The 72,089-nt window shown below is 31.3% G+C and overlaps 1 protein-coding gene across 1 annotated transcript; it reads right to left on the bottom strand.

The window, feature by feature from the left end:
* Positions 1 to 28,088: 28,088 nt before the first annotated feature.
* On the bottom strand, positions 28,089 to 45,014 carry LOC139494725 (uncharacterized). Its single transcript, XM_071282935.1, has 8 exons — positions 44,894 to 45,014; positions 43,598 to 43,637; positions 42,553 to 42,849; positions 40,378 to 40,632; positions 33,627 to 33,893; positions 32,558 to 32,830; positions 29,974 to 30,309; positions 28,089 to 29,521 (listed from the first exon to the last, which is right to left on the bottom strand). The coding sequence occupies exons 1-8, from the start codon at positions 44,894 to 44,896 to the stop codon at positions 28,383 to 28,385; spliced, it is 2,610 nt and encodes an 869-aa protein (XP_071139036.1). The 5' UTR covers positions 44,897 to 45,014; the 3' UTR covers positions 28,089 to 28,382.
* Between the last annotated feature and the right edge of the window lie 27,075 nt (positions 45,015 to 72,089).

The raw sequence follows: 72,089 nt of genomic DNA, 5'->3' as shown, positions 1-72,089 counted from the left end.
GTGAATGTCGGGTTCTGTATTTGAAATAGTATAGGCAATTGATATGATATTTATAAGACTGAGTTGGCGTAAATACGAGTCCAAAGTATTCGGAATTGGAACGTTAATTACGCTGACTCTATCGGGGTTATTTTCCCGACAAGTGAACTACAATTGAAAATACTCTCTTTCTAGGTAATCTGTTATAATTTCTAGCATTTTTCAACAAAATGTCATGTGTCAGTTGCATTCAATATTTGCGAGCATTTTTTAATATGGTACAATTGGTTGTAATACAAAACAACCCACCATAATTTGAAATACCAAACAATAAAAGAGAAATATTTGGTTTGATTTTTAACCACACAAAAAAATGTTGAATCAACGCCAAAATTCATATTCAGACAATATACTTTTGTTCAAGCACAATGATATATTCACAATTGTTTAAACATAATGACCTATTCACAATTGTTAAAATACAATGACTCATTCTCAAATGTAGCAATGACCTAAAATTCTATCGTTATTGCGGACATTATAATATTTTAAATAACGAACAATAAACATATCGATTGCAAACTTCCTCTGTTGAATAGTTCAGGGTGAATACATAAAGGAAACAGAAACTGTGGTTTAGATTTTAAATATCATTTATTTAGATCAAAACAAAAATTAAATTAATGTTATACAGTCTATTTTAATGATTATTTGTTGTGTCTTTTGAAAAAAAAACCACAACAAGTAAAGCCGTTGTCGTTCTTATTAACACGAGAATCCACTCTGATTATCATTATATAGTGTTTAATACTATGTCTAATTAAAACAAAAGTCTAAATTATTACCATCGTTTACACTCAGTTCTCATCATACATAGCATACTCAAAACTGGGTTTAGGATGAACTTTCAATAAAACAAAACTTGTCAGACTCAAACACGAGAAACATCCTCACAAAGATGACTGATATTTACATGTTTTAGACCCTGTTCACTCTAGCATTTTTTTAATCGATCTAGTTTGAACCGATCTAATTAAAACCAGTCAGCGTTCACATTATCTTTAATCATAACGATCTATATCGGTCTAATTTGAACCTCTTCGTTACGTTAAGTTTAAAACGCAATCGATCTGACATCACATAGCTCTTCAACTGTTCCGGTTATTATACATCCTCGAATTTAAAATACAATGTATTTGGCTTTGAGCGTTCCTAATGAAGGTAACTTCAGAAAAGCGCTTCGGACACATGACATTATTAATTTGTGGTTCCAGTTGTAAAACTGTAAACATTGTGTTAAAATAGAACTATTTATCAAATTCATGCCTTGATACACTGATGCACACCCTTTACAAAAAACATGGGTAAAGTTATTGTCACTCTTGAATAAGAAGTTAATATTTTGATACTAGTGTTGTTGCAGTGTTCTTTAATTTTGAAAAAAAAACCTAACAACGCAGTTACAACATGACGAACTACTGCGGTTCATGAAAAGGAAATAATCAACACTGATAAGAACAAAAGACAAAGATTTGGCAAATGTATGCTACGGCAAAGAATACATATTTTCAGTTAGTTTTAAAGGTCTGTAAACAGAGAAACATGGGTTAAATAAAGAGCACGCATACATTATTTTCGATTCAATCGTACTAGTTTAAACCGATTTCTGTGTTCACATTTAAATTAAGATCGGTTTACTTTAGATCGATTCAAAATAAAATACCTCTTTTGAGGTTTTAGTTTAGACAGTTTGAAGATCGATTCTAAGCGTTCACATTGGCTCTTCAATCGATCTTAAGTGAAACGATCTAGTTTAAATCGATATAAATATCCTAGTGTGAACAAGGTCTTAATCAAATAATAAATATTGAAACTAGTTTATGAAAACGACACATTATAAAAAAAAAAAACCACATGCAAACATAGATATGATATTAACATGGCACAATTTGAAATAAGATTTTTTTCTATGTCAGTCTGTTCTTGTAATTCGTTTTGTCCTAAATATTTTGTTTAAAATTTTGCTCCTTCGTAGTCTCAGTACAAATCAGGGATGATTTAAAAAATCACCAAGACTGAAAGGCAATACCACATTCAAGAGGAAATAGAGGTAAGTTTGATAAAAAATAACAAACTACACCTATAAAAAAAAGAGAAATAACATGGGATTCATAACTTGCCGTTTTTTTTTAAATGTTACCGAACAGACGGTTAACCGTCTCAAAAATGGAATGTACAGACAATAACAGAGATTGAAATTCTTTAACTAATGATGCGAAAGTGTGCAAACCAGAGACAAACTGTATATTAAGACAATAATAACTCTAAACAAGTAATCGTGCCATATATAATTAAAGCGATTTCAAAAATAGTGTAAATTTATATTACCAATGAAACAATAAATGCGTGTTTTAAATAGTATTGCGAACATAACACTGACGCTGTGTTTGCATTATATAAAAAAATAATTTTAGAATTAAAGTTGATTTCATAAGCCTGCTCTACCCCAGTCATGTTTAGAAAACCGATTAGCAACATAACTTCAACAAGCAAGACTTCAAGAACAATCATTTGCATGTCTGTTTTACAATATAAATCACATTTGCTCTATGATATTGGTTGGTTCCCGATGTAAGATATGAACACATCTTTTAAGGGTGTGGATTTGGTATTAAGGAAGCACCTATTCAAATACTTTCTAAAAACTGTCTCTATATTTTCTACATTGGAAAATCGAAACAAATATCTAAATTAATTGAAAAAAGCAAATGTTCAGAAATAATAAACATAAAACATATGATTTGAAGACTGAACCTCTTCCCTGTTCCCACGTGAAAAAATGGTCATTAGTTTATATAGGGGTGTTGTTTCATTAAAGTGGACGTAACTTCCTGTTTTCTTTTTATATATGCGTATATCAACCTACTGACTCAAAACTGATTGGTACGATTGAACAAAGGCTTATGATACCAACTTACTAATGCAAACAACATTAACTGATATATTTTCTATATAATTAAACATAAGATGTTTAATTTTTATGGATGTTCCCTTTTATATATTTACCTTGAAGTTAAATATGTTATAGTATATTTTTGTAACCCACAACAATTGTTGACGTTTTTTTTTATCGTTATCAATGACAAATGTTTATTCGGTAATTACATGTAAAATTCGATTAAATAAAAATGACCTAATATTTAAAAGTTTTTAATATAAAACAATATGCATTTGTATTAAACACTTCCTCCAATTAGTTCTATATAAGGAACTATATAAAACACATGGAAACTATAATACATATACTTTTTTTTCTTCTTCTTCGGAAGTCTACCCTATTTGCAGGGTCACCGCATTAAAAATATCCTTGTTTTAAATAATTTAAAAAATGTATATTGTGCCTTTTATTTCTGCGTGTTAAATACTATTCATACAACTATCTTGATGATCACAAGGTAATGTGTTCCATCGTTTATTGTCTTGTCCTGTTCAGCCAAATTTCATTTTCAAGTATTTTTGGTACGCTTTCAGTAACTGCGTGTTCATAGTGTACCATTTGTTAATTTAAAAAAAGAAAACAACACAGAGTTGTTTGGCATTCCAGAAAACTAATATGTGGTTTGATTTTGTTTCATTTTATTGTTGAATCAGGGTCAAATATTTCTTTCAAGTAAACCATAATGACGAATTCTCAAATGTTAGAATGACCTAAAAGCAATCGTTATTGCGAACACGCTTGTATTTGAATAAAATTAAACAATACACATGTTGATTGAAAACTTCCTCTAGTGAAGAGTTTGGAGAACCTACATAAAGGGAACGGAAACAGTCATATTAGATTTTAGGTATCATAATAAAAAAACAAATGAGTAATATAAAGTATATTGTTGCTATCAAAACAAACAAGTAAATCAATAATAATTATATTTTACGCTAAAGTTTACTAATAACATTTTATATACAATATTTACACAAAGGTTGATGAAGGTTTTGATTGTCGACAGCAAACAAGAAAAAAACATGAAATAGCACTCAAGCTTAAGCAATATTGTACAAAATGTCTAAATAATAGTTTGAGCGTAATCAAATGTATTGCAATACTATATCCAAATATATTAAACACGTAAATGTTATATATATAGGAACTGTGGTTTTCCTTTGCATATCATACTGTTTAACTGTGTCAATCAAGAAAACAACTTTAAGACAGATAAATGAAAAATGGTTTCACAAATTTGATTGATATAAACATGAAATAATACAATATATAGTTTATTTGAAAACTCTTTAACTAAAATCAATTATTTAAAAAAAACTTGACCAAATGCCAAAAGAAATGTAATATAAAAATGATAACAGTGTTTTTATCCTTACTTAAACAATTTAACTTTTTATTACTTTTCCATCAACAGTCATAAGTTATGGCAACGACACAAACATTAACATATCAATACTGTTATATTCAATCTTAGCTAATTGTTACCAATTATATATTTCTAATTCATCCTCACTGCACGACCAACATAAAAAATGTGTCATTGCTTAAACTAGATAATAGCTTTATTCATTTAGCATTATGTAAGCAATAATCAATCAAGTCAAAGGAATTAGTTTCTTTGGGCCAAAGAGAAACTGCTGAATATTTTTTTTAATTATAAGTAAAATGACTGTCAGTGTATGTTTTTGTAAATATTCAATTTTAATAATGTACTGCCAAATGAAATGAACGAATTCAATATTTTACTGCAGGACAGTTTTCATTTATTCACATGACGTTATTTAACTTCGAGTCTTTTTGATTTGTTTTCAAAAAAAGAAACACAAACTTTACAAGTTAGCAACTGAATGGTTTAATCAGTTGAGAGACAAAAACTGTAACGATAAAAAGTCGATAAACAAATGACCAAATACATTCTTCTTTTCTTAATCGCATAATGTATGAGAATAAACTAATAAACACAGTACATACTATTAGTTACATAGTGTGCTAGTGACCTAATACGGTATATATGGGGTCAGTAAATTCTATATGGGGTGAGAGCGAAGCTCGAATCCCCATATGGAATTTACTGACCCCATATATACCGTATTACGTCACTAGCACACTATGTAACGAATTTATCTTACCGACTATCTTAACGTGTGAAATTAAGACTAGTGGTTCTCAAAATGAGCAAGTCTGCAATACTGTAAGCACTAAGACTATACTTCCATTGATCCTACAAAAGCAGATGCCAACAATAACTTGTAAGGTTTGAATGTGTTTTATGAATTTGTTTCAATCTTAATCATCAATTTCTTCGTCTGCTGGAACTTTTAAGATTTTTTTCTCAGTACCGTTTTGTTTTTTTATAAAGGGACATAACACCATTACTAACCCTGTATGAAATAAGCCCCGCCCCCTTCTTACCTAATAAGGAATATAAAGGGACGTAACTCCACTACTAACCGTGTATGAGATAAGTCCCGCCTCCCTACTAACCTAATATCAAATATACACGGTTTGCACGCGGACGCTTTTAACCAATCATATTCCTGGAAATGTATAGGAGGTAAGATAATATATTATACCATGTCAGCGATTCGTGCATTTAATTACATATTTAACAATCTGATTTCATGCATATCTTTCCGAACTGGCGAAACTAAAAACCCGAAATTCGTATTCCCATTTCGACGAAAATTAGAATTGCAGATTGATGTAACCCGCCTCCTTTGTGAAACTATGTTCCAGTGATTGCATTTCACAATCTGAGTCAGCAGATACTATATTGGTGTTTCCTTCTATTGTTATCTGAGTGTACTGGTGACCCTCTGGATGATCGTGTAATACAGTCTGATAAGGGTTTTCATATCCATCACCAACATTGCCTACCATAACAGTATGTGATGATTCACTATCAGAGTCATTGCTAGTTTGACTCTTTCGGTCACTTTTCTGTTCATTATTATCTGTGCTGTCTGTGTCATCCGTAGACAAAAACATCGGTTGTTTAAACACACCAGTTACCTCACGTTGTTGTAAATCTTCATTGGGAAAGTCAGTAATCAATTCAGTCGAGTTACCATCGGGTGATTGCACATTGACTTCATTTGATATATGAGCTTCATGTTGGTGCGCCAGGATCTGGCCTTGACTGTCGTGTGCTTCTGACGGACGTACGTTGCTGACAGCGCCGTACGAGATTGTCCCAATTTCATCATATGTATGATAAGTGTGGTCCTCATTCACATTGGAATGTATTGGAACCTTAAGCCTTACACCTCTAACACAGACGCCAACACAAACAATGATCGAACTGAATTGAACCACGGCTAGAATGCAAATTGTGAAGACATACGTCCTCTCTTTTTGATTTATTTCATGGTGCTCTGAAATGAATACAATTTGTATATAAATATGGTAAAAGATATTCATAGAACTAATTATAGAAGAATTCAAAGAGTAAAAATATTTAGCGAGTGACCAAACCGCACATTAGTTTACGAGTGCGCGTTTTAACCTTAACTTGATCAAATATTTCAAACAAATGGAAATAATAGAAGTTCTGTAAAAACCCAACCCGAATGTCAAACAAATGTAGATGTTGACAAAACAACTAGCATATAACAAATATTTTGGCCACGAGCATCACTGAAGAGACATGTATTGTCGAAATGCGCATCTGGTGCAAGAAAATTGATACCGTTAATTTTATTACTATCACTGGGTCGATGCCTCTGCTGGTGGACTATTAGTCCCCGAGGGTATCACCAGCCCAGTAGCCAGTACTTCGGTACTGGCATGCAAATACGGATGTTTTTTGTGTTATTAAAATTTGCTGTTACAAAATGATAGAAACTATTATAAATTAAGGAATGTATCTCCCTCATGCAAAGCTCTGGTTCCTTTCACGGATTTGGTTATACTTTTTGGACCTTTTGGATTATAGCTCTTCATCTTTTATATAAGCTTTGGATTTCAAATATTTTGGCCACGAGCATCACTGAAGAAACATGTATTGTCGAAATGCGCATCTGGTGCAAGAAAATTGATACCGTTAATTTTATTAATAGTTTCCATTTTATTAAAATATTATACAATGGCATTGAAGTTTGATTTGTCTCTCAAGATGAATAGTTTTACAAAAATGGAAAACTCTGTTAGTATCCGGTTACTGATATATACATGTCGATAACAGTTCATAGTGACAATATTTCGTTTTGAGTACTTGTTAATTATACCCCAGGATGGATTGTTGACAGAAAGGTGAAGAAAATTAAGTTTATTATTATTACACAACTTGTTGTTGCATCAATGTAAGGTAGCATCTGATTTAATCTGTTTTTGTTTCAAGTCTTGATACATTACCTAGATAAATCTACCGTAATAACTAGTGTTGTTGACATATATCCTTATGTTTTGCAGTATTTAATTACCCAAAACTTTCTGAAAATATTTCTTAGCGATACTTTATTTTTTTAAATTTATGAATAAGCAAGGAAAAAATTATAACTTTCACAAATAGTAAACATGTGTGGTTTCAATGCACATTCAGGTACATACATAATAAACTGTAACAAGTGTCAATTTACTACTGAATAAACAGACACAATAGAGTATACATCTGTTGACTCGAGTAGACATTTGATATTCCCATTTATAATGCGATATCTCAATTGTAGTAACCGAGCATTCACTGGTAAACTCGAAAATTTGAGTTAGCAAATAAATTAGGTGCACGTGGCGTTTGCATGTCTTTACTTGTTTTGTCTGCACCAAACTGTGGCTCAAATTATTCAATACTTCTGAAATTTAAATCCTATTTACCTTTCTTAGTGATTGCAAAATAATACTCGCTTGCGCCTAGACGATTCGTTACTGTAATACAATAGGGTTGTAAATCGTCTATGTATAATTCATCACTTTCAATCACAATATCATAACCAGGAACTCCAGTTGTTTTGTCAAATTCATTGTATAATAATGCAGGTTTCAAAACGTATTCATCTATTTTCCTTTTTTTACCACTCAGTCGTCCTAATTTTTCAAGGAATATTTCTTCAACATCAGGGCAGCTGTATACATGAAATGAAATCGTAACTGATGACTCTCCCACGTTTCCAATCTTGACATATCTGTTTTCTGCAGCAAATACAGGTGGACCTAAAAAAAAATCAAATATGTTAACATTTGTGATTTAATAAACAATATATGATTGTGCAAATCTTTAAGTTTGAACTTTCTATCTCATATTGTTTATGCATGTCTGTTAACTGGAATGCAATATGTCTGTGTTTGCTATATAGTTAATGTTAGACAATTCTTCAGCAATTAACAAGGTGTGTGGTGTTTTGTTTTTCTATTCATTTATGTGTATACACATTGCCATAATGTAGGAATATACATATAGTAATCTGGTAACATACAAATAACAGATTATTGAGCAATGTTGAGTTACTTTTTAAGTATACAATATGATTTTTCAGTGTTATCCTGATCATTGACATTCAAAATTACGTTAGTCTTACAAACTTCAATAATTGTTTACCAATCAAAGTTACCAAGATTAAAATTGTATATGCGCGTTTCGTTATTGCGGCTATAGTAAATAAAGTTAATAAGGACAAATCATATATAAGGTTGAAAAACACCGAGGACCTATCATTTCGCACAGTTTTGCTAACCACTGTTGTATTTGTTTATCATTAGGAGCAAGATTCTTCTGAAATACAATGTATGTTCTTCCAATTTATTTTTTTTTTTAAATATAATACCATCAAATGCATCATCAATGTTTATGTAGGAATATATATATATATATATATGTAATACAATTTTTTTTTTAAAGTTCAAATACAGTACGAAGTTAAGGAACACTTAGGATCAATGATTCCGCAGGTTTCGCTTACTACATCTTTTGCTGGAGCGAAAAAATCCTTAAAACGTATTGTGAACAGGTAGTTTAAAGATCTGACGGAAACAAATGACTTGTATCGATATGTAATTTCATCTGATTATTTGTACGAGTTTACACTTAAATAGATCTAAAAAAAGTATATGTCTAATTGTTTTGTTGATTACAAATACAAAACAAAAACAGAGGCTATTTAAGGAATAGTAAATTAAAAGAACTCTTACATTTATAAATGTCGTTTTGTTACAAATTTCACTGATGCATTGTTTGAAGTACTGAAAGATATTTTTTTGAAAAACAGACTGGATCCCTAGTATCTTTAGGTCTGTTTCTATCTTGAATCGTGATAAGAAACGAAAGTCTTTTAATAAACAAAATATTGTTATGTACCACTGTGCCCTGAAAACAAAGTGTTGTATATATAACTGTTAGAAGACCCTTTTTAAGAGTGAAATAATTAAAAAAATAAGAGTATTTAGATATTTGAAAAATATCCAAACGAATTACATTAGTGTTGCATATACATTCAACCACAAAACACACTTGTATCAGACTTTTCAATAAATTAGCATGTCATACAATTGACTGTACATAATGTCTATACAAGATGCCTTCAATTTGTTTGAAGTATAGTTCATCACTTTTTTCATAATGAACTACATGTGTTCAATATTACACAACACATAGAATGTACTAAAACAGTTAGTATTTCTAAAATGAACAGAAATGGCGGAGAAGCAATTAATAACATTAATGTTTCCGCTTGACTACCGAGTGCTACGGAAATTTAGACAAGCAATGCACTGGTCATTGAAGGATTATTATCGAACTGTTTCATTTGTTAATAATTACATTAGATGTATGTTTCATTATAATATTTTAGTCTGATTGGCTAACTGCACATCACGTGTTATTCCGTATGCAGTTGCAATGCTCAATACAAATTGTCACTCATGATAGCTAACACGTGCTCCAACAATAAAGTGCACAGGTGAATTAAATAATAAAATATATAAAATTCGTGTTTTCTTGATCATAGCTAAAAAATGTAATTATAAGTATTGAATGCTTCTTTTTGTAACTTTATAGGGTTGTAAAAGCGTTGACCGCGCTTCATACAAAATGTACTTCGGTCAACGCTTTTACACCCAAATAAATTTACAAAAAGAAGCATTCCATTCTTAAATGAAACCTAATTATTGATTTACAAGATCCTAACATTGATAAAATACTGCCAACATAATTTGCTTGAAGCTAAAATAAAGTTTTTGATGGGTCGAAACTTACATATTAACTTTTCTTTATTTTCAAAGAACAAATGCACTCTACAAGTATTACTTAATAATGATGTTAACAATATTTGTTAGATTTCTGTGCAGAAAACGGATATTTAAGATTTTGTTTGGAATGAATTTTAATTAAAATTTGTTATAAAAACATAAAATAAAAAAATATAAGCTCAAACACATCATAAGCATGGATATCAACTATCATATTCCTGACTAGGTACATGAATTTTTCTCGCAAGAAAATGGTGCATTAAATATAGTTTTATAGATAGCTAGACCTTTCGCTGATAAATTTTATATACAACGGTGTGTGAACAAAAAAAAAACAACAACAAAACCAGACATAATAGTTGAAAATGTTAACTTTAGGGGTACAACAGTTAACGTTTTGTTATAATCTTAATCACTGTAAAACAAACTATAATGTAAAAGGGCAATACCAACAGACACATATACAAAGCACATTAGAAACAATGTAGGAAAAGTTCACAAACTTTCACCAGAGTACAATTACAAAATAAAGGGGTGTACAGAGCCAGGTCATATGCAACAAATCGACACAACAAGGCATATATTCAAAGCACATTAGCTAAAACAAAAGACAAGAATACAAAAAAATACCATAAAACTATAACACAGTGACGAAATTTATAAATACGGAAACTACACCAAATGAATATCACTAAAAGCAGAGTAAACAGTATAAGTAATATTCATCAAGACAAAAAAAAAAACAAAAACAAAAACAGATATCTATGATGAGTTTATTTATCAAAGAAGAGGGACGAAAGATACCGAAGGGACAGTCAAACTTATAAATAAAAAAAATAAACTGACAACGCCATGGCTAAAAATGAAAAAGACAAACAGACAAACAATAGTACACATGACACAACATAGAAAACTAAAGAATGAACAACACGAACCCCACCAAAAACTAGGGGTGATCTCAGGTGCTCCGGAAGGGTAAGCAGATCCTGCTCCATATTAAGATGATAAACAACGTCAGTACTCATAATATGAACTTTAAGACCATCATATATTATTTGTGAAGTTTGAAAAAGTCAGCGTAGCAGCTGCAAACTCTTGAAAACCGAATAAGTTAGTAAATGTGGGTAAGTTATTGAAACAACTAAGTGTATACAAACGACAAAAAACAATAATTGGTTTCTCAAATTCATACTTTTTTCCTAACCCTTTTATAAGACCCTCTATACTATATTTTGTCTTAATGACCATTTGCTAGTTTTTTTCACTTTTTATCTTATTTCATATTTTTGCTGATCTACAGATTGATAGTTTAGAAAACAAGATTTTTATTTTTGGATTTTATATTCTTTTCATTAGCTTTTCCGATTTTTATATATAACATATTGAATATGTGTCAGAAAGGAACCAGGCAATTTGTATTATATGCATTCGTAAGTGCATTTTACACTGATGAATTATTAATGAAGCAGCTATTTTCATCACCATATGGGATATTTTATGTGCACGTACATAGACTTCGAATATGTTAATATGGAACGCCGGAACTGTCTTATAGTGTAAATATTTAACGTGTTTTGTCGCATTGCATTTACGTCCTGTCATATCTTCTTTATGTTATGTGGATGTGCCTTTATTTCCTGACACTGCATCCCTGTGTTATGTCAATTCATTTTTTTTATTAGTCAAACAATTGTACGATATGTCATTGCTAAACTTTGTTGTGTGCAATATGCATTACTTTATGCTGTATCTACTATATATGTTGTGAATACATCCAAACTGTATGATCAACCACCTTTACATTCTTTTATATTTTCTCGAGGTCCTACAATGCTTGTTTAAAGTTAAATACTTTTGGTGCAATGATTTTGATTTCTATAGGATACAGTAGGAACAGTCTGATTTTGAAATAAAGCTGAATTTTAGATTTTACCTCTTTCTGATGTAAAACTTTATTGAATATGAATGTATCAAGTCCTTTTTTTGGTAAACTGAATGGACAGAAATGTACTCTTTTCCTTATGTAAAGGTTCCAATAATACTGGTTTTGAATAAAAATCGGACAGGAGCAACATGTCAAATTATACTGACAAGTCTGTTCATTGGAGAAAATGTATTTATGTATCCTAAGTCATGTATCTCGCAAACATTTTAGAAAATTATCAGGCAGTGTAACAAGAATAGTTCTAATGTAATGTAACCCTAGCTGATGATGAATATGTAAAAGAAGGTCATCACAACTATGGATTTAGAAGACTTCTTTACATTAGACCGACGATAATGTTTTCGCCCATAACTACGTTAGTGTCGTAAAGTAGTATTAGTAGTTATCAAAGGTACCAGAATTATAATTTAGTACGCCAGACGCGCGTTTCGTCTACATTAGACTCATCAGTGACGCTCATATCAAAATATTTATAAAGCCAAACATGTACAAAGTTGAAGAGCATTGAGGATCCAAAATTCCAAAAAGTTGTGACAAATACGGCTAAGGTAATCTATGCCTTGGATAAGAAATTCCTTATTTTTTCGAAAAAATCTAAGTTTTGTTAACAGGAAATTTATAAAAATGACCACATTATTGATATTCATGTCAACGCCGAAGTGTCACACCGAAGTGTTGACTACTGGGCTGGTGATACCCTCGGGTATGTCTTATAGCTTTTTCTTGCTGTGTCATGCTTCATTTAGTATGAATCAATAAATATAATTTTTAGCAACAGTTTATAGTATATTGCTTGTACTGAAGTTTTACATAGTCTTTGTAATGTACATTAAGCTGTTAAGGGAAATTTAATTTACTGTTTTGAAAATACATACACAGCTACTTTTGCAATTGTACTATTTCTGTACCAACATTCATTAGTACTGGAAATCTACTTTTTAAATTCAGTTCTATTTTGTTACTCTAAAATCATTGTAACATTTAGGTACCTGTATTTTACAGTACAGTGGACTATTATATATGGTATGGGTTTTCTAAATGTTGAAAGACGTACAGGGACCTGTAATTTATTTTATCCAAGTCATTTGAATTCTGGTTGATAGCTGTCTCATACACCTTATTGCTATTTCAGTATTTGGAAATCTAACCCCCTTGAACTTTTTACGTCAGCATTTTTCAAACAATAATACCCCTTATCGCTATTACCGCTTAACCAAATTCAAGATTCTGTCCCGGTTGAACTTTTGATGTCAAACAACAAACCCTTTTCCATTTTGACGCCTGATATATTTTATTATGACATCAAATTTTTACGGAAACTTGTGACAGTTTTGTGATATCTAGTAGTGGCTGACAAATAGCAATAAGGTGTTTAACTTTCTATTGGTGTGTCAAATATTTTTTTTATTGTGACATCCACATTTTACGGGAACGTTTGTGATGTCCTTAGCCAGTAATGGCGGACCAATAGCGATAAGGTGTATTAGCAGTCAAATTTCTATATCCATGGGAAATCCCACAATCAACGTATAGACTCGTAAATATACGTTGATAGTGGGTCTTCCCATGGATAGAAACAAATGCCTGTGAATATACTTTGATGATGGGTCTGCCCTAGTCCAAATAAATATGACGTCTGGCAAGGCTATTTTAATTAATTTTTTTTGGACGTCAAGAAGTCATAATTATTTGGACTAGGTCTGCCCATGGACATAATTTTATAATTTGTGTACGTAGTTGCTAGAACAGTGGCATATTTAGGGGACCAGACCCCCTTATGGAGCTACATATAAGATAGATGTATAGACTATTTACAAGTATCACTCCAAAAGGACCAAACAAAAACTTGCCTTGGGCAGGCCCCACTTTTTTAAAAAAACATTAAAAAGCACTTCTCGAAACAGATGTGTTGGTTCAGATTATGATTGAACACGCACAGTGAATGTACAAGTTTCATCTTAAAAGATTAATCATTCTTATCAAGTGAGTATATATCGCGTAACAAACAATTTTCTTCGCTCTCTTTGTTGATATCCTGACTTTGTTTTCGTTTCAAATTTCAAATCTCAATATCATTTCCGTTGATAGAACAAAAGTCGGTTCCGGAAAAGATCGGTTTTCAGTAATTCATATAAACGATACGAAAACGGAACTTAGTACATTGATCAGTTTTCATTTCTAATTTCTAAAATAAACACGAACGAAATGAGAAAAAATATTAAAGAAAGGAACAAGTTTATTAATACATTAATCCTTAATTTAATGTCGAATCTTTTGCATTTTAATATAAGAAGGAATAAAATCTGACTTCGAGATATCAAGGATTTCAATGGTTAAGTACATGTATTTTGCTTTTCATGATATTGATATCTTATCCTGAAAAAAAACGAGCTAATTCCACAAAACGATGTTTGTGGGGTTTTGAATAAAGTTTAAATAAAATGTTATTCTTAAATCCCTAAAATGTCGACTAAAGTACCAGTAAGACAATTGAATAATGTGTAAGTAAAATATTTTATAAAAAAAACCATTTAGCTGATGGTATAAAACATTATATGCAAATAGCAAAACTATATTTTTTGTTAAACTTTTTTGCAGAATGTTTTTGGGATATTTGGAAATATTTAATTTTAGCGTTGTTACAATTTGAAATACCAATTGAAGAAAATATCATTTGTTTAATGTTGAAAAATATCTACGGGATACAATGTTTTTAGAACATGAATAAAAGATATAAGAAAATAATATTTTGTTAATGTTGTAAAAATATTTTACTAAAATGTTAGAAACAAAACATTTCAAAAACAATAAAATACATTTTTTTTTAAATTTAAAATGATATCTTATTGAAATATTTTGTGAGAGACGTCCACATCACATTTGAAAAATGTTTTTATCATTTTGTGTGTTTGCTGAGTTGTGTTAATTTGTCTTTTGATTGCATTAAGCCATTTTGATTAATATTTGATAGTGTGTCTTTCTGTTTTCTTTTTGTGATGTTACACAGATGAGGGTGAAAGTTGGTACCTATTAAAACGTATTAACCCATTTCAATTGTGTTCACCTGTCCTCAGTTTGGAATCTGAGGTTCAGTAGTTGTCGTTTGTTGATTTGGTTCATACGTGGGTTTTTTTCTCGTTTTTTATATAGATTAGACCGTTAATGTTCTCTTTTGAACACTAGTCATTTTAGGGCCTTTTGTAGCTTGATGTTCGGTGTGAGCCAGAGTTCCGTGTTATTATAGTGACCTATAAAAAAGGGGCGAAAGATACCAGATAGACCATTAAACTCATAGATCGGAAATAAACTGACAGCGCCATGTAATAATGGTTTACTTTTATAAATTGTGACTTGGATGGAGAGTTGTTTCATTGCAACTCATACCATATCTGCTTACATTACACAAGAATCCACCAACTATAACTATTTACAACATTATTTGAAGAAAAAAAAGATTTTCGCAAATGGCTGCATTAGCTGACAGCAAAAACCTAATTACAATAAAACTAATAAATTATACAAAACCAAATGTCTATCAAATGTACAATTGTATCCATCGCTATTGAACTTTGAAATGTATACCATATTTTTGTCCCTCCCATTATTAATAATACAATTTATGATTTTTCTTTTCGATACTCATTTGTCAACTAAAGTACAATATATCGTGGACAAATAATCTTGTAACGCGTGGCTTTTTAAAATACAACAGTAGTGAAATTACTCCAGCTCTTTTTGCTAAACTATGTATTTTTTATCAAAAATTATACTATTTGAAATTCAGATCTTTTGGGATGTCAATGCGATACATATATCGACACATATAAGCCTTAACAAAAAATATATCGTATTATCAAACATGTCATTGGTCTCAATATGTCATATCTTCTACTAAACATGTTTTTCATTCAAGAGTGTTGTTATAAAATACATTTATTGTGTGAAAAACATTTGAGCTAAAGAAATACAAATTGAGTAAAGGTCAATGACAAAATTAGGCACTCTTAGAGACGTAACAATTAAGTGGGGTTTTTTTCTTGTAATTATTAGCTTTTTTGGCTGCGTTTTAGCTTGTTGGTTTGTAGTTGCATTAGGATTTCATTATATCTTGAATATGTCGTCTGTGTACACATTATATACTTACAAAAAAGAATAATCAGATTTTGTAGATGAAAAAACGCCAATAATTTGTTACGCGTTTAGTTAGAGATGTTTAAGCAAATCTTTTTGTACAAGGTATTGATACTTTGTACATAAGTTAAAGGAATAAACGTTGAATATAATTCAATGAAAACTTTATGAATACTTATAGACGTGACAATTATACTACAATTGTGTTCTAGGTATAATGGTAATTATATAACCTTTAAGGGTTGCTATATAATTTGCTAGTTTATTTATGCAGTATGTATTTTATTTTTTGCATGAATATGTCGTCTCTGGAGAAAAAACACCTTATACACGTATGTCTATTGACATTTTATATATCGTCATAACTGTAAGATAAAAAGACAACAATCCTTCTTTTCGTCTCTCAACCGCTCTTTCCATTTAAAAAAAAAGGCACTCCTCAAAGAATAAGCTATAGCTTGTCGGAAGATTTGCAGTGAGCAGCAACCAATCAATCAATGAAGCAAACAAAAAAAGGAAAACGGTAAGTAAACTAAATCGTATAGTTATTACATTATATTAGTTCTCCAGTACATGTACGGATATAAAAACACATAACGAAGTTGATATATACACAGATTTAATCATTTTGCAAACTTGTTCGATCGAAGAGTGCAATAAGTTATATTTTGGACGAATACATTCTTTTTTTTTTAAAACTCAGATTGTACTAGCGTACATATTTTTTTGCAGCGCAGTATGTTTGTACTTCAATTACAGCATATCAAATCATAAACGTATGTTATGCTAGTGTATACCTTTACAATTCAGATTATGAATATTCTTTACATAATCTTACCTTGTAAAAAAAACCAAAGCAGGCACAATTTCTCAAGCGCCTAAAAGAAATGTATTGTTTGTATTCAACACCAAAAATGGGCGTCTTACATTTTTAGATTAAGTAAATTTAACAAGTTAAATTTACGAGGCTAAACAATTTAGTATAATATAAGGTTGAAATGGCAATACAAAACTCATCAGTTGTGCTTGCATTAAACATTCTATAAAATATAAATGCGCATTAAATTATATATTGACATCATTGTTTCAATTTTTACCCAAACTATGCTATGTTTAGAAATAACATAACATAAGTCGTTAATAATATAATGTTTATTTGACACATTTCCGAAGAGTCCACATATACATGAATGTGTTTTCAGGTGTTGTGCACTCTAAACTATAATATATGTACATGTTACGTCATACAAAATCCAACAGTACAAAGGATTTAAATACCAGGTACATAGACATTTCTTGAAATGTGTAAACAAAGCGATATACAAATGACAAACAGTGTTTACTTACCATTCTTTATGTCTATTTTGTAAATAATATATGATATTTCCGTGTTCTACATTCTAAAATCCACAGGTCATATTGGGTTTATATTTCCGTTATTTTATAATCTAATTTTATATGCGTAATACTTCAAAATAATAGATAAACACAGACATGTATTCGGCATCAAAAACAAGAACGAATTAAATTAAGGACATTTGTTTTATATGTAGACGAATGAACGTTGAAGAATTTAACTTAGATATCGCCTTTAAAAATTCAGTTTGACTTTCAATTTCGAATAGTTTATTTAAGTGTTTAATGATGGTTATGATGGTTATGACAAAACCTTAGATATTTCATGTCGTATTTTCATTTTGCATGATTATAACATTTCACTCGACCACATGATGCTCTACTGACATTTAGGCCGTGTTCACATTGATCTTAACTCAGTGTTGTGTTAGTGCCACTCACACGTAAACTAAACACAATAACGTTCCCATTGATAAAACTCAATGTTTACATGTAGTTTTTTTCATGTTTTGTTTACATGCAGTCGATAGTCAATGTAGGCCATGTGTAGGTTAGGTGTATACAACACAAGGCATTTAAAACATTAGTTTTACAATGTATATTTAGGGCAGAAAAATATTTTTGAATAAAATTGATAATCATAATAACGATCAATAAAGTTCTTTACAGAAATATTTGCCTTAACTTGATATAAAATTGAGAAAGGAAATATTGAATGATTCAAAGAGACAACAACCCGACCATTAAGCAGACAGCAGTCTAAGGCTACCAATTGGTCTTCAATGCCTCGAGAAACTCCCGCATATTTATTTGTTATAAAAAAAAACTGTACGTAGCTTTATTAACACCTTACTAGACTCAAAACAGCATCGTTGCCGAACACATAATTCATTTGAAAAGGTCTTCCCGAATCGACTGGACATTCACAGAAAATATTTCCACTGGTCGTCACTTAAACAACGATTCACTCATAAATGCATTACCAAAAAGATTGTATTGTTTGTTTAGTATCTCAGATCCGTTAAAATACAATTAGAAATTAAAAAAACTGTTCCCCTATATTTGCCAAATACTCCGTGGAGAAGAAATAACATTTCAATCAAAAATAAAAGATAGAAATGTAGTGATCTTTAACATATCAATCCTATTTCTTCGTCTTTAAGCACTCTGCTGCAGTCTTTTTGAATGCTTAACCGATACATCTTAAGTATCTTTAAACTACTGGAAATCATCAAAATGGCTTTCATAAAAGAGCAACCACTTAACTTTCCAAAGGGCAGGGGGGCGGTGTATATGGGTTTTTTTTCTGAGTCACAATGTTTTTCGCACGAACATTTTTATTCAGTTTTGTTCGACGCTAGCAATCAAATTTTTGTTTTCAATAATTAACACTATAAAGTATGGGGACACTCTGGATTCAGAATATTTCTTTAATCATTTGTATTACCAGAACATTTTTTTTTTATCAAATTGGGGATCAGAATATTTTCAAGGAAAATCCACCCTCCCCCTTTTTGAACTTAACGGATCGTTCCCTAACTGCTAGAAAAGTTGTCCGAAAAAAATGCATTCGGTTATATGTAATGAACATTTAAATGTCGTGCTGATATATTTAATGTACTTTGCGATTTCTGTTGTAATTTCAGTACTGTTCAGACACTTTTTGTGAAGTACTTTTCAAGCAATTCAGTCTATTGCTGTTTCATACAGTTAAAACACACCGACTGAAAGCCAATTTTCTGAACTGCAGATAACTACAAATAGTTGGAGAGGAAAAAATGACGTTGCAAATAAAATTACAAAACAGCTTAATGCGTTATAAATTATTTCCAGTTGCTTGTTACTGAAAGTCTACCGTGTCCCAGAAAAACTTATGCATTGCTTTTGAGGTCATTGTACATTATATACGGTAACAATTGATGTTCTGAACGAAATATCCTTGCGTATATTGAAGAAAATATGTTCAAAGAGCCAACAAAAGATGTTTCTGCATTAACGGCCCTAGCTTTTTGTGCAACATGGATGTACGAGACAAATAATAGTACACAAGACACAACATAGAAAGATTAAGACTAAGCAAAACGAACCCCATTAAAAACTGGGTGTGATCACAGTTGCTCCGGAAGGGAACGCAGATCCTCTTATTGTATCGCACATTAGTTATTCTTAACGAAATAATTCAACAAATGTATCATATTAAAGGAACACCAAATATCAGAATCTTCATATTAATAATTGTTCCTTTCAATATAAAATTATCTGAAAATAAAAGCATTATTTTATAAATTTAATATATTATTCTCAAAAGGTTATTCTATTCTTATTTTGATAGATATCTAATAACTAAGTGTCGACAAATCCTACAAACACTAATTCATTGCTTACATCACAGATCTATAAATGGATACCATAGTGTTAAGATGATGAAACTTTGTAATACATATAGATACAATGTAACAAGTCTATCAAGTCTAAGTTCTTTGGCTCTTTGACTGATTGAAACACTTTTTAAACTTGTCAGGCACCAATATCTCTAAATCATTACAACAAATGTATGTGTGTTCTTTTTCATCAATGCATAAGACGTCGGATTTATATTCAAGATACATAGCAAACTCTGCTAAAACAGGTTTCAATTTTGGGTAACACAGTTATTCCGAAATTATTTATTTATTTTCTAAAAGCCATTCAAGTGCGGACATACACAACTATTGAATGATAAGATAACAAATAATTAAGTTGAAACCATACATTACAATGTATTTACAGTTATATTAGTAAGTCAGTGATATTATATGCATTACAAGGTATGGCATGACGAGCATCAAACATGTGTTGTCCTTTTTTTCGAAGAGTACTGGGTTTTTTATTTACTCTTATACATGCTAATATCAATTATGAGGAGTAACATCAGATGCCTTGTACAACAACGGGATACCTCTTATACATGTTATATTTGAATAACACTAAGTGTTACATTTGCATGTTTCACAGCTATTACCTATCATTGCAAAATCGTTTTATATATTTTTATTTTGCTGATGTGGATCACGTTCTCCAAACACGTACGAAGCACCTGAGATCCCCTCTACAGTTGTTTGGTTGGTTCGTAATGTTCACTTGATAAACTACGTATGAGTTTTAATTCACTTAGATGAATATGCATCATACCCGTTTAGCGTACAGATGTCATTGGTATTTTATATACACACTATTAACCATACATTCCCACCATTTTTAATCATAAATAACCAAAATGTAAAAATTGGTTTTTGCAATTAGGAAATATATGGAAAATTGAAAGAGTGAGAAAAAAGAAAAGCATAAATATAAGACTACCATTTTTGAAGCCATTTTGTATATAATAGGTTATATTTCCTTGTTATAAATTCTAACCGCACAATAGACCAAAATCGTGTCATGTTTCCGTATCTTTGTGTATCTGTCCACATGCCGCGGAAACCAATACAAATATTCATTAAAAAAAATGAAAATCAATTACATTTTAAAACATGTTATTAAATATATGTATAATATTTTTACAACTCATCAAATCTTATGCTATGTTCTTTTTTGTATAACATGTAACTTTAAATAAAGCTTAGTTATCATTGTGTATTATTATTAACTAATGACGATAAGCAGAGTTACTAAATGACAGCAGCCTATTCCTGTTACATCTATATCATACTACCGATCGCCTAGGTGTAAAAGTTACCGTTCATTTGAAAAAATAAAATTAGTTTTCCAAAGCCATACTGACATAAAAACAAGTTCAGTGTTTTGAATCACCGTTTGAACTCAACTGCATCGAGATGTATAATTGTACAATGTGGGTAGAATACTAGTATTTCTATAAACAATTTAGCTGTGTATCATGTCTGCCTTTTAAGTAACAGAATTTAGGACGTATAGGCTATTTGATAACTTAAACCAGTGCTTGTATGTTTCTTGGCTTTCTATCCGTTTGATTTGAGTTCCACTTGTAGTGTTATCGTAGGCCAACTGATTAGTATATTATCTTGATAACTGAATGTTTCATAACCAGTGAGAACGGAATGAATGTATTATATCTTTAAGTGTTCAACTTTTGGTATTTCAATAAAAGTACGTCATTATGTTTTAAAAGTTTCCAAATAAGTTGCACACTATATTGTTGATTTGAAACAATTCTCATTTGGTTTTTTCTGAAGAGTTGTATCATTGTCAATCATACCACATCTTCTTTTTTTATATTGAACATTTACAGTTTGTTGTATCTTGCATGTTTTTATATCACTCAACTGTTTCTTGTTATTCTGTAATGGAAACATTGAAAACAAGGTATACGATGTAAATGATGTACCTGATGAAGTTATTAACTTGACAAAAATGTAGTTTCATGGCCAATGTGATAACACTTAATCTTTGTTATACACGTACAAGGACGTACATGAGTCATTTGTGTGGGTACATTTTTGGGCTAAGTCCCAAATGCATATAATATTAAATGATTCACTTTATAGAAAATAAAAGTTTTATAAGAGATTTATCAGTTTTAACTCCCATATTTGTTCATTAAAATGCATTTATCAAGTCGGAAATATGGCAGTTGTTTTCAACTCTAGTTTGGTAAAGTTTGATTTAAATAAACTTCCCCTTTTGATTTTACCCTGGAGTTTGGTTTTGATATTAATATAGAACAATACAAAAGCAGTTTTATTGTTATCTAGAACATTTTTTTTTCATCCTGAAATTTACACTTTATCAACCGCAATTGAGTCTCTATCTACTTTTGAATCGTTATTGGGGATATACTTGTAGTTTTAACAAAAATAAACAAATTGATATATATTGAAAACTTCCTCTATTGAAGAGTTAAGAGGAAGTATATAAAAAATCCAAACAAATCGGAAACTATTATATCCGATATTTAGTATCATTGTTATCATTACAATTGTAAACTTTGAAATGATTGAAAAACAAAAATATCATTCAATATATTTCACAAATGCACCAATGCTTATTTGTTGATTTACAAAAGAGTCTTTTCGTACATTTTTAACACATCTTACAGCTTATTCAGGAAATTCAAACCCGTTTAAATTAAAATATCAAATTTCCCTTCCTGAATGTTATGCCTTTATAGTAACAATTTGCCATATTTAAAACCCTTTCCGGATGCAAGCCCCCGACTGAACGGCTATTTCGTGTGTTTATAGCACAGACGGATTGCAAGAAAAGGCTAACAAAGTTGATCGACTGATTATAGATATTTCTCTGGGCCCTTTTAGTATCGGACGTATGTTTGTTCTGTTATGAATCACAAGTTATGGCCAAACTCAGTAAAGATCCGTCTTATATGCATTTGATTCATACATTCGTAACTGCAATCCCCTTCCCTTTCATGAATGTGACCTACCGAATTAGACTATTTACCGGATTTGTAATCACATAAGCAACACGACGGGTGCCACATGTGGAGCCGGATCTGCCTATCCTTCCGGAGCACCTGAGATCACCCCTAGTTTTTGGTGGGGTTCGTGTTGTTTATTCTTTAGTTTTCTATGTTGTGTCATGTGTACTATTGTTTTTCTGTTTGTCTTTTTCATTTTTAACCATGGCGTTGTCAGTTTGTTTTAGATTTATGAGTTTGACTGTCCCTTTGGTATCTTTTGTCCCTCTTCAACAACCCTTTCTTGGTGATTTTATTTTATTTAATAATCAATAATTTTCAAATATACTGCCAAATGTAAACTCTAATAACTGTCCTTTTCTAGATTAAGATATTCCAGTTTTACACTTGAAACTGATGTGTCGTTTGATCTCTTGAGGAGAGCTGTCTCATTAGCAATCATACCAAATCTTATTTTGTATATCCACACTGACAACGACAAAAGAGACGATTTTGTTCGTTAGCTATAGTTGATTTTTCTATTGTTGATGGTGATGTTGCTTTGAATCAATCTTACGTTGTGTATATTCCACAACTCGCTATGCCCGTATCTGCTTTGTCGTTCTAGGGTTTAACGAACGTGATCCTTGTATTACTGATACATTATTAGATATGGTATTTCGTTAGCAGAAATGTTACCTATAGTTTGCTTAATAGTCAACTAATATCATGTTGTGTACGTTTCTTTGCATCGTTTTGTGTATTCTTCTTCTATTTTGTTGGGCTCTTCGGTGCAAGCCAAGGCTCCGTGTTGAAGACCGCACAGGTTTACTTTTATAAATCGTGACATGAATGGACACTTGTCTAATTGGCACTCATCTACTTATATCAACGTACATAATGTAGTGGTGTTAAACTCTTTGCAAGGCACATACCCTCCATCCTCGCTTATGAAAGTGGTTTAACAGTACAACATAAGAACATACTATAAAAAAAATTAAAAACTAGATAAATAGATGTAAATAGAAATACATCTTATAAAAACACAGAATATATGTGGACGGCCATTTATACATCCACTCAGCAGAAAGACACTACGTACAGATCTGAGATTACTTGCAATTACCGACAGCTAGTTTTAAGGCTTTACGTACGCTATTATCATACGCTTGAAAGGTATGGAATTCATTTGCTTATACGATACACATATGTTATACTTGCGTTATAACTACCCTATTCATTCCTCCTCGTCATGTTAGTACAAACAAAGTAATAAGTCTTTTTTGGTAGGTCACATTTTAGAAAAGTTGACAGGTTGTAGTGAAGACATAATGGACATATCCGCTAACCTTTGTGAAACGGATAATCTATAACGGTCAACCAACTCGTGATAGAGTTCGTCCATTTATGAAGGAATGGCGACAAAGTCACCACTTGAAACTCACCTTCAAAATAACAAGGATTTCAAAGGACTTCTATAAACAGATGGAACCTACATACATGTAGCGAAACGTTAACAACTAGAAAATATATGGGTCAGTTTGCTTGTTTTAAGATAAAGTACAAGTAACAAAGATTTTATTAGATTTAAAACAATTGCGTTCTTAAATATATGGAATGTAAACATGAAGAGAAAAGAGGGGGTCAATGGACAAAAATTTACGAGGCACATTGAAATCTGACAAAATGTTAAAAAAAAACTAAGTTGCAAAGTAGATTCCCTGTGAACATTCACTCACTTAACAAAACAGTTTAATTTCATAAGTTTTATGAACAATACTTAAATCATTATTATACATGTATAAGGAAATAAATAATAAATAATCCAATTGTGTTTATGCCTATTTGTTTGTTAACATTTAATCCAAAAATCTATGTATCCTTTGAAATTATTGGTTGATTAACCCATCATGATGTCCTTTCATTTATTGTATCTCTCTTCCTACATTCTTTTACAATAATTTGATGTCTATCAACCGTACAATATTGGTATTTTATTATTGCATGAATAGTTGATGTCGAACCTAGTTTCCTTGTAATGTTTTTTTTCATGCTCAATACTTTAACGATTGAAACAAGGCTTCTCGGGCTATTCTACAAATACACACAGTATTAAGTAATTTAAATTTCTTGGTGTTTCCGAACGGATGGTTATACAGATAAGAAGAAATATACCTGACAACATAATTATTTTCATGAACCTGTGTATAATTTTTATATTGTAAAATGTTGTAATATTATGTTGAAAGTTGATGTCTTTATGTAATTGTTTAGTATTTCACAGCTGTATACTGCTTCTACTTTAATTAGTCATTCCTTATTTATATTAACTTTGAGTTTACATTGTATCATAGCTCAAATTTGTTCGATGAGTGAATGTTCATTTGTGTTTAAATAGTACGTCTTTTAAATGAGATAAGCAATTGCAATTGATATTTTATAGTGTCTTTCTATATTGTGATGTTACACTATTGTGTAAGATAATGGTGAAGGTTTGGTACCATTTAAACGTTTAAACCCACTGCAATTGTTTCCACCTGTCCTAAGTCAGGAATATAATGTTAATTAGTTGTCCTTTGTTGATGAGGTTCATAAATGTTTTTCTTTTTTTAATATAGAGAAGACCGTTGGTTTTCCCGTTTGAATGGTTTTACACTAGTATTGTTTTGAGGGGGAGCTTTAGACTTTACAATTATTCGACTTTAATGGTACATGTTATGTCTTTCAAACAAAAAATATAGGTAATCTTTAGTTTAGTGTTCATGAGTCCACCGACATCATTTTCTCAAAAAAAGGTTAAAAGTAAGAAATCAAAATGGTTGCATTTGTGCAACGCATCAACCAAACACCAAATATAATACACAACAACAAAAAAAAACAAAAAGGAAAACCAATGAATTACGAGCTCTTTGTCAAGTAAGATAGACAGAAAATAGCATCATGAAAAGAAAATAGGCAAACATAAAAATACCACAAACAAGCAATAAATTAATGTTACTAGCATGTTTTTATAACAGTATGTTAACATGATTGAAACCTTAGCCAGACAGGAATTGTTGATCCTACTATAGCATCCAGGTGTTTTCAATGATATATTGCAGTACTATAGCTAATTCAATTTTAACGATGAGAAAACGCACATTACATAGTGAGCTATAAAAAGCCTCTAAAGAACGAATGAAATACAATTGAAGCAGGAAAACACACTGGCTGATTTTTGCAAAAGTAACTATTACAACGAACGAAGCCAAAAGCACAAATAGAATCGTGGTTTCATACTGTCATGTTAACGGGAACAATCCATCGAGTAAAACATGATAGAAAATGCTCGCTCTTGAATTATATATTATCAAAAAGTAAAATACGCTATTTGAAGACGCTGGAGATGCTACAGGGAAAGGTAAAGTTGTACAAAATATGTGGGCTGACACAACTATTCTGTTGTAAATTTGTTTTGTATATGTTTTACTATACGTAAACTCATCATAGATACCAGGACTTCATTTGGTATATACGCCAGACGCGCGTTTCGTCTACAAAGGACTCATCAGTGACGCTCGAATCCAAAAAAAGTTAAAAAGGCCAAAACAGTACGAAGTTAAAGAGCATCGTATTGCTGTGTGTTTGTTTTATCTACATCGGCTAGAGGTTTAAGGGGGGTTGTATTTGACACATTCCCAATCTCGATTTTCAAATTTGTAATTTTCAGTGATCGTTGTTAATTAAATGTAAGTCTATGTTTGAGGCAGACTAATTTGCTGTATTAATTCAAATTCGATGAAACAAATGCGTTGAGCTGGTCACCAAACGTTTACTTTGTACTCGAAACATGTAAGACATCATTTGAATAGCAGAAAATGAAGTTGAAAATTTATGGCGGAAATAATAGGATAAAATATCAAAAATCAAGTTTATAAATGGATTTCAATTGAAAACATGTATATGTAAATGAAATGAAATTGCATTTGCTTGTAGTAAAATCATTTTTCCTTACTCCAAAAAAGCTTAAAAAGGACGGAACACACTTAATTAAACATTCAAGATAACAGACGAAATTTATTTTGTAATTTTTCTTTTAATGAAAGAAAATAACAATCATTTGTTTCAATATAAACATATATGTACATATACACAAACGCACTACGTTCATTGACATTATCAATTGCTCGTGAAACGACTATCCACAGTTTTCTTTACATAGCAGAAGTAATATTCGCGTTTTGTTCATTAACTAATCATTTATTCTTTGCTTTTTTCTAAACTATTTTTACAAAGCAAACTTATATGCATGCTTGTACATGTCAAACCAATCGAGTTAAACATCAAGAAAACTAAAACACATTTAAAAAAATATGGATCAGTTGGAATCTCTCTCATTTCTAATTTATATCCACTTAATCTGAAAACAATGGTTAAACTATTAAACATGTATTCTTCACGTCCTGTGTTTGTAGGGTCGATAATGCTAATAATCTTAAAAAGATATGTTTTCCATTCATTCATAAGAAATCGTTAATATTAAAACTATGCAATGCCCTGATGACGAAACTGTCGTATTTAAGTACGTATTTGGTTTTTCATCTTTCAACTCATCCTCTTTCTACTTTAAAAAAAAATATGCTTAGAACCCGTTTATTCGTTTCACTATCTTTATTAATTCATAAAATAAAAATAAACTCGCTTTATACTATCGTGTATGTGTAAATTAAAATAAAAAAAACAATGTCGGTTAAAAAATGAATATGTACAGAGATGAATAAAACTTGATTTTCAAAAGTGTTATGACATGATAAGTTTTGATTTATAACAAGATATCATATGTGCATAGCTGTACGAGAAATAACACAAAACGTTCGTCCTTAAATTTCAATGAATATCAAGATATAACTGGAGACGTTCACTGAAATTTAACAATCGCATGTGTTTTGCCAAGATTCTTGATTTAATACAAAATTAAATTATTCTGACTTATAACTATTCTGTCTTTACGTATAGCGTTTTTGGTGTTATGTATCAACACCCGTGTGTATTTTTTTTTTGGCTTCATACCTTGTATCTAGACAGTTGTATCCCGGTATAATTAACAACAGCTGTAAAGATTCAAAGTAAAACAATACTGGAACACACTGTTTCACATGATGCTTGCAAATTTAAACAATTTCATACTATAAACATTCTGACACAGAATACATATCGTCGGACATCTAATTACCGGCAGCATAAGTTTAAGGTAGATTTCAAGCAGCCCTTAAAAAACAGTGCAAGACAGCACGTGCATGTGCAATTTGAATATGAGCATACAATGTTTTGTTTCACGATAATAAGCAAATTAAGCATTATGGAAAAAAGCATTTTAACTATCAACACGCGTAGATCGACAATTCGTCTTACTAGTTGTTTTGGGGTAGGTTAAGTGTTAATTAAAATTGAAGATTGATGTAGTCTTCTTTCTTTGTCGAGTCAGTTTCAAGAATGTGTCCTTCAATTTTAATAGATTCAGTAGATGATATGCTACTATGTATTTCTCTGATAATCTCGATGTATGGATGACTTTCTGGATGATTCAGTAATACCGTCTGATAAGGGTGTTCATATCCATCTCCAATATTGCCTACCATAATATTTGTTGATGAATCACTATCTGATGCATCACTAGTTGAACTTTCATAATTCTGATTTCTATTTACGATGTTTTGCATACTTGGAATGACAGTGGACGATGTCAGCGTCGAATCTGGACAAGAGAAATCCAACTCAGTCAAGGACATAGTCCTATGATGCACTTGCTGTTCTGTCATATGAACTTCTTCGAGAAAGTTTGCATTCAACTCAGTTGTATTAGCATCGGTCAAATGCAGATTGGCACTTGATGAGATGCTATTGTTTCTTTCTCTTGTGATCTGAACATATTGATGAATACTTCGGTGATCGTTTAATACAGTCTGATAAGGGTTTTCATATTCATCGTCACTATTGCCTACCATATTCTGTGATGATTCACTATTAGAGTCATTGCTTGCTTGACTCTGTTGGTAACTTTGTGTTTCTGAATCTGTATTTTCATTGGTTTGGTGGTAAATTCTGACATTTCCCATGCTCAGTATGATAGGGGATGGTAAACGCGATACATCTGTATTAGAAATGTTCATAGTTCCCAAAGAAAGAGACGTGTTTTCTCCTTGGATCTCAGTAACATCATGCTGTTCTAAGTCATCCTCGCGAAAGTCATCATTCAATTCAGCTAAATTATCATCAGTTGATTGCAAATTAGCAGCAATTGAGATACCAACTCGATGCTGTTCCGTTAAGTTCAAGCCGTGATTGGCGACGGTATCTGACGAACGTAAGTTGCTGACAGCGCGATACGAAATCGTGCCAATTTCATCATACGTATGATAATTGTGGTCGTCAACTACATTGTGAGATCTTTGAAACCGAGTCTTAACATGTTTTGCACACAACCAGACGTGAGTAATAACCACATAAACAAAAAGAACCACAGCGATGCTGCAAAGAACTACGAAATACCTCCTGTTGTGCTTGCTCAATGGTTGAATCTCTGAAATATTGATAAACACATCTGTTAAAAATATGTAGTTTATATAATCCCCATATAAAGAGCTGTCAGAAGTTTTGTCGTCTTCTTTTGATCACGTAAGAAATTGAACATTAAAAAAAATATCATGACATAGATGTACAATTAACAGAAAACATGTAAAGTAACGAGAAAATCATTATTGACAATAGTAAGAAAAAGAGCTTGTTTTGTACAAAAGAAAACCAGGGTAGCATGTTTAGAAAATAATATGTTATAAGGATTGCCATTATTAATGTCCTAATCGTGTTGACAGAACACTTACACTTCTGAAACATCTAATATTGTCATCAAGCTTGTGTCTTTGTCTTGCCAAGTCTTTTGTTTTCGATACAGTAGTTTGTTGATTGTTTCTTCTATACAATTGAATTAATGTTTTTTGTTGTCTGTTTGTGTCTTATTTGTAGTGTACTTACCACTATCTATAATTGCAAAGTGATAACTCCTTTCACCTAGGCGATTCTTAACTGTTATACAATAGACCTGGAAATCATCATTGTCCAATACTTCACTTTCGATTAAAATCCTGTAACCTTCAATTCCGACGATGTTGTTGAACTCTGAGTAAAGGAACGTAGAATTAAATAAGTTGTTATGTTTGAATTTCTTATTTTTGGTGGGCTTCTGTCCAGTATTTTCGATAACTATTTCTTCGACATCAGGGTTACTGTATATATAAAACGACATTGTTATTGACAATCCTACTGTTCCAGTTTTTAAATATTTGTTTTCTGATGCAAATACAGGTGGACCTAAGAAAAAGAGAAGACGTCATTCAATCAAAATGCTTTTAAGATGTTTTGAAATCGTTAAAATCAAGTATGAATGCAATGTTATGTCAAGTTAATATTATTAAATACGCATCTAGATAAAAACAAATAGTACTGTAAATGTTATGACAACCCTTTTGTCGATACCTCTACATGTGGGGAACATGTCTCCAATTTTGGTCCCAGCTCAGTAGCAATTACTTCGGTACTGACATAAAATGCATATAGTACAATGTACAATTTGCTGTTAAATCATGTTTAAAACCATTTTAAATCAAGGAATATCTACCTCATTAAATACTCTATTTCTTTCAAGTGGCTTTTGTTATAGTTTTTTTAAGTGTAAGGTCTTCTTTTTTTTCATGATTTTTAAATATTTACATTGCTTGGCTTCGAACATCACTGTCAATACATTTATTATTGAATTGCGCAGATTTTTTCTGATGGTGGAGTATTAGTCCCCATGGTTATTTTCAAAACAACATTCAATACTCCGGTACCCCGGCAGATAAATACATATTTAGTCATGTTATAATTTTTGGCAATTATTTTACATCAAGGAATGTATTGCTGTTATGTGAAACGCTGTTCTTTCGCACATTTTTATATATTTTTTTGTTTATCTGTATATTTTCTTGATATATTTCGGATTTTTTTAAATGTTTGTCTCGGACATAGATACATTTGTAACTTAAGAGACATTGATTGTCGAAATGCACGTTAGCTGCAGACAAACTCGATATATAGAAATGTTTCAATTTTCTGAATATGTTTTGCAAGAAAATGATTCATATGGGTATAAAACCTGTGTGTTGGTCCCTTTAAAATACATTTGACGTAGCCCTATATTTATATATCATGCCATAGTGTGTTTGTGTATGTTTTTGTAATCTTTTCTTTCTTTTCACATTATGTACTTTAGCTATAGAGTTTTCGTTTTCTTTTTTAAATGATTAATTGTTTTTGTAGTGATTAAAATACTGACAGGTTACACTTTATAACAACAACTGTTTCTCAAATCACGCCTCTTTTGGGGAAATCTAGAATATTCATAGAAAATTAATTTTGTTTACAAACTGGTTCCCAGTCATGCTCTCTGTGTTCCATCTCATTGCCACATAACTTGGGAATGTTACCAGTAAATATACATGTGCAAATGGTTTACTTTAAAATCTGTGGTAACCTTTCATTCGAGGTAGGGGTAGTTAAGACAATTAGTGTTAGTTTAATCTCTGAAAAGTTCAGGGCATATACACGTTGAAAATATGCCACACAGGCCTATATTTTGACGTTTGAAACAAATTGTAGTGCATATGAACTTTCAATTTTAGGATAAGATTTTTTTCAAAAATTCATAGTAAAAGTGGTACAGTTTTAGCCGTAAAAGCAGTTCCTATGGAAAATTGCATTGTCAATACTTACAGAAATGCAACCTACACAATGTCATCTGGTGTATCAATATTTTTGAGATTTTTACCAATTATGTCAGTTTTTTCAGCTTACACATTATTGTCAATATAATGGAATTATATGATACTACCATACACGTAAGACATATACAATCAGGTCACAAAAACCATTGTGTACATAAGAAAATGTCTGTTCCAAATCGGAAATATGATGGTTGTTTTTTTTTTATGTGAAAGGATTTTATTTTAAATTATATACAACTTTCTTCTGATTGGATGATAACTACCTGAATCCACCGTTACAAGAGATTGTGCAAATTACAAGAACCTAATCCTATGATAAACCCACACGCAAGGGTTAATGACTTACACATACGGCATTGGCAATCATTTTGTCTATTGTTAAGATTTTCTTGTAATTTTGTTACATTTTTAATTCGTTTTTGAAAAGAAATTATTCCATCTTAAGTTTGAAACTCTATAACGATAATATTTTACTTGTAAGCGATCTTTTATATCTGCCTGGTAGTCACTTCTTGTGAAGCTTTAAATTCTATTTTTACCGGCACATTGAATAGAAATAACACTAATCCACAATGTACAGAAGATTTATAATTAGCATAACATCACTTTGGCTACCATTGTATTCAAATACCAGTACTAGGCGATTCATGTTATGCCTATTTGATCATAATAAGTTCGAAATTTGTCAAATATTGTATATGCATGGCTTTCAAATGTTTAGGTCAGAGCTTTTTCGGTGACGGCAAATCAAGAAAAAAGTTGTAAGCTCAAAAAGATTTTGTTCAATCAATTCGTACCTTCATAATTAACATGTGTCGAACTATTCTGTAGTTCTTTTCCGTTAGTATCTGGCATACCATTACTCACAACGCACACATATCTACCATTTCTTTGGTAAGGAAACTGGTCTGTGTTGAAAATGAATGTTCCATTGTCCAAATTTATTGAATAGACAAGTTTCCCATATTTTGATAATCGATCTAATCGATACACACTGTAAACTGGTGGAACTCCATCGCAATCACATTCAATTCTTCCATTCGTGTACCGAAGTGTAACTGCTGGAGCATCTGAAAATCTCAAAATAATAACACTGAACATTTAGTTACTTTCCTTATGAAATATTAAGCATCCAGTTCTGTTCAATGAGGCAGCCTGATGTTTCCAAACTACTGCTTTATTGTACGAGTGAATAGTTTCAGTAAAAAGAGAACATTCCGGCACTCTACATTGATGCAGACCAAAGTTTTGTAGTCATTCTGTTCCAATATCACTGTCATTTGTATTATACAACTCCTTTTGACAAATAAGACATTACAATTACTGATTTATTATGTGGTTATATATATTTACTAAATACAGGGCAATCATATTTTTTTTCTATTTGATGCAGTCAGCGGACGCTGTAATACGAGCAAGCCTGAGACATCAAACAGCTTTTTTTGTGACGGCTCAATACTACTTTGATCCGATTGAATAAAAAGAGGAAATGCTGGCACTCACAAATTATCGTCATAAATATGCCCGAACAATTTACTGTTTCACGTTGAAATTTCATTATTAAGTCATTTTGTTCCTGGCAAATATATAATTGCTAAACCCCAAAACAGGAACACACGAAAAAGGTGAAAATGATAGTACTTATGATTATAGGTATTGCTTCGTATTAAATCTTCAAACAATAATACTTGCTCACGTTTTCGAGCGTATGTGTTATACTTTTCATATTTAAAAGACATTAGTAAACACAACAAGATTTTTTAATTTATTTTACTCTTCAAAATTTGTATTTTCGAGAAAAAAACATTCCTACATAATAAGTCACCCATGTTTCCAAATTGCGAAGACATGATTGTACATACTTACACCTTATGATTAATGTAACTTCAATCATTATAGACGAATGTGTATTATCCACACATGTGTATGATGTCAGATGATCGGTTCGTTTTGGTATAAACGAATAGCTGACAGATTGGTTATCACCAATAGCTAATATTGATCCATTTGATTCTATCTTTAAAGCAGTAATGTACTGTGCTTTGTCAGTTGAACAATTTATCTCCATTTCTTTTCCTGCTTGTCCAATTAAAGTGTGTATTTCTGTTTGATTAATGAACCATATGTCTACAACTAGACAAAACATGATGAATTCATCAGATGCATTTCTGAAATTTAATTTAAGAAATAGTTCTTATTATATTGTACACATCATACTAAAATATATTGATTCAGACACCAGAACTGATACCACAGCAATGTATTCAGATAGTGGAACTTTAATGTATGGACATGTAAACAAATGAACCCATACCGTTATCCACGATGTCGAATTTCTATGTCATAACGCTACAATTAGGTATTTAACAAAAACAAAATAGCCCTAGGAATGAGTAGTAGGAAGTTGGAATCTAAGCTTTAGTAACAGAAGTCAGGGATAGGAACATGAGGAAAAGGAATACTTGGGGGGAAAGTGAAATATAGAAATAAGGAAATGGTTGAAGGGAAATAGAATAATCTGGACATGTTTCTAGTAGTACAATTATAAACAGAAACAGAGGCATCAGTAGCATAGTGTTTTAAGTAGTCAATCAAACTGCATCACGGGCCAGTCATGATATAGGTTTTAAACTGATAACGATTGTCAGTTTTCTTTCCGAATGTCAGAGTTTTTTTAGGGCACCCCGGCTTCCTTCACTAAAAAAACGGACCGCCACGAACAATTTCTATTGCGTTAAAAGTGGCATTTAACACCAATCAATGAATCAATCAAACGGAAAAATTTCTTTTAGTACTAACTTTCTGATTTTTCTTGCCGTCGAACTGTTTCGAAAAGATTTGGTGGCGGATTTCTTTATTTTAAGGGGAAAGGGGGAATGGGGGTAGTGGGAAAAAACCTTAAAATGACTTTTAAGAAACAATGACAATATACGGATTTTGAGAAGGGTTCAAACACTTTTTTATGTATCCAAAAGCTATCTCTTTTCTGTTTGCAACATTTGTCTATTTTGATTAATTGATGAAACATGACTTGTATCGATATGTAATTTCATCTGATTATTTGTATGAGTATTCATTTAAGTAGATCTAAAAAAAGGTATATGTCTAATTGTTTTGTTGATTACAAAAAAAAGAGGCTATTTAAGGAATAGTATATTAAAAGAACTCTCACATTGATAAATGTCGTTTTGTTATAAATTTCCCTAATGCATTGTTTAAAGTACTGAAACATATTTTTTGAAAAAAGCCTGGTTCCCTAGTATATTTATGTCTGTTTCTATCTTGTATCGTGATAAGAAACGAAAGTCATTCAATAAACAAAATATTGATATGTACCACTGTGCCCTGAAAACAAAGTGTTGTATATATAACTGTGAGAAGACCCTTTTTAAAAGTGAAATAATTCAAAAATTAAGATTATTTAGATATTTGAAAAATGTCCAAACGAATTACACCAGTGTTGCATATACATTCAACCACAAAACTTACTTGTATCAGACTTTTTAATAAATTAGCATGTCATACAATTGACTGTACATAATGTCTATACAAGATGCCTTCAATTTGTTTGAAGTCTAGTTCATCACTTTTGTCATAATGAACTACATATGTTCAATATTACACAACACATAAAATGTATTAAAACAGTTAGTATTATTAAAACATTGTAAAATGAACAGAAATGGCGGAGAAGCAATTAATAACATCAATGTTTCCGCTTGACTACCAAAATGCCACGTAAATTTAGACAAGCAATGCACTGGTCATTGAAAGTTTATTATCGAAATGTTTCAATTGTTAGTGAAACCTAATTATTTATTTACAAGATCCTAACATTGATGAAATACTGCCAACATAATTTGCTTGAAGCTAACATAATTTTCGATTCTCTAAGTTCTTTGATGGGTCGCAGCTTACGTATTAACTTTTGTTATTTTCAAAGAATAAATGCACTCTAGAAGTATTACTGAATGATGTAAACAATATTTTATTTAGATTTCTGCGCTGAAAACGGATATTTTAGATTTTGTTTGAAATGCATTTTAATTAAAATTTGTTATTAAAATATAGAATAAAAAAATATAAACTCAAACACATCATAAGCATGGATATCAACTATCATATTCCTGACTAGGTACATTAATTTTCTTGCAAGAAAACGGTGGATCAAACTGGTTTTATAGATAGCTAAACCTTTCGCTTATACATTTTATATACAATAATGTGTGACCAAACAGAAAAAACCAGACCTAATAGTTGAAAATGTCAAATTTAGGGGTACAACAGTCAATTTTTTGTTATAATCTTAATCACTGTAAAACAAACTATTATGTAAAAAGGCAATACCAATAGACACATATACAAAGCACATTAGAAACAATGAAGGACAAGGTCACAAACATTCACCAGAGTATTATTACAAAATAAAGGGATGTACAGAGCCACGTCATATGCAACAAATCGACACAAAAAGTCACACATTTAGAGCACATTAGCTAAAACAAAAGACAAGAATACAAAAAAATACCATAAAACTATAAAACCATGACGAAATTTATCAATACGGAAATACGTCAAATGAATATAACTAAAAGCAGAGTAAACAGTATACGTAATATTCATCAAGACAAAAAAAAGAAAAACAGATATCTATGATGAGTTTATTTATTAAAATGATAAACAACGTCAGTACTCATAATATATACTTTAAGACCATCATGTATTATTTGTGAAGTTTGACAAAGTCAGAGTAGCAGCTGCAAACTCTTGAAAACCGAATAAGTTGTAAATGTGGGTAAGTTATGGAAACAACAAAGTGTATGCAAACGACAAAAAAACAATAATTTGTTTCTAAAATTCATAATTTTTTTCTAACCCTTTTGTGAGGCCCTCATTACTATCTTTTAGGTTAATGACTATTGGCTAGTTTTTCACTTTTTATCTTATTTCGCATTTTTGCTGATCTACAGATAGAAAGTTTAGTAAACAAGATTTTCATTTTTGGATGTTATATTCTTTTTATAAGCTTTTCGGATTTTTATATATAAAATATTAAATATGTGTCAGAAAGGAACCAGGTAATTTTTATTATATGCATTCGTAAGTGCATTTTACACTGATGAATTATTAATGAAGCAGCCATCTTGATCACCATATGGGATATGTTATGTGCACGTACAAAGACTTCGTATATGTTAATATGGAACGCCGGAACTGTCTTATAGTGTAAATATTTAACGTGTTTTATCGCTTTGCATTTACGTCCTGTCAGATCTTCTTAATATTATGTGGATGTGCCTTTATATCCTAACACTGCATCTCTGTGTTATGTCAAATCAATTTTTTGATTAGTCAATCAATTTTATGATATGTCATTGCTAAACTTCGTTGTGTGCAATAGGCATTACTTTATGCTGTAACTAATATATATTCTGTGAATACATCCAAACTGTATGATCAAATACCTTTACATTCTTTTATATTTCCTCGAGGTCCTACAATGCTTGTTTAAAGTTAAATACTTTTTGTGAAATGATTTTAATTTCTAAGGGATACAATAGGAACAGTCTGATTTTGAAAAAAAAGATGATTTTTAGATTTTACCTCTTTGTGATGTAGAACTTTATTGATAATGAATGTATCAAGTCCTTTATTAGTAAACTGAGTGGAAAGAAATGTACTTTTTTCCTCATGTAAAGGTCCCGATAATACTGGTTTTGAAAAAAAATCGGACAAAAGCAACATGTCAGATTATACTGACAAGTCTGTTCATTGGAGAAAATGTATTTATGTATCCTTTGTCATGCATCTCACAAACATTTTAGAAAATTATCAGGCAGTGTAACAAGAATAGTTCTAATGTAATGTAACCCTAGCTGATGATGAATATGTATAAGAAGGTCATCACAACTATGGATTTAGAAGACTTCTTTACACTAGAAGGACGGTAATGACTACGTTGGTGTCGTAAAGTAGTATTAATCAAGTTTTAGCTTTCTAATAAAGCAGGGGACGACTTCGCTTCATTCTAATTTAAGATAAAAGGTGTGCAGATAGTTGATTTAGTGTTGGAAAATTGTATGTTTTAGATATTGAATCATTGATTGATATAAAATATTTGTGTTAGACTTGGAATATCAATTTCTGTATAAGTATTGTTTTCCATGTGAACACAATTATCACGTGATAGTCGTATCACCGACGATTTCATACAAGCTTGCAATACGAAGCAATAGCATATAATTGTAAACAGCAGTAAATATTTAGTTTTATCAAAAATGAAGTTGTTCTATTTTAGAGTTTAAAATTGTGTTCACTTTACTTGTTGAAAAATTAAAACATTTACAAATATACACGACTGCATGTGTGCCAAGATTGGCAGACGTTATAAAATACAGATAATGTAGTTTTGTAAACATTGGATAGGAACATTGCAGATTAACAATGCAAATGAACGTGTATTATTATTTTGATATTTCAATATTAAATTTCAGTGTGCAATATATGCATAATAAAACGAATATGAATTAATGACAGTTGATCGGAACTGAAATATACATTGTTAATTTTCCGGCATTTGATATTTTATCCTGAGACGAGAACATTCTGTAATTCTTTATCTCATTTAAGCCAATAGCTGTTGCTGTATCTAAGCCGCATCATAAAGTAACCAATCAAAATCTTTTAGGTGATAGGTGAGTATTTCAAGATGGCGTGTATGTCGACTGAAACTAATAGCTCCATACCGTGATGCGAAGCAATAAGCTCATTCCATTAACATCACTACAGGATGGACTTGACAAATTCCCTATTTCTTTTGATGTTATCATTGCATAATAAGTACAATATGGCATTGCAGTACCTAGTTTGTTCTATATCTTTTCGGAAAGGAGTACTAGGTGTAGTGATATTTGTGGGGGATAGATTATTTCGATGAGCGTCCTTTCATAGATAAAGGAGGATCATGGTCCTGTTGATTAAATGGTTATAAAGAACCCTGAGTTGCGGATCCCTATTATCAGACCGGTGTTGACCCGTTCTTTTATGGATAGTTTGTCGAATTTCACTAACATAAACTAGTCAACACAAAGTAAATAAATTTCAGTAAACGAAATTGTCCATGGGACAGTCCCAGAGTCAGAAGATTTAGTATTATAAGTTCTTCTTGTTAAGTTATTAGTAAAATCAGGAGTCGTTAATAACATAGTACAGATGCAGTGTTTTTGCCATGTGATTGTCGACTTTCCGAATTGATTTTCCTTTGAGTTCGGTATTTTTGTGATTTTTCATTTTAACGGAAATGCAGATGGGCATGCAATTTTTAAATTTAATTTTTGTATAGTCTTCTTTTTAGAGCATTATCGCATTATCAAGACAACGGCGTCATAAAAACATATTAAAATGGGCATGGCGTTATTTACCAATTGCATGGCGTTTATCCATGCCGAGCATGCTTGTGGTAAACACTAATGTATATTGAACAAAAGGAGGACATGCTGGCACAAATGTATGCGGACAACATTTTGTAGTTTGTGTGTTGCAATATTGCTTTCATTTGTATTATGCAATCAATCCGAACAAAAATATTGCGTATCAATTAATTAGTTGGCACTCTAAATTTATGCGGACAACATTTTGTAGTCATTGTGTTCAATTTTTACCGGCATTTGTGTTAAACATTTTTTTTTTACATAGAAATATTGCTGATATACTATATATGCGGCTATACAGATCTACATATAATATAGTTTATTTAAAGTGCCTGATTTTTACGATTTAAAGAATCTGATATGTATTGAAATGTATATGCAATGCCAGTAAGCATTGTAACCCATGTCGTTTTTTTTTAATTTATAAAAAAAAGGCAGATCACGGATAAACTTGTATAACAGGCAAGGTTTTATGCGAGATTTATTTACAAATACACGTATTTAATCGTGTTTATATCAATGAAGTATTAATTTCACTTTTTTTTCTATGCTGATATCAAGAAACAAAGACATATTTTTTTTTTCAAATTGATGTAGAGCGGTCATGTTTACAAGTTAACTTAATGTTGAGAGGACCAGCCGAAAGTTAACAGATCTGGTTCGATCTAAGTTGTCAAAATAAAACCTCAATTATATAACTTATGACAGGACAAGTTCGAAGTTTACGTATATCAGTAGCGAGGCTGTTTCCCAGTTAACTGTTTTGCAGACATAGAAGTAGTCATTGGAACAAGTCCGCTTTATAAGTTAACTAGTTTGTTGTCATATGACTGGTCAGAGCAGTCCTAAATCTTGTATCACGTTTAACTTTGAATTGTTCTCAAGTTAACTTGCTGTACAGCTTAGGTCTGCACCATCTGTACATGTCGCAAACGTGCTCGCGTTTCTTTTTTCGTATTAAGTTGATGTTTTTTATGTTGTAAGTGAACTAACAAAAGCAATCAATCTTACAAGTTTCAGCAGTTATGGCATACATCTGTATTGTATCACAAAACTAGTTCAGAAAATGTTAATGGCCAGTTTCGTATTTTTAAGTCTAAATGACTTTGTTATGTCTAAAATAAGTTGAAAGTATGCTGCTCACTAATATATCTGTGTTTTTCTCCAATAGATACCCTACTACTTACTAACTAATTGTTGCAAGGTATCTCTTTCATGTTCAGATATCAAGGCTAAAGCATAAAAGCCTTCGTCTTCACGGGTAACGTTGTAAATTTGAAGGGCTGTATGAATTTGATAGTTGATGAACCTGCTTGAGTTGCGTCTCCTGTATGGTTTGTCATGTGGTCTATGAATAGGAAAATCGAATGAATGTGTAATCATTGGTGAAGACCCCGCTATTGCACATACACGTTCGATTGGAGAAGATGGACAGGTCATATCTACAATAAGAAATAGATAATTAGCTTCACAGACTTATTATCCTGATCATATTTATCTAAGAAAAGCTGCGAGATAAACAATGACCTGGATAATTGATATTGTGCGTTTGAGTGTTTTCACTTAGTATCAGATATGAGATAAAAAAAACTATCTAGTTTGCAAACTTTATAGTTGGTAACATGTGCTTTTCAGGGTTTCAATTTTTCATGCAACCACTGTTATCTAATTAAATATATGACACATATACCTTTGATAAAGATATTTGTTGTGATTTAACATTTCATTACAATGATGTTTGTGGTTATGATTGAATACACAATGATTCATCAATACGCGAACTGTAACATATTATTTTTATAATACACATACAAAGCATCTCTTCTTATATACATGAAATATAAGACATTCATGACGTAATACTTCACCTCTTGTACGTGTCTTCCGAAACATTTGCACGCCTTGAAATTGAAATAGTTTATCATCGTGTTTCCATTATTTTTCATTTCCCGTTGGTAAACAATTTGAACGTCTTTTTCAAATCAATATCTTGCAATTCGTTTAACTCCTGTCGGGTACAATATAAATTTTCTGATACATCCATTTAATCGTCCTACGTTATACATAACGACATAGGAACACATTTTTTTACACAATATTTAAAAGACGGTCAAAACAGTTCAATGAACAGTAAGCAGCCAGACTGATATTCGTGATCCTATATTCCATTTATAAGCAAGTAGTTCGATATTTGAATTTTTGCCTGATCAAACATATATCGGTCGCGGAAAAACCGATAACTTTTTAAAAAGAAATTAAAAATTAAAAAAAAACAATTATTTTCTCCTTTATGTCTGGCAATACAACTGGCCTCTTTAAAAACTAAGAACTTTGATATGTTAATAATTAAACATTAAAACCACCTATTTAATTTCTGTTCTGTTAAAAGACTGTTCTGATATAAAAGAAAAAAATAGCTTGTAATTTAACAGAGTGAAGGGTATTCTCGTCTTTAAAAAAGGAGGAATAGATTGTTTCTGCGAAGATAGAAAGTATACTGTTAAACCCCATTTGACAACAAAACACGAATTGAATATCGGAGTACTCTTCAGTGTTCATTACTTAGAAGAGTAACTAATGACCTGACATAGGTCATTATTTTATGCCGTGACCTGGTGACGAACATTTCATTGAAACTTGAACTGATCTGACGTTGGGTGACAAAAAATACAATTGAAAGTAAGTATTCTTGTTAGGCCGCATTGTGTTATTTTTTTTCCAATGAGTCTTATAACATGTAGTCACTATAGTGTATCAGTGTCGCATGTGATGTTACTTTTATATACAAAACAAAAACCACCGAACTCGATTTATTGCAGTTGAAATGACCCTTTCCACATCGGTTGATTTTTTTGACAAGACTAAATATAACCACAAACCTTAACCCAAAACGTAATGTTGAACACATTTACATTTGTAAAAAAAATCAAGAAGTATCATACCTTTTGCGACAGAATATGCGCTCATATATATCGATATCAATAAAAAGTTTTTAGTGGTTGTTAACTAAATAAAACATTCTGACGCCCTAATGACAATATCTATGGAAACATTCGAAAACATCAATGTCTAACAAACTGGCTCACATGAACGAACATCTAACGAATAATAATTAAAAATACAGAAAAGGCGACAGACAACTTACTTGCTCCTGTCTTGTCCTTTTAAAACGTATCTAAGAAACCCTTAGTAACATGTGAAAATCATTCACGTCAAAGTTGTCTATCACTCTGCTTACATTTTAACAATTCATTTTGAATTTTTATTTATTGTTAAGTATAAATAATATGCCATTGACAATTATTAACTTGACATAAAAAGAACATTATAGATAACAGAAATACGCGAATCGATAATCATACTTGTTATTATTAGCTCAAATACATGTCGATATGCTCCAGTATAAGAGTAACCAAACCAGTAAAATCCTTCGTCGCTTGCTGTTACATTTATTATCTGAAGTTCTAAAATATTGGGACGTAACACTATGTCGTATCTGTTTGATTTAACTCTCCGATAGTCTTCATCATAACCGCGATCATATCTTTTTCCAAGATAACCAAAATTTCTTTGTGTAGTATTTGTTTTAACGCGGAAATTCATCGTTGACCCTTCCGTAGTGTAAATTTTTAAGATTGCGTCTGTTAGTAAGGCTTGTTCTGAAATTAAAAAAAATTAAAAAGAATAAAAAAATACTTTAAAATAACAATCATGATTTAGTTTCAATGTTGTTCTTACAAAATGTTATATCAATATATATTTCCTAATCTTAACATTGGTCTCCTTGGTGACCCTGAGAAAGGCTGTTCTGTATGGTGTTTTTTCAGAGCCAGAATAACCGTACCTTTTTGATAATCATTTCACAATAATGAGTAGGGTCGGACAGGGACTAAATCAAAACTGTTGTGAAATACACGAGATTCTGAAGACTACATTTGTGTATGCGAGAGCGTTAAAATGGAAACAATGTTCGGTTTAAATCGAAGAAGTTGCCATCTCATATGTGTTTTTCTTTCTGAATATGCGTATTTGACACTTGATGTAAAGCAATCAATTTTTGTATGTGCATTGTAAATAGTCAATGATTTTTATTGAATTAGAACACATGTAAAAGTTATTTCTACTGCCTCAAACAAAATGGTTTTGAAATTAGTTTAAATGCTTCATTACATATATTTTGGAGAGGCATCCGCTAACCTTTTCGGAGTACCTATGATGATTAAAATTTTATAGGTAATAACGTGTTGCTCAATCTTTTAATGGTTACATTATCTTATTTTAATTTCTTGTCATTGTCTCCCGTTTTTTCAATGGTTATTGGCAGTTTTTCTCTTTGGGTTTCAAATGTTCCGTTATTATCAACAGTTTTGATATTTGTTAGCATATGTAAATGTACCATGATCCTACCTTGTAAAAATAACCAAATAAGACAAATCTTTACGAATATCTGAAAAGAAATAAGTTATTGATATTCTAAATATATCAAAAATTGATACCAGATTTAAGGTTTCAAAAAATTAACAAAAATATTTTTTTCGACAGACAGTTAATGCACTATAGACCACGGAATTATTGAGTGTTTTCACATGTACATTTACTATGTATTATGTTAGACTCACATCAACGTTAGGTCTCTACTTGTCGATATTCAATGTGACAGCACGTTTCTTATATCAGTGGTCTGTATTGTCACCATCCTATTGACGTGCAATACCAAATCATCGTCCAATTATTCAAAATGTCATATCAACTTTATTGTGTATGTCCAATATTTTCTCGATCAGTGTGTTTTTAGTTTGATCTAAACGTTTATATCGATTGTCGTTTCGGGTTTGAGTAAGCCTGCTTTAATAAACAATTTATCTCGTGTGTAGTAATCGCAATAGAAAGGTAATTATCAGAAAATGGCAATATGACAAGAAAACAACAAACGACATAGTACATGCATAGTTATATGTTTGTGTACGACGTTGACCATCGTACTACGTTAACGTGTACCTTTAGTTTTAACCAAATATTGAAAAAATGTGTGATATTTATTTCATAAAACGGAAGTCCATGTTTGTCGAGACTTCGACTTTTGTCGAAAAAGCGAGACATAGCGATTCTACATTCCGTCGGGGTCGTCGTCGTCGGCGTCAACAAATATCACTCTGTTAAAGTTTTTGAAATTTTAAGAGCTTTCTTAAACTACTACTTTCTTGGATTTGCACCAAACTTTGCTTATGATCATAAGATAGTTTCCAGTCCATTCTTTTCCCATATTTTACTTATAAACGGACACAGTTTTTCTTCCAGTTAACATTACATAAAGTCTGCAGTTAGAGTTTTAAATACTTTATTAGTTTCATAAACTATTCTGGGTTTTTATTTCACTTGGACCGAAGCTTCTAATAATCAACATATGGTATTGAGATGATTTTTTTATTATCTATTTTTATCATTTTTGTTGAGCCTGCGATTAACATCAAAGGTAGGCGAGACACTGGGTTCCGCGGAACCCTTATGTTTTTTAAAGACGTAGACACTTTGGACCAGGTATTACAAATTAACAAAATACAGAGAAGTGATATATTACAAAATGACATGGATGTTTGAGTCAATTTAACGCTAAGAAGGCTATTAAAGGCTCTGCTATGATAAAATATAAAACAAAGCGTGTAAAAATTGTGATGATAAAAATCTACAAAACATTAGACTTACCATACTGAATATTTATTTTATATGTACTGGTTCACGTTTCCTTGCTTCTAATTCTAACAACACACTATACACTGCTATATAAAAAAATCATATCTCGTTATATTTTGTCCGGATTTCAACTGTATATTTTTACAAGTAGGAAATATTATATGATACTCGACAACAACATAGATTAATTCAAATATACTTATTTTGTTAACACACATTGCATGAACTCATAAAAAAATAAATATGAATTCCTTTTTGCATATCTTTTCTCTCTAAAAATGTATGTTGTGTATAAGTTATCATTCTTTACAGATTCAAATTTTTTAATTTTTTTTTTACCCGTATAAACGTTTTATTCTTAAATATTTCCTGCGCACAGTTATCTAAGTCGTCCAGGTAACTGGTAAAGGTCCTTGTTTGGAGCATTTGTGGGTCTTGTATTGTAACATTTATAGGCATTTCAACCGGATATTTATTAAGAAAATCAAATCGAAGCTGCTGAAGACACATCTTTATTTACAAGCTATAAAAAAGCTTTCAAAAAATGAAGGTCAGAGTGATCTATCATTATTATGCAAAGGTGATGCACCACTTCTTAATGTAAATAGTTTAATGTGAAAAACCCAAAATATGTTGTTCACGTTCTGATGCCCTTAATCACTTACATGCGCCCGCAAATGATACATAATTATTCATGTATTTTGTAAATCAGGATTTGATGTTGTACATGGTCATTGAATAAAAAAAACATGTGTATCAATGCTTTTTATTATAAAATCCATACTATGAATTATTGTACAAGTTATACTTGTATAATTTATTCTAAGTCAAAATGTGTACAAATTGTTTTGGGTTCAAGCACTTTTTGTACCAATTTCAATTTGTAAAAAGTCGAAATACAATTTATCATTTGTAAATATTTTTGGTTCAAATTAATAATTGTATATGAGCGTGTTCTGCCTACCCATGATTGCCACCTGATATCATACATGGTAATTGAGAATGTTCGTGTATTCCCTAGTTCTCTTTGTTGTGTTTGTGTACTGTATTTTTTTTTTGTTTTAAGATTTTTGACATCGCATTATCAGGTTGTTTTGATGTTATAGTTTATGTATCTAATTGGTATGTTTTGCAATATTTTATTATGTCATTGGAGCATGCATTTAAAATAAATAAATGAAGATTATACCTACTATAAATGAAAAGAGGAAGTAAAAAGAAGGTGTATTTTTTAAAAAATCCTATTATGTGATATGATGGCTACGATTTTGTTAATGGTGTTGATGATGATGCGTGCAATTATTTCAGACAGACTTAAATAAAGTAGGATAACGAGCAGGATCTAACAAATTTTAAAAAAGGTCATTACTCGAGAATAAAGTAGAATGTCTTAATATTTAGTATCTATGATATTCTATTTCTTCGGACGATACAGATAATACGTTGTAACTTTAAATCTTCAATTTGCAGACTATCTTTTTCTGGTATTTCATCAATTCAGATGTAGAGACGATTTTGCAAATTTTTGAATAAAGTTTATTCCATTCACGTATTATGGAAGAATTAACAAAACCGTGTTTAGGGGTAGTCTTTAAAAATGTAACAATAATTTGTTGAACATCTCCAACGGACAGTTTGATATACTGAGTACTATAAGTTTGACTGTTCCTCTGATATCTTTCGCACCTCTTTCAGTGAACATTGAGTGACAAGATTACAGAGGTGCTGGTGTGCTTGGTTTCAATCTAACTTCTGTTATTTTTATCGGTTTTTTTTCAAATAAAGGTTCCCATCTGTACGGAAGCCCTGGAGTGTCACGCAAAAATATAATTACAACTTGCGCGCACGAGTTACTATCTTGTACGCACAAGTTACATAACTTGCGCGCACGAGTTACATAACTTGCGCTCACGAGTTACTAACTTGTGCGCACAAGTTATGTACAGTTGGGTGTAGACCAAGCATTACATGTAAACGGACCTAAAAAGTTAACACGGCGTTTACTCGCGTGCACTTCATGTAAACGCCGCGTTAACTCTGCGTTAACTCCGAAATTTTAGTAGACATAAATAGTAAACGGGCGTTTTCTTTCGCGTTTACCTCCGTGTTAACGCGAAAACCGCGCGTCTTCTAATTTTGTAAAGAATAAACGGCCGTTTACTTTCGCGTTTATTTCGCGTTAACGCGAAAAAGGCGTGTCTTCTATTTTTGTAAAAAAGAGTAAACGCCCGTTTACTGTTTGTAGTAAACGCGGGTTAATGCAGATTTTCGTCGTATCCTGGATACACTGACCTAAAATATCACATGATAAGGTACATCCAACTATCCATCTGTCCATTTTCGATCAACATATTGACGATTGCATTTAATGAAATGACACCTCTTTTATTAATTTACACAATTAGTTAACGCGAAAAGTAAACACGCGTTTACTTTCAAGTGCACGTAAAAATGCTATTGAAAAATCTTTAGTAAACGCCCGTTTACTTTTACATGCACGTAAAATTAATTTTGTGAAATCTGAAGTAAACGGCCGTTTACTACTGACTAAACGGACACAGAGTAAACGCGCGTTTACTCAAGTAGACATTAGAAATTTCCATTTTGACCGCGTTAACGTAAATGAAGAAATTTAAAGTTAACTAACGAAATATGTGCACGCCGCGTTAACTTACGTTTACTTTATGTAATGCTTAGTCTGCACCCAACTGTAAATTGTGCGCACAAGATAGTAACTCGTGCGCACAAGTTAGTAACTCGTGCGCGCAAGTTATGTAACTTGTGCGCATAAGATAGTTACTCGTGCGCGCAAGTTTGTAACTCGTGCGCGCAAGTTATGTAACGTGTGCGTACAAGATAGTAACTCGTGCGCGCAAGTTTGTAACTTGTGAGCACAAGTTAGTAACTTGTGCGCGCAAGTTGTAATTATTTTTTTGCGTGGCACTCCAGGGCTTCCGTACATCTTAACCAAGAATTTTGATTGTTTATAATGGATTGAAAACAACATGCTATCAGTTTCATGCGTCCTGAAGTATTTTTTTCTACACCTTATTTCACAAGAAACGCTACAAACAGAGCACTTGGAAGCTAATTATGAGAACTGAGCACTTAAAAGTCAAGAAATATAAACGAAATAGTTGAAAAACTGTAAAACCGAAACGGGACCTAAACCAATAGCCAAAACATTCGATGTCAGAGGGCGTTGAAACGTAGTTATTTGTTTTTTCAGTCGTTGGTAGACATGTACTTTTTATTGGTTTTATAAAAAAGGTTGACTAGGATAGATACAAATAGTCTGCGTAAGGACAATTAGTTCTTACTTTGAAAAGAAACATCCTACTTTTTTTGAAAAAGTTATAAAAAAACAATGAAGTATAAAAAATGGTAATACATATAACAAGTTATAAATCAGATGGTTGTTGAAGTATCAATGTGTCAACCTTAGTTCTAAGCTTTTATAGTCACGGAAATAAATTGTCCATCATCATTCACAAAATATAGAAGCAGTGTTTCCCCTCGTTGGGAGCTTTTTTCACAAGAAAATATACAAGTACATGTATATTTGTATTGTTTAAATTGTTTTTATGTACATGCAATACACAAAAAATAGCTCAGATGTATGATTGCCTACAATACAACTCTGCACTATACATTTAATGGCATAGAAATAACAACAATAGGTTACCATACTGCATCTAATTCAGTTCGTGTATTAAGTCAAAGCTGAGTTTGAGTAAAAACGAAGCCACAGTATTCTGATTTCGAACGTTTAATATGATGACTCCTTTTGGGGCTATTGTCTCGACAAATTAACGTCCATTAAAGCAACTCTATTGGAGGTTGCAAGGTTTTCTATTCCATGTTCAAATGTATAGTCCTTTTCAACAAAATTTACTTTTTCAGTATGTTGGGTATGCATTCAGTTATTGTGAGCATTCTTTAATGGGGTGTATTTGATTGTGAGGCAAATTACCAAATAATTATTCGACATATCAGATATTAAAAGAGAATGGTTAATGTTTTTAGCCCCCAAAAATGTTGAATCATCGCTAAATTCTATTTCAGAAAATATCAAATTGATCCAACACTCATGTACAATTATTCAAACACAATGTCTCATTCACAATTGTTACAATAACCTAATATTCTATTGTTATTGCGGACATACTTGTATTTTTAATAACAAACAATAAAAATATCGATTGTAAACTTCCTCTGTTGAAGAGCTTGAGGTTAATACATTAAGGAAACGGAAACTGTGATTTAGATTTAAATTATCAATTAGTTATATCTAAACAAAAATTAAATGAATGTTATAAAGTCAATTTTAATTATCATTGTTTCTTTATATAAAAACAAAAAAATCAAAAAATCAAAAATCAAAAATCAAAAAATAAGGTGATAGTTCTGTTTCACATGCGAGTCCACTTTCATTATATTATGGTGTACTAGTATGTCTATTTTTTTACTGCCTTTAAACATATTTTCCCCCATGCATAGCATAATGAGCGACTGTGTTTCTGATAAAGAGTCATGTGTCAAAACAAAATATATAATCTGAAACATGAATGAGAACAAATATCTATAAAAATATTTTATAGTTACATGGTTTAATCAGATAGCCAATAATCAACGACTTATTTTCATCAAATCGCATGTAAACAGAAATATGATATAAACATTTCACCATTTGAAATAAGCATTGATTTCAATAATGGTGTTTCCTGTTTATTTATTCGTTTCATCTCTAAAATTTAAAAATTTTAAATTAAAAATACATAAGACACAACATAGAAAACTAAAAAGTAAGCAACACGGACCTTACCAAAAACTGATACGACGCTCATTCTAAATTCTAAAATTGATTCGGAAAAAAAATAAAAGATACAAAATGACTTTGCCTACTACCGTTAGATATATTGAAATGCCTAAGTAGGGGAAGATGCAGATTCACAATTGTACGCCCCATATATAGAATGGAGTCCGATGCTTAATTATGAGGGGTTAGAAATAACACAATGAAGAGACAAAGAGAGAGGTAAACAATTGCATAAACTAAATAATAAGATAGCATGATTTAACACATGGTTTTCCCAAAAAATATTGTCTGTCCGAGAACCACAGCTACAATGGTAAAATTGTTTCTTGGGATGTGGATTTGGTAACAAAAAAACACTTATTCGAATACTTTTCTAACTTGTTTTGTGCTTTGTTCAAATCTGATGAATCCAACCCCTTACAAAGATCATTAAATAACAAGTCTAACCATCGTCTATGTTCGCCAATCAGGCGTTTCTTCTACATAAGAGTCACCTGAGAGTATCTACTCAAAAAGGTTAAACGGCTATATACAATACGAAGTTGATAAGCATTTAGACATCAATTGTATTCCGAAAAAGAAAGAAAGAATTGCTAAGAAATAATTTATATAGTATTTATATTTGTCAACTTAGTAAAACATGGTCGCTTCATTGTTTTATGTTACATGCATTTGATAAGCTTTGGTCATTACTTTGAACGTATACAGTTATAATGTCGAGACAATTACATGTATACATGTCTATTGAAACAATATTGACAAAGTGCCATTGCCTCATTGGGTGATATTTGGCTAATGAACCCATTTTTAAAGGATGTCCGGTCATTTATTTTTATCAGACTGCCTCCCTGTTCCCACGTGGTGAAAACAAATAGCAATTGGACATTGGTCTTTATTTTATAATAATGTTATTGTTTTATTACAGTGAACGTAACTTCCTGGTTTTTTTATATCCGTATAATATGAACTGACTGACTCAAAACTGATTTGTACGAATTTATATAGGTTTCACATGCTACTAACGAATGCAAACAACATTCAATGATTCACAAAGATGACAGACAGTGCAAGAAAGCTTACATTCCTACCACAATGGTATAATGTTTAGTTTTTCACTCTCAACTTGTACCAAATATCTTATATACACATCATGAATATGTCAACCTGAACATGCATGACATATTTGCCATTGGACATTAGGCAAACATTATATTTTTTTTTAAGTTGAAGTTACATTGAGTAAAACTTGTGTCCCAAATTCAGATTATTAAACATCACTTCTCTTCCTAAACATTAACGTTACACTTCTAACAGGGTTACATTTTAAGTCAATAATCATTGATAATTGGCTTAAGAGATAAGAACAAAACAACATTTTACATCAACTATTAGATTTATTTAAGAATACATTGAAACAGTCAATCAATTGTCTCATGTAAAATCATTTGGAATGTCTTGTAGTGTCTTATAGCTTTTTCTTGCTGTGTCATGCTTCATTTAGTATGAATCAATAAATATAATGTTTAGCAACAGTTTATAGTATCTTGCTTGTACTGAAGTCTTACATAGTCTTTGTAATGTACATTAAGCTGTTAAGGGAAATTTAATTTACTGTTTTGAAAATACATACACAGCTACTTTTGCAATTGTACTATTTCTGTACCAACACTCATTAGTACTGGAAATCTACTTTTTATATTCAGTTCTATTTTGTTACTCTAAAATCATTGTAACATTTAGGTACCTGTATTTTACAGTACAGTGGACTATTATATATGGTATGGGTTTTAAATGTTCAAAGACGTAAAGGGACCTATAATTTATTTTATCCAAGTCGTTTGAATTCTAGTGGATAGCTGTTTCATACACCTTATTGCTATTTCAGTATTTGGAAATCTAACCCCCTTGAACTTTTTACGTCAGCATTTTTCAAACAATAATACCCCTTATCGCTATTCCCGCTTAACCCAATTCAAGATTCTGTCCCGGTTGAACTTTTGATGTCAAACAACAATCCCCTTTCCATTTTGACGCCTGATATATTTTATTATGACATCAAATTTTTACGGGAACTTGTGACAGTTGTGTGATATCTAGTAGTGGCTGACAAATATCAGTAAGGTGTTTAACTTTCCATTGGTGTGTCAAATATTTTCTATTGTGACATCCACATTTTACGGGAACGTTTGTGATGTCCTTGGACAGTAATGGCGGACCAATAGCGATAAGGTGTATTGGCAGTCAAATTTCTATTTCCATGGGAAATCCCACTATCATCGTATAGACTCGTAACTATACGTTGATAGTGGGTCTTCCCATGGATAGAAACAAGTGCCTGTGAATATACTTTGATGATGGGTCTGCCCTAGTCCAAATAAATATGACGTCTGGCAAGGCTATTTTAATTGTTTTTTTTTGGACGTCAAGAAGTCTTAATTATTTGGTCTGCCAATGGACATATTTTTATAATTGTTGTTGCTAGAACAGTGGCATATTAAGGGGACCAGACCCCCTTATGGAGCTACATATAAGATAGATGCATAGACTATTTACAAGTATCACTCCAAAAGACCAAACAATAACTTGCCTTTGGCAGGCCCCCCTTTTTTAATAACATTTGAAAGCACTTCTCGAAACAGATGTTTTGGTTCAGATTATGATTGAACACGCACAATGAATGTACAAGTTTCATCTTAAAAGATTAATCATTCTTATCAAGTGAGTATATATCGTAACAAATAAAGTAACAGTAGTATACCGCTGTTCAAACTCATAAATCCATGGACAAAAACAAAATCGGGTAACTGCATTTTAAGAAAATATGTGAAAAATGAAATAAAAAAAGCAAACAAAGTTAAACCTACCATTTTTAATTCCTGTTTTCGTATAATAGATCATATTTCCTTGTTTTTTTTTAACCTCTTGAAATGCCCAAGGTTGAAATTGTTTTAAATTTCAATTTTGTTTGTTCCGTATTGATTAATGTTTTTTTGGTTTTTTTTTTATACAAAAAACCTTTAAAATCATAAAATCATAGCATTTAAATGTTTATTATCGGTTTAATGACCCAGGCGTAAGTATTTGTCTCTGTTTTTTTCCCTAAGGCCTAACATTTCCTAAGTTAATCTGCTATTTCTAGCATAATATACTTGTTAGTATATATCTAGGATATACCATACTATTGTAAGATTTATTGAGTTATTTTTATATTTCTGGCTCGTATTTGTTATGTCGCTGTCAACAAAAAAGCATGTTTAAGTGTATCGGTTTACTTTGGGGTTTTCGACAGGACAGAGCATCCTACCAATAATATTGAGAAAGGATCTATGAGTTTCAATGACTGCAAAGAGTAAACATAAGCACTTAATAAACAATTTGATTTAAAATATGCATATATTATGAATTTATTTTTAACTGAGGGCTTTAAGTAAACTGTGCATACTGTAAACTGTGAATTTGTGCTAAGTCACCATAGTTAGGTCCCCGGATTTTCTCAATCTTCATAAAATATTCATAAAACTTCATATTTGAGTTAATTACATTAAACCAGATATGGTGACATTTTGTATGTTTTCTTTTTATTACCCAGTATACTTACACTTACTTCAATAGAAAAATTAGGAGCCTGTAATTCAGTGGTTGTCGTTTGTTGATGTGTTAAATATTTGTCTTACGTACAATTTGTGTACATTAATATTGCTGTTAGTTTTATAAAAAAGGACAGACATAAACTACAAGTACTGAACTACAGGCTCCTAGATACGGACATTTACAATGTGGTAGGGTTTAAAATGTTTAAAGGCGCAAATCCTCCCTAAACATGGTAGAGGGGTGTAACAGTACAACATAAGATCAAACTATAATTCTCAGCTTTCTCTAGATATACTACACATGACAGGCCATGCATTTCCTAAATAGACATACATTTGGAAAACATTTTATTTTAATATAGGTGAACATGTAACAAAATGTACACGTTTATATTAACAAAAGTCCGATTTGCTTAAACAATCTAAAAGAGGTCCGAAAGATACCAGAGGGACATTTAAACTCATAGACCGAAAATAAACTCAGACAAAGCTAATGTTTAAAAAGAAAAAGCCAAACAAACAAATATTGTAACACAATACACAACATATAAAACTAAAAACTAAGCAACACGAACCCCACTAATAACTGGGGTTATCTACAGTGCTCCGGAAAGGTAGGCAGATCCTGCTCCACATGTGGCACTCTTTGTTTTTCTCATGATATCACAAACCCGTTTAATAGCCTAATTCGGTAGTTTCACAATCGTGAAAACGTAACGGGATTGTAGTTACGACATAAGGAACATATCAAATTATCTGTGAATCGAATATTTTATAACGGTCAAACAACTCGTGATTGTGTCCGTTAAATTTACAAAAGGATGAGTTTAGATTATATGTTGTACTCTTGGTTTAAAAGATATCTTGTGAGCAGCAACCCTCTATAAAAAAAATCATGATAGGAAATACAAGCATGGGAATATCGTATCAATTGGGAGATATATACTCCGTAGGCAGGCACTGCTGAAATGTTGCTACATAGAAATGGACATTACAAATTGAGAAGCTGAAATCATCTATTGTGTCGTAAAGTTTTGTTCTCAACCGTCCCTCATTATTCTAGATGTAATTCAAGATATGAGGCAGACTAAACTGTATATGTTGTATCCTTTATCTATAGTTCGATGGAATAGATGCGTTCAACAGAGTCACCAAATTTAGAATTATTTAGTGAAAGGACATCAGCAACAAAGTGGAAAGTAAAGTTAAAAGATATTGCTGACTTCTTTTTTTTCCCTAAGAAGTTCCTGTATGAAGTCAACCTCATAAGAAAAAAAGGGAAAAAGTCGGCAAGTAGAGGGACACAATTGGTTTGCATGGGAATGCCGATAGTTTGTGGAAAAACACGTCCTCCAAAAGTATAAAATATGTTGTCATTAAAAAAATCAAGCATCTTTTTTTTTTTTAAAGATATCAAATATTTTTATTCATACCTAAGTAGCCCAGGTCACATACTTAGGAACCCCTGGTTTTAACAGCCTCACTTGACCAGGGAAAATATCAAATGAGTTTAAACTTCCCATAGTTTAACATAACTATTTTTCTAAAAATAACCAATACAATTGATTTTATCCGATACTCATCAGTTACACTGTAATACATAATAATAATCGTATATCCGGTTCACTGACTTACGTTATACATGTGTTGATAAAACACGTGAAAACAATATATTAGATTGAGAAAAAATAGCTATAATAATATAACATATGGTGTAGCATTTTAATTAGAATTGGAAATTATTGACTTAATGTGATTGAACAATGTGAAAATCAAGCATCTTGATAATCTCAGTTTCAGATAATTGTATGTTTAATCAGAGTGATTCTTTACCAAAAATATTTTTCCCTCCCTAGATCAAGATACTTATTTCTACGTTAAGTCCATTCTTTTTGATAAACAATCAATAATACCACTTCAATATGTGATAATTAATCATATAAAATAGTAGTGATTTATCATAATATTGTGCTTGACATAATATAGTGGAAAAAAAATAGGAGTACATGAAGTAGAAACAAAGGAAGGAATGCTTTTATAAATTAAACCATGTGAATGAAGTCCTTCTTCTTTTTTAGTGCATGCTATGTAGAGAATACACCAACATGTAAAAACAGACAACCAAACAGTACGATATAGATTTGTGTTAAAAGGTAGCTTTTTTTAATAATTGTAATATATAAAGAACAAATGCTAGGAAACAATGCAGCTTACAATTAATTATGCCATTATGAACAATGATGAATGTATAATGGTTCGTATATTTCATTGTTTATATTATTATGGCAACATCATATGTCACAATCGTTTCATTTGTCCATTAATTTGTATGTGCAATTGTTTGTGTGATGGGAAATAAAAGTTATGCACTTGACAAAACTTAAAATAATATTTTAAAATAGTTTCAATGATATAAAAATATAATGTGACAACTATAAACCAAAGTTCAAATGATTCAGAAGTGGATGTAAGCAATTAAGGGTAAACGTGCGAACGACAACAACTATAAAATCCCATACCATACAGTCAGACATAGAATGAGAAATACAAATGTATTAAACAATAAATAAATTGAGAAATCAAACGGCCTAAGAATTATAATTATCGAAAAGCAAACATTACCAAATTGAAACAACAACAAAAACTGAACTAAATGTACGGGCTCTTGACTTTGGACAGCCACATAGAGAATAGGGCGATGTAACACACTTTTGAATATGCCATTCCTGCCTGAACATGTTTTGGTATGACTAGATGCACATTGCCTATCGAAAAGCAAGTCACTCGAGAAATTGAGAATTCGTCGATTTGTGGTCGAATAAATCGGGAAAAGTTCGTGTAGTGGTCGGAATACAAATATTTTACGGATCAGTACCCGATCATCTTGACTTTTGCTCGACTAATTTCCGATCATTTCCCGATCAACGCCAACCTGTTTGATATGTATGGCCATCCCATGGACTGATTTCTTTTGAACTAGCAAGTTATAAATCTGGATTAGCATGTCGGTGTAAAAAAAAAGGCAATTGCTACTTCTAAAGCAAGTAGACGGACGTTGTAGATTCAAGGGTTACTGAATATTATCATGATCTCTCAATGAAAATAATGTTGCCAATTACAATTTCTAATAACAGTATTGACCATTTTAATGTTGCATACCCTTAATTTGATTATTCAATAAATAAAATGAATTCAAATCTTAACTGCAGGATATGTTATATTCATTCACTTGACACTTCGTGTTTATTTCTTTCAAGTAGAGACACAATTTACTAACAAGTTGATGGCTGAATCAGTTAATTAAAAGTTGTTTTATGAAATGTCACTTAAAAGCAGAACAGAATAATTCTTTTTTTCTTGAGTGAAGGGTGTTTGTAAGATACACAAATATTAAACAGTTTCAAAGTATCCACTACTGAGTTATACCACATGAAGGATCGTTGCAATTATTAAAAGCAAACGTAATGTTTGTAATATTTTACTTTTAATGAAAGAAATTACAATCATGTTTTTTAAATAACACGCATATGTACATATATACAAACGCACTAGGTTCATTGACATCATCAATTGTTCGTGAAACGACCATCCACAGTTCTCTGTATATAGCAGAAGTAATATTGTTTTTTTTTTACATTTACTGATCAATTGTTCTTTCATTTCTTCTAAACTATTTTACAAAGAAACCTTACAGGCATGCATAAACATCAAGCAAATTATAACACATTTGAAAAAAAATAGATTTATATCTAGAATAACAAATATTCATATATATGTACATGTATTTACATGATTTTTTGTGTGTTTGAATCTCTCTCATGTCCAATTTATATCCACTAAATGGGGAGACGAATGGTCATATTATTGAACATGCACAGTGTGTGTAGGATCGATAATGCCAATAATCCTAAAGAAGTACTTTCCTATTCATGCATGTCATAATAAATACAGTTAACTACTGTATGTAATAACGTTTGAACTATGCAATACATTAAGTCTGATGACGAAACATACTTTAGCTGTTGTAATTTAGTACGTTTTTACTTGTTTTCATTTCTCTACTCACCTACTATCTACTTCAAATTCATTTTTTACTTAAAAGCACGTTTTTAAGTTTTAATTCATTTTATTGGTTCCTAAAAACAGACTCGTTTTATATTATCAGGTATGTGTAAAGTGAAATAAAAGCAATCTTGTTGAAAAAAACAATAAATATGTACAGAGATGAATAAACCTGATTTTGACATGATTTATATAAAAGTATCATGCGTAAATGATTGTTTTAGTAAAACACAAAATGTGTGTCCTTAAAATTCCATCATGATAAAAATATCAAGGTAAAACTAGAGACATCCTATGGAATTGAAATTCGCATGAACTTTTGCTATGATATCATGAATTAATTCGAAATTCATTTTTTCTCAAAAGTTTTCTGATTGAAGCGTCTTTACGTCGAGTGTTTTTGGTGTTCTCAATCAACACCCTGGTTTTTTTTTTGCTTGGCTTCATTGTAAGAGTAAAGTGAAATTAAAGCATAGTTTGTACAAAATAAATAATAAATATGTACATAGATAAAATTGAGAATGGGGAATGTGTTAACGCGTCAACACTACGACCATAGAGCAGACAACAGCCGAATACAAATAGATTTTTAAAAGCGTTACGGTATGATAATTTTTGTATTTACATAAACATATAATGTGTAAATGACAATAACAGCTGTAGCAAAACAGTACTGACAAAACTCCTTGTTTATTTGCTTAACTGTCCACCTCAAATCTCGACAAGTAAAACTAAAAGAAAAGATTAATCATAAAAAAAAATTTAACAGTTGTATTCCAGTATAATAAAAAAAAATCAGTTGTGAAAATTGAAAGTAAAACAATGCTTTATCGTAACGTGTCACGTGATGCATGCAATAGTTTAAAACAATTGCAATGCATTTCATTCTGACAACGAAATCATATCAGCATACATTTAAATCGTTGATGGTTGTGGCCTGTCATCTATTGCGTGCATGGATAGATACAACTCGTATCATGTTGTTCGTAGTGTGATACGAAAAACTGAAATGAAAACTGCGAAAAGATGGCGTATCCAGCATAATGAGACATTTTCATTGTTATAGTTTTAGAAAGTATTTGTTACTAGACTACGGACACATGTGATTTCTTCAATAATACACAAAACACTCACACTTTTCACCTGTAAAATTTTGTTGCATTCTGAAGCGTTCAAATAGTTTTGAAATATCTGATGTTAATGTCCGAAGCCGGAAAGGAACACCTGTTTTGTAAGTCACATATAATATATGCAAAATACTAGATCAACGATTCGCGGAATTAAACACAAAACAGTGATGACCATAAGAGAAAAATGTTTAACAGTTCGTAAGAATAAGATATCGCTTAATATCAACCTTCGATGTTGAATTTAAACAGTAAAAGCAAACGTGTTGACGGCTTCTTTATTATTATGCACATCTAATTCCCACACCTACTGAAACCTATAATTATCAGCAGGCTTATTCTAAGTTAGATTCCAAGCATTCATGAAATACATTCACTGGACGACACGATCACAGTTAATATAAATTAGTGTTGTCAAATCGTACACGTTTGCCTAACCGGTTACTGGTATAATCGTTCGACCGATTAACCGGTTAACCGGTAGTTGAAGGTCTTATCAATAATACTCTTCACATAGATATAAGAAGATGTGGTATGAGTGTCAATGTGACTACCTTCCATCCATGTCACACAGTTACGTTTTTATAATACGATGAATTGAAGTTTGGCCTTTGGTATTATAAGGCTTGACTGTAAAGATTCCTGTCGAAGTTTGACTTTTAATAATCAAATACACGGTATAAACTATGGCGTTTGTACAACTTCAGATTGAAAAATAAAAAATAAAAAACGTCTTGATCTCGTACGTTGAATTGAATATGTCTGAAACCGATGATTCTTTGTTTTCTCTAGTTGTCTCCGAAAATAATTTGGAGTGTTTTAATTTAAATTGATGAATCCTGATATTCGTACCATCAAGTATACATTGATTACATTCACGTTGCCTTTTTACAGTTTTTGAGTTAGCTTTTCGTTAATTGACAAAGACTTGCACGACGGAGATTGCACATTTAAGATGTAGGTCTACACAATATTAGATCAAAAATGAAATAATTAAGTATATCGTAAAATTTAATCGTATTACTGATTTAAAGTTGTTGTTAAAAAACATGTAACTAATTATGTTTCCTTAAGATCTTGCCCCGAGCTGAGAGACAAGTTCTAATTAATTTTATATTTTTGGATTAACATTAACAATAGCAATCAATATACTGGACAATTGATCCGTCAAATTAATTACCACGACGACAATTTAAAAAAAAAACATAACTATTTAATGATTTCAATACAAATTTATATCAAATCTATTAAAATGGAAAATAAGTTCGGTTAACCGGTTAGCGTTTTTGGTATTCGGTATTCGGTCGTTCGACAACACTAATATAAATATTTGCATTACGTATTTTTTTTACGACAATACACTTATTAAGCATTATAGAAAAGTTATTATTATCTTCAAACATTAATCATCGAACATTCGCGATCCTATCTGTTTTATAGAGAATATTATAATTTAAGATTAATGTACTCGTCTTTCTTTGTCGAGCCCGTTCCAATTTGTTGCTCTTCACTTTTATCAGATTCAGTAGATGAATTGCTATTACCTCTTTCTCTGATTATCATGGTGTATGGGTGACTTTCCGCATGGTCTTGTAATATCATTTGGTAAGGGTTTTCATATCCTTCACCAAGATTGCCTACCATGCCATAAATAAATGATCCGCTATCAGAGTCATCACTTGTTGACTCTTCACTTATACTTTCATTAGTCTGTTTTCTATCTACGATAATTCGCATGCTTGGACTGGCAGTTGACGATGTCAGCGTAGAATTTGTGCAAGAGAAATCTCTTTCATTGAGGGACATATCCATACTCTGCATTTGGTGTTCTGTTATATCAAATTTTGTAAACCATCTTCGAGAAATGTTTCATTCAAATTAGTATCATCTACATGGGCTAATTGCAGATTGGCATTATATGATATGCTATTTTTTCTTTCTTTGTTACCATTTGTAACATCACGTTGTATACCATCGTTGGGAACGTATGTATTTAATTGGATTGTATTACCATCATTTGATTGTTGAATGACACGGTTTGAGATATTAGCGGACTGTTTTTTTATCCTGTTCTGGCCTTGATTGTCGTTGGTTGCTGATGAACGTATGGTTCTGACAGCGCGGTTCGGTATTGTCCCAATTTCATCGTATGTATGATAATTATGGTTTCCTGCGACATTATGATGTCTTTGATCCCGATTCTTCAAATGTTGTACACATACACATATGTGAATAATGATTATATAAAACAATAGAACGGAAGCTATACTGGAAGGGATCATGAAATCCGTCATCCGACTTTTCCCCAGTGGAATATTCTCTAAAAAGATGACATAGATATATATTATAAACAAATCTGTTAAATCAGCTACTCAATTTATAAGGCCGTGAACTAAAGATGTTTTCCTCGTCTTCCTGCGATTAAATCTACAGGTATATTATTTGACTATAATGAGCTTGATTCAGGTGTAATACCACCATTGATTTTCAACAATTAGTTTTGTTAAGGTTGTACTTTCCAAAAGTTTATTCAGATTGTATCTCTGTTTAAAGAAATGAAATACTTGGCATGAGAAATTAGTAAAGTTTTATTATGACCAGAAAAATAGACATAGTTTCCATAAAATTGCAATGCATTTGGAAGTACCATCACTGGAAGTTAAGGATGTCTGCTTGTCATGTTTTGGAATTTTTGTCAGATTTTCGGAATCCTCTGGTTTTATCCATTTAAATGCCTTAACAAAATTTCCCCATAAACCACCATCTTTCTCTTTATAAATCTTTTACATGTATAATTATAAGTCATTTGTTAAAGTTTTATAAAATTTTATTTATTTCTTAATAGTATTTGAGAACTTTAACTGATCATTGATAAAGCTATGAAAAATCAATAGAGAACATTTTCCCGCCAAAATTCCAATGGCTAATATCTCAACAAGCACATTGTCCCCTATATTGTTTGGCTTTTTGGATTTCTCAATTTATTCCCTATCAATATATACTAGTTTTATGAAAAGTTTTGTTTTTTTTTTTTTTGTATACTGAGCAGCGAACATATTAAAGTCATAAGAAACCTCAAATTATAAAATATAATGCAATGGATAGTTTTTATTATTAAATTTGTGTACATATACTTTTTTCTGGAGAACATTCTTTAATTTGTTCATATTTAGAAGAAGTTTACTTTATTTTAATTGCTTCTTATCAGGAAGCAATTTACCGAAATATTTTCCGTATGCAAAGTGACATCATTGTGACCCATCTCGAAAAAATCCGGTGATCGCAATACGCATGGATGTCCTTAAAATAAACTATTATCTAATTGAACATGTTAAACACGTGCTCAATATCCATGCTTTTTTGTTGTTTGTTGACAAACAGGTGACAATCGTTCAACTTCGGCTTCAAAACACGAACTTTAATTATCTGTCATATTTTTACAACAACACTGACCGATTGAAAAAAAAAATTGACGATTATACGAAATTTATCCAAAAAAAATGATAAAATCGTGCAGAGAAGACTAAGTTTATGATGTTTGTATACATTGGTTCAAGAATTGGAATAACATTATTTTTCACCGGTCACTCGTTTATTATGACTTAAACAATCAAATGTTAACCCCTTTATTTCCTGTGTACAAGCATTGGTAACATCAAATAAAAATATTGATTCTTTGTTACACTCAAGATATGCGTTTAGGACTTAGAAATTTTGTACTGCAATAAAATATGGGATTATATACCTACAATTGTCAAATTGAAAGTAATATTTTATTCGATCCTTTTATATATGCAACCGGCTAAGAACGAGTCCTCAATCGGATATGACGTGGAAGAATTTGGTGGGATTACACCTTCAATCATCTGTTTTAGAATTATGATTTGTATTAGCGGTTTGATACCAACGTTTACCAACCGTCATATATCTTCATAAAATACGAGTGCAATAAACATACTGATTCTAATTATTTTATATTATTGTGTTAAGATTCAATCTGTAAAATGCTTTCATCACGAAATGTCATTTTAATTTTCATACGTGGGAGCTTTGTCTAGCCTTTTATTAGACCATTGATAAAAACCGTATAATATTGACAATACTAAAAAATGCCGTAGGTTCCATTCAGGAGATGCGCTATTTAATACCTTCAATTTTAATAACTGTTTGTCAGGAGCATGTTGTTCAGTGGTTGTCGTTGGTTCATGTCTGTCATATTTGTGTTTCGCTAATCAATTGTTATGTTAAAAGTATAGACTGTTATTTTTTCAATTTTTATTTTTTGAAATGTTTTAAATGTTTCATGTTGGTTCTTGTATAGCCAACTATACGGAATTTTTTTTTTTTGTTGTTGAAGGACGTCCGTTTGCCTATAATAGGTTACATCTATATTATTTGATCTTTTGTGGACAGTGGTTTAATTGGCACTTATGCCTCATCTTCTTATTTTCGATAATCAATGGGTTTTGTTCTGTAATAATGAGAAAATTTGTATTTTTGATGTAATTGTTTTTTTATTTTTTTATTGTTGGGCTACTCCATCTCTTTACAAGAGAACTTGTGATAGAGATTTTTATATTTTACCATTTTCTGTTTATAATATTTCATTGTATAATTATGCATATAATAAATGTCAATGAACAATGGAAATACCAACAAATCAAAAGAGCAGTAACACCGTCAAAGGAAGGTAAAGGATATGTTTGTGTTCGTCTTAGACTCAATTATTTCGTATAGAACATAGCACGTAGGCAACTATACATTTCTACTTTCTGACGGTCATTAGCGTAACCGTCTATTTTGTATCGATAGTAATGATCACTCCATAGTTTCAACAAGTATCATTAAATTGTTGAAGCCTTTAGTAATTTCTCAGCGTTGTTTTTATTATTTTGACATCCCTAAATGTGAATGTTCACCGAAATTGACCTGCCTTTAGCAAAACGACTAATGTCGTCTCTTAGACCGGATTTTGCAACATTTACAGCGCACCTTTGATTATTATTTGCTATGGTTGGCGTTGCAGAGACTTTCGCTTTAGTTTTGGGATTTCTCGTTGCATCAAAGACCCATCAATGACCTTCGGCTGTTACCTATTCTTTGGTTGGGTTGTTGTGTCTTTGACATATTCATCATTTCCTTTCTAAATTCTATAACTTTTGCACAAGTTTTCAAAATGTACTAATTTATTACTTTTTAAAGTGGAAAAACACTGTTATCTTTAGTAAAGTTTACTTACCACATGTACCACATGTACCATTTTTTGTTATTTCAAAGTAGTAATTGGTTTTACCCAGTCGATTCTTTGCTGTTAAACGATATGTTTCAAAATCATCGATGTCTAATACCTCACTTTCAATTATAATCTCATAACCTTGAATTCCTAAGACGTTGTTATACTCTGTATAAAGCAATGTATATTCAGAAATGTTATAATGTTTAATTTTCTGAATTTCGGATGAATTCATTCCTACTTTTTCAAGAAATATTTTTTCAACTTCAGGATAGCTGTAGATGTAAAACGACATTGAAATTGATTGTCCTTCTTCTCCCGTTTTTACATTTCTGTTATCAGGTGAAAATACAGGTGAACCTAAAAAGAACAATGATATCAGTTTTAATAAACAGGAGAAATCAACATTTATCTAAAATGCATAATGATTTATTTCAATTATTTTAACTATGGAGAAAAAGTCACTGTGTACCGTTATCTTGGATTGTTAAAAAAAACAGTACACAATCGGTTGAATGTCGAATTCTGGTCCTCAATGCTCTTCAACTTCGTACTTTATTTGGCCTTTTAAACTTTCTTGATTCAAGCGTCACTGATAAGTCTTTTGAAGTCGAAACGCGCGTCAAGCGTATATACTAAATTTAATCCTGGTATCTATGATGAGTTTGTTTGAATTATTTGCCTTAATTTGTAAATTTTTAGACTCAGTTGCAAATACTAGTATGTGTAAATTTGTTAATTTGTATACAGAAAATTAGGTGATTTACTGCAATTTCTGAAATGTTCAAACAAATACCAAATATTTAATTCTTTTACAATAATTGTGCCATAGTTTTTGTTATTTTAGGCGGTATAAAACTTATATTTAACATTTTTACCTTCCACTTGTTCGGTGTCACAGGTTATTCTTTTTATTTTGTCAAAAAATATATTATAAGACCTATCGTCTCATATTTTGTATCAACATTATATCTCCTATTAATGTGTTTGTTCATTTACAATCTATGCAAATAAGAAACTTTTACACAACCAATTGTTCTATCATAATTTTGTTTACACAAATATTAGTATAAAAGGGCAACAGTAGTATACCGTTGTTCAAAGTTCATATATCGATTGGGGAAAAAAACAAATCCAAGTTACAAACTAAAACTGAGGAAAAAAATAAGAGGAGAACTACGACACAGCGGAAACACAACATTAAAATGTAACACACACAGAACTATAATATAATAATGGCCATGTTCATGACTTGGTACAGGACATTTTAAAAAAAACAAATGGTATGTAGAACCATCTTAGTAAAATCTTTAGTTTGGCAAAGCATAAGGAAATTCTTTCTGATGTAGTATAAACCAACGATCAACCTTTTGTTTTTATAATACAATAATTCAAAAACGTATTTGCATTTTGCTTAAAGCGAGATGAGCTTTTTGATGATATTATCTTCATTGAATGTGGTTATCGAAATCGGTGCAGATCTTCAATAACCAATAAATCCGTATCTACGATTCTCATTTGTGTAGGAAAAAGCTTCTTTTAATTCTGAATCTTTCATTTGAGTCATTACTCATAATGCTTATCACGTTTAGGAACAAAAAAACTGTGCGCAAACCAAAAATCTTTGTGTAGTAATATTTGATATGTTTCAATTCAATTTTTTGGAAGTGACTGTTTGTAGATACATGATTGGAAAGTGAGTTGAGGACCATATAATAAACTGTAAAAACTGTCGGGTTATAAAATATATGTGAAAAACTTAATTAGTGAAAAAACAAGTTTTTCAGATGTGTACTATATGTGCTTTTAATTATTTGATGATTATGACATACACAGCAGTTTAGAAAAGATTATAAGGTTGATAATACCAGATTTTCAGAGATAAATGTGTTATTGTTTTATACATTTTGTATTCAAAATGCACTTTCAGACATCTGATTTTTTGTATCATATGACTTAACATGTTCTGTTTATAGTACATGAAGGTAATCGTCAGATGTTTCATCCATAATGTTTGAAAGTATACTAGAATAAGTCAAATTTTCTTACACCTTGTATTCAGAATCAATAATTATGGCTATACAAAGGTAGATAGCTTATAGGGCCGAAACACCTTTTTTTCTTTCGGAAATGGATACAAATACACTGATGTACTCCTAAAGTCTGATCGTAGAACATCCCAAGCTTTCGTTGATTGTAATTGTCATTTACAAATACTGGTCACCATGTGCTGTTTGCAATATTGCTTAGCTATCATTTGGCGTTTTGCAAAATAACCATATAAGTAATAAGTAACATTTATCGTTATTTTACGAAATTTGCCTTTGATCTTACTGACTGATAATTTCCTTTCTCAGTACAGTAGAGTGATATGAAAACATATCGCTAGAAAACTAAGGTCGCATGCATGTGTAAATGTCAAGGAAATTAAATAGTAAAATAGTGATAAACAGATGTTCATGGGTCATCTAAACTCAATTGCTTTTCTCACTTTTGCCGTACCTGCTCAAGCCATAAAATCAATTTCGTTCAGATGACCATCGATAATCTCTTATTATTCAATAAACTTTGAGGAAATACATGTATCCATTTGTCTCACCTTCATATGTAACATTTGTTGACCAAATCTGTAGTAACTTCCCATTAGTATCTGTTATGCCATTACTAACAACACACGTATATATACCATTGTTCTGGTACGGAAAAGGTTCCGTATCGAAAGAAAACGTGTCATTGTTAATATTTACTGATCGGACAAGTTCTCCATACTTCGTTGTTTGATTGAACCGATGTACACTGTACAATGCTGGATTTCCATCGCAATCGCATGTAATTGCTTCATTTTGTAAACGGGCTTTAAAGGCAGGGGCATCTACAATGCAATTATTGCAATTTAGGATTTGCCTTCTTCATATTCTTGCACATGAGATAAGATAAAAACAAATCATTTAAGGATGAGTCAATAGTGTATGTAAACTATATAGGTGAAGAAAATGATTGTTTTCAAACGTCCACAAAGGACAGATAACTTCATGTAAAGCATGCATGCCTTTTGGGTCTGGGATTTTCTCGCTGCATTGAAGACCAAGTGGTGGCCTTTGGCTGTTTACTGCTCGTTTGACACATTCTTCTTTTCCATTCTCAATTTCATATCATATTGTATTGACTTTTGTTGCTGCATGCGCAAGCAATTTTTCATCACACGTTCATGTATTGAGGAGATAACTGTATTGTATTTTAAGCTCCGACGGCATCAATTGGGGATTTGATGGTCGCAAATTAAGTTTAATCGTCGCCAGTAAACTTAATTTGCGACCATCAAATCCCAAATTGATGCCGTCGGAGCTTAAAATACAATATTGTTTTTTAAATCTGTCATATGTCGTCTGCGCTTGCGCGTATGTTGATTGATATCATGTAAATAAGTGACGTTATCCAATCAAAATGAAAGTTACAAAAGTTGTTGCACTATAATTGTAAATTTCTCCAAATATGAGTTTATCATCTAATAGGAATCAGACAACCGTTATTTTTTTTATTTTGATATAATTTGCTTCGAAAATATATACGCGTGTTCTCTATGATGTATTTTCCGTTTACGTTGTGTGGTTGTCTACCGCGATTGTTGGAGCGTTTATTGAATTTTCAGCGGTGTCAAATCAAAGGATTTAAATATTGGAATATTCTCGTACTGTGTCCTACGTGTATTTGTTAATTTCTTTTAGCGTTGTAATTCAATCAATTAGGTCATATTGTATATCGTACAGAAACAGTTATCCCATAGATAACAGGAATACATTATACTATATCAATTCGCCAATAACTACCTCTTGTTAATTTTTTCAACTTATGCATGATATCTATACAGTGCTTTTAATTATGAACAAAAACAATTATTTCAATACAATTAAGGGTGTTACATACTCCGTACATAACACAGTAATACTTTAGTCTTCAAAATGGAACTAATAATTTTACTTTACATTTTACCAGATAACAAGGCCATAATGGTACATACTTACATCTTATAAGTAATGTTACTTCAATCAGTATTGATGAGTGTGTACTGTCAACACATTTATATTTTGTCAAATGATTAGATCGGTCTGGAGTAAACGAATACCTCACAGAATGATTATCACCAATGGCTATGATTGATCTATTGACTTCTAACTTTAAAGCTGTGATGAACTTTCTTGTGACAGATGTACAATTGATGTCAAGTTCTTTCCCTTCCTGTCCGACTATTGTCTTCTGGTCTGTTTGGTTAATAAACGATAAGTCTGTAACTAGAGAATGGTTTTAATTTTAATGCAATATTTTAGTGAATAAAATCCAACTAACTGCATTCTGCAAAAACAGACACGCATTATGATTTATAAAAATTTCAATACATCAATTTTTAAAGAAATTTTACAACACGCTCAATTACTTATAAGATATTCACTCAAAACGTGTTCGTATGAGAAATGTACAGTAAAGTCCTTCAAGATTGATAAATAAAAGTAAATATTTTACAATTAGAGTTACTTTCGGTGGCATTTAAGTTGATAGTGTTTATGAATACCTCTTGCTTCTAAGACTGCAACGCATATATAATATCTTTATATCGTTGAACTATGTACGAACAATTGGTCATCGAGTCTAGGAAAAATAATGTCCTTAGTTGGTTTGGATAATAATTTTCAACAAATGCTAAAAAGTGATGTTTATAGTGCCGTGCCAGAAACAATCTTATGGATATATGTGCAACAAAATGGCATACAAACTTATCTAACTTTGTCAAAACTGCGTACATAGAGAACCTTTAAATTTAAATTTCAAAGCCCCTTCCGACTTTTTACCTAGTGATGCAATTCTCTCGCATCTACTTTCTAAACATGTTAAATATATTCTTAAAAGCACATTTCACAATTATCCAAACTATGACATGATTAGATACAATAATGTAATTAAGTGTTACGAAAACAGCCATCACGCCTGACACCAGTTTCTCCAATTCCATGATGACTTGCATTTTATTAAGTATGCACGTTTTTCCCATCAGAATATTTCTGTCCAATGTTCGCCACTCAAAAACAAGTACACAGAGCTATCATTCTCTATTTAAATACTGTTGTGTTACAATGGTTTACACAGTTATAGTATCTTGAGGAAACTTATTATAGGCGAAAAATACCAAAAGCGATTTTCAAATTTATTTTTGAAAAGACATTGACAACGATATAGAAACTATAAGCAATCAATCTTTATCTATTTAAAGAATTAAGTAGTACTCCGTTACAAAAAAAAATTCCGAACTGACAATGATGCGTTTCGTATATTCAATTTTAGCAAATACTAGTCTATATTTCCATCGTATACAATAACTTAGTAGATATTAATAGTTTCTACTAATATAGGTATAAATGTCTTCATTATACAACTACTTACTGGCTACTTGTATTTTATCATAATCGAGAAGAGTCATATCTAATGTATAAACGCCTCTGTCTTCACGGGTGACATGGTTAATTCGTAAATATACAAGTATTGCAATTTTGCTATCTAGAGAGCCTCTGGTGTTATGATAAACAGTCCAATCGGACACGAATGTAAGTATAGGAGACGATCCCACAATAGCACATACAGTTTTAATTTCCGAAGATGGACAGGGTGTATCTATAATAAGAATGAAGAACAAACATGTGTATGTACAATACGTTATGAGGTTTTGACCTAAATATACAAATTACTATTCTGATAGCATTCATGCATTCAAATTGGACGATTGCTATTGAACTTTCTTTAGTTCTCAAAATACGAATCATATAGAAACATTCAGATACGACATGAAAGATGACGTTCGGTTTGTTGTGCATGATTCTTTATATAACAACTCCATTTTTAAACAAGTAGAGACTTTCGATCAGAGATTTAATCAACCCGAAACGAATAAATAGTATTTGCAACAGGTCGATTTCTATCCGACTCAGCTGTTATTCACTTGCAAATTAAAAAGTTATCTCATAATATCTATTAAGAGTGAAACTTAGGGAAACATAATTGTTTCATGATTCTATTCTATATATAATCGTGTCTTTCAAAACATTAGCATATGATTCCTTTGAAATAGCAATAACTGTCAAAAGTAAGACTGTTGTCCGACTATGTACGCGGAAAGACTGCATATCCCATTACTGAACACCAGTATTGAGAATTTAAAAAAATAAAAGTTAATGGATGCAGAGTTGTCACTGACGTTTTGAATTGCTTCTTTTTAAGTAAACTAATTATAGATACCAGGTTTGAAATTCTATTTTGTGCGACAGACGCGCGTTTGGTACAAAAGACTCATTACTGACGCTAGAAACTAAAACAGTTAATAAGGACAAATAAAGTACGAAGTTGAAGAGCACAGAGGACCACAAAATCAATAAAGTTTTGCCAAATACAGCTAAATTAATCTATTCCTGAGGTAGAAAAGCTTTGTTATTTTATTTAAAAATCCAAAGTGTTGTAAACAGTCAATTTATAGTTATGACCATATCAATGATAATTGAGCTGACCGCCATTTTCATGGATAGCTTTAAGATAGACTGATGCCTAATAGTGTTCAATATAATCCCTCATCTTCAATAGGATAACGACAAAGTGATCACTTTAAACAAAAAAATGCTTTGATCAGTCTTGGTTGAGATTGTGTACAGTCAATGACAAATTGTACATGAGCATGATGACTTACAGGTTCAATGACGTCAAAATATCACTTGGAAAGACATCCACGTTTCGAAACAAGTCTCGTTACCAGATGTATATAAATCACGGTGATATAGTCTTCTTCGAAGTAGATCCATTGTCTTTCGTTGTCTGCATGGCACATGGTATGATTTCCTTTTGATTTTTCCCTCTAGCTATGTAAGCCCGATTTTTTTTCGTAGACTGACTCTGACATTTTTTAGCAATATACCATTTTGGTCAGAACCTTCACTCATATATGAATATTAATAACAAGACTTCAAAATACATGTGTGGAAGTTTGTGCTCTTTTTACAGTTATTCACTAAATGCAAGAATTTTGATGCCATAATTCAAATTGTAAGATAAAATTTTAGAATATAAATATTGAGGTCTAACAGACTTTTTGAATTACTTTTTGTTTTATGATTTTAAGGAGCCATATAATTGCTGATTATATGTTTTGTTGTTTAATTTATCCCACAAAGCTTATTTAAGAATTTTAAAATCATAGTTATCTAACAAAATGGTAAAAACTTTATCGCTTTTATTTTCATTTTTCTGTTTGATCTGTATGATTTTAGAATTACCGATTATATAGTGACACATAAAGATCCCATCAAAACACTTAGCATTTATCTTACTTGTAATGATTAGCTCTTTTTTGGATTTGTGAGCCTGTCCGCCTAATCTGTAATTTCCAGCGTCACTTCCTGTTACATTTATTATCTAAAAATCTGAATGTAATACAACGTCATATTTTTTCCTTTTAACGCTCCCAAAGTGTGCATCAGAAAAAAATGTGTTTCCATTGTAAGAAACAATTGTCCTTAGATAAGTGGCTCTAAGGAACGGTATATTTATCGTTGACCCTTCCATAGTGTAAACCGTCTGTTTTATTCTAGATCTTGAATTTGTAAGTATGGGTTTGACTGAAATAGATTTAAAATCTTAAGAAATATCATCGAATAAACATCATGATTAATTGAAATTAATACTATAGATATATACATGATATATATTTCTCTAATTCTTCGTCAATTTATCCCTTTCTGCACCCATTGTATAATTAAATTTAATCAACGTGTGGTTTGTTTGATCTCAGTTCTTCATTGGTTAAAATCCGATTATGACGTCGAATTTTCTTGCTTTCCTCTGAATTTCCTATTGTGACGGCATGAAAAAAGGCGACCGTGCCTGATGACGTCACATAGAAAGAACACATCTTTTTGAAGATAATTCGCAAAGAAGGAATACGTTTGCCTGCATATTGTTTGAAAATCATTAGAGAAACAGATTACACAACCAAATCTCGTGAAATACGATATGTATCCCCTCTCGACATTTAAATTTTAAATATTCAAACGCTCGGCCAGCCTCGTGTTTTAAATTTGAAAATTTGAAAATTGAATCTATATATATATATGCGTTTTGTTAAAATACATTTTTTCACTCCTTTGGTCTTTTGGAAAATGTTGTTTGTGTTGTATTTTGACACCTCTACATCGATATTCGTTACATGCACACGCATACAAGTTGCAGTTTTTATCCAACGCAATCATTGGTTTGAACGTTGTTTTCAATTCAGACTTGTTTATATTTATTTCGTTTGGGCTTGTATTATATTTTCCTTTCGGTTTATATAATCCGTTCATCCTAT

Source organism: Mytilus edulis, chromosome 11, assembly GCF_963676685.1.
Source record: "Mytilus edulis chromosome 11, xbMytEdul2.2, whole genome shotgun sequence".
Taxonomy (NCBI): Eukaryota; Metazoa; Mollusca; class Bivalvia; order Mytilida; family Mytilidae; genus Mytilus; species Mytilus edulis.
The sequence above is the reverse complement of the archived record's forward strand: the minus strand, read 5'-3'. Positions and strand labels throughout refer to the sequence as shown.

What these genes read in the sequence shown, in the direction of transcription:
- LOC139494725 (XM_071282935.1), bottom strand. An exon ending in AGTTACATTAATCATAAGGT is followed by an intron (nt 32,831 to 33,626) that starts GTAAGTATGTAC and finishes TGAGATTTTCAG; the next exon opens with ATGCTCCAGCAGTTACACTT. An exon ending in GACACATGTTAATTATGAAG is followed by an intron (nt 30,310 to 32,557) that starts GTACGAATTGAT and finishes TCTTTTTCTTAG; the next exon opens with GTCCACCTGTATTTGCATCA.